This window comes from Benincasa hispida, chromosome 6, assembly GCF_027475165.1.
Source record: "Benincasa hispida cultivar pf3 chromosome 6, pf3_genome.v1.1, whole genome shotgun sequence".
NCBI lineage: Eukaryota > Viridiplantae > Streptophyta > Magnoliopsida > Cucurbitales > Cucurbitaceae > Benincasa > Benincasa hispida.
The window spans coordinates 2,359,370-2,427,691 of record NC_143483.1 but is presented as its reverse complement, the minus strand read 5'-3'; the positions used below and the strand labels follow the sequence as shown (position 1 = coordinate 2,427,691).

At 37.5% G+C, this 68,322-nt stretch overlaps 3 protein-coding genes and 1 pseudogene across 4 annotated transcripts; 1 reads left to right on the top strand and 3 right to left on the bottom strand.

The window, feature by feature from the left end:
* Window positions 1-31,352: 31,352 nt before the first annotated feature.
* LOC150035346 (uncharacterized) lies at window positions 31,353-31,712 on the bottom strand. Its single transcript, XM_090314759.1, has one exon. The coding sequence runs from the start codon at window positions 31,710-31,712 to the stop codon at window positions 31,353-31,355; it is 360 nt and encodes a 119-aa protein (XP_090170885.1).
* Window positions 31,713-45,896: 14,184 nt separating this feature from the next.
* On the top strand, window positions 45,897-53,474 carry LOC120080099 (U3 snoRNP-associated protein-like EMB2271). Its single transcript, XM_039034658.2, has 8 exons — window positions 45,897-46,246; window positions 47,169-47,571; window positions 48,195-48,537; window positions 49,028-49,252; window positions 49,421-49,649; window positions 50,001-50,179; window positions 50,989-51,054; window positions 53,110-53,474. Exons 2-8 carry the CDS (start codon window positions 47,174-47,176, stop codon window positions 53,185-53,187), a joined length of 1,518 nt encoding a protein of 505 aa, XP_038890586.1. The 5' UTR covers window positions 45,897-46,246; window positions 47,169-47,173; the 3' UTR covers window positions 53,188-53,474.
* Window positions 53,475-55,458: 1,984 nt separating this feature from the next.
* On the bottom strand, window positions 55,459-57,085 carry LOC120079956 (putative carboxylesterase 18 pseudogene; annotated as a pseudogene). The gene has a single exon (XR_016530154.1). The product of XR_016530154.1 is annotated as a putative carboxylesterase 18 pseudogene (transcript).
* Window positions 57,086-58,600: 1,515 nt separating this feature from the next.
* LOC120079671 (30-kDa cleavage and polyadenylation specificity factor 30-like) lies at window positions 58,601-68,075 on the bottom strand. The gene is made up of 7 exons (XM_039033974.2): window positions 67,413-68,075; window positions 65,987-66,373; window positions 64,966-65,128; window positions 64,743-64,853; window positions 64,510-64,578; window positions 60,001-60,087; window positions 58,601-59,793 (listed from the first exon to the last, which is right to left on the bottom strand). The coding sequence occupies exons 1-7, from the start codon at window positions 67,817-67,819 to the stop codon at window positions 58,888-58,890; spliced, it is 2,130 nt and encodes a 709-aa protein (XP_038889902.2). The 5' UTR covers window positions 67,820-68,075; the 3' UTR covers window positions 58,601-58,887.
* Window positions 68,076-68,322: the final 247 nt, after the last annotated feature.

Below are 68,322 nucleotides of genomic sequence, written 5' to 3'. Positions count from 1 at the left end.
AAGCTTCAATGATATGAGGATAAACTCATTAACCACATTAATCAATATTCATTAACTGTGGATACACTCTACTAAAAACACACAGCTACACTCTTCTCACTATAAATATATTTCTGTGTCAACGGATATAGACCAATAACAACAAGTTAATCCTTCACGAGTGTTCTTAACACCGCTTGGGTCAAAATTACTGTTTTACCCCTAAGTTACTTCTTTATCCTGAAGTACTAGTGCTCCTCTAATGAATAACCTGTTTATAGTCTAATCATAAACAGAAACCCTCTCGGGCCAGTGAGAGGGTAGGACCCTTTGTTCGGAATGTTGAAGACACCATTTAAGGGAACACTCATTTACTTACCCTATAGTTGGGAAAGAGCGAAATCCATCTTGTATTATCATGTTCCCATCTTCTCACTTGGTCTCTTCCCCAAAATAATAGGCATATTGAGTTGGTGAATTGGCCACTCTCACTCATACAAATCAAAGAACAATCTCTCGTGAACATGAGTTCATAATATACTCAGGATCAAGACTAAGTTTCCTAGGCCACCCTATTGAAATAAAAACCTAACTAGTCAATGGAGTTACATCTATTTGTTACTATTTCACGGTCTGATCTCATGCAAACTCATTACATAGGATACCCTCACTCACATGTCACCTACTCAAACGTGTTGGATCATTGTGTTTGTACCAAATACAAAATGAATCGTATCCATAGTGTCACCAGGATAAGGTACCAACCTTATCCCTATAATATAGACCCTTTAGGTTGTTGTATCATAAACTTTGATCCCTGCATGTCTCTATATACATTTTAAGACTCATAAGACAACCTAGGATGTTAGTTTATTGGATTTAGGGTTATTAAGACAAAAGGAACACGGTACAATCAATAACATTTATTGAAATAACATCGATAACTCTTTATTGACAACAGTTGATTATTTACATTTTCTATCTACGAGTTTTAGGGCATAAAACCCAACGATTATATGATAACATATACCATTAAGTATATCCATACATCAAACTATAGTATAAATGTCATATTATATGGTTGAATGATGGATATGTTTTATTTTCATCAATTATTAATATAAGTATTATATTATATGATGAAAATGAATTGCATTGAGCATATTACTTAGTAACTATGAATATTATATTTAATTAATGTCATTAGATGCATGATTATAGGTTTTAGTATTTCATTAATTTATAAATGTTATAGGTTTAGCGAATTAGAAATAAAATCTATAATCAAGAGTTGTATACAAACATAGGTCTTAATGAATTTTAAATGGTCTAAAATCAATTCACCTAGATCTATGTTAAAGTATTTCTAATATGATTAGAAATAAGTTAATCTTTTATTTTAATTTTAATTTAAATTGGAAATAATAAAATATTAAATTTATAACATAATTGTCTATAAGGGGCCTATGTCTAAGAAAGATCCTGTCTAAGACTGGAGTATTTAAGTTGACGGAAATGGAAACCCCTACCTATAACTGACCTGGAAGATGAATTAGATAAATATTTTACAAGCATGTAATACATTGTTTATTTTATTAAATTTTTAATAGACAAAATCATATATGCTTAAACTAACAAATATAGGAGTTATATTGGGTCAATTTAACAATGGACTTAGATAAATTATTAGCCAGATTTACCTAAGTAAAGAGCCCTAGGTTTAAAACACTTAGTGGGAGGAAATGATATATATGATATGTCAATTTCTTTCATGTTCTTCCTAGAAGTTCACATCGTGAGATCTATACTCGGCATTGTGGCACCGCTTGCTTATGTCCCCCAGCGAGGCAAAACAAAAGTCATCGGTGGGGTGATCAAGTGCCCCTTCATTGGGATGAGGCATTCACAACCATTAGACAGAAATAACTCTTGTAATTGACTCTAACAGTCACTTTTTTTCGGTCCAGAATTGTTAACCTTTAACAATTCCGTGTAACTGTAACCCCTCACCCTAGAGTTCCGCCCTAATGCGCCCACCATAGGGAAAAAGCATATTAGGACAAGAGAATAAAATGACCTTATCCTATACAGGAGGTCAGATAAAGAGTCGTGCAAACTGTCATCCTTTAGGCTGACACTTCCAGGGTGCCTCGAGGCGATGCACAAAACGTTATCTAACCTTGGTATTGGCCTACCCAAACACCATCTTTTAGGGGGACACTCCTAGGATGCCTTGAGGCCAAGGATAGATCTCACAGTGTGAACATTAGGGAGAAACGTGAAGAGGTTTAAGTGAAGTATCATATACCCCAAATACCTCCCACTGAATGTTCTACCTAGGGATTCATGAACTTAGACAATCTAGCTATTGATTTTATCTAAGTATGAGTTTAATTTGTTAAAAAACAACTATTATCTTTAATAAATAAACAAGTTCGAATCAAGTCCCATTAAACACTTTAACAGACTATCATCAAATTTGCATGCATGCAACAAATCTATCTAATTCACCTTTCCAGGTAGGTTCCCAAGTAGGGGTATTCCGTTTCCGTCAGCTTAAGTATCCCAGCCTAGACAGAACCCGCCTTAAACAAAAGGTCCCTTATAGATAGATTTGGTACATATTTAATCTTTTATTAGTCAATTTAATCCTGTTAAACTGATTAAAAGATTAAACCTTAGGTTTCTAATCTCTTTAGAACCGTGATCTTAGGTCTATCTCCATCAAATTTTAAAACTCTTTTAAAACATGATTCAAGCCTAAGTTTTCATGCATATCTTTCTTATTGATTTTAGTTCTAATTTCCATTATAACGTTTATAAAAGGAAACAACCAAAATCATTCACATTGCTCAGCTAGACTAGGTATTTATAACTCTTATAAATTTAACCTATGTGTCATGCATCATGCAATGTCCATTCATTATTATATATAACTTTTATATAAAGAAGTAATGAACTAAGCATACGTGCTTCATACACCCTTATACTATAACGTTTATAATATAAAGATGATGCATGAATATGCTTAATGCATGCATAAATATAACTCTTATATTATATTATGCATGAGCATACTCTTATGTAATTTAATCATGCAAACTATTATATCATAACTCTTACAATATAGAGATGATGCGTGACAAATACATAATCTATAGTGAGATTTAAAACTATATGGTATACTATATGACATATAATAAAAACATACATCTCATGTACATTCACCAAAATTAATGGATCGGGATGATTAGCCTAAAAAACCGAAAATAAATCTATCTATTACATTAAACCATTGAGTAAACCAGTTCAACAAGCAACCGGATCTTGAACCACCCGGGCGAAGCCTTCTTTGTGATCATCTAGTAAAGTTGGTCGAGTAACCACGATCGTGTAGCAATGATCGAGTGCCTTTAACTATGCGATGAAGCATGATGGCCACTCGATCGTGTCGCACACCAAGTTTAAACGCAAGCCTAAACGATCATATAGACAACTACTATGTTATGAAGCATGAACGTCTAGATGATCGAGGAGCAAATGCTAAGTAACACTTACCGAGTGATTGTGTAGCCAGTGACTATGCGATGAAGCATGCTGGCCTACACGATTGTAGTATCCCATACTTAACGATCGTTTACCCCATCGTTTACATGATCTAACCAGTTCTTGGTCTTCTTCTTCCTCGAAGTAATGTGCATCTTCATGCCTTGAAGCTTTATCATGAGCAACTCGAACAGACTCGAACTCTTTGAATTACAGACACGATAGCAAATTACTATGTCCAAAAACACGGGGGCCCTTACAATTAACTTTGAAATGTAAAATAATTCATTAACTAGAGGCAATCATCCCAGAAACTCCATTAATCCACATCAACATATACATTTAACATTTAAACATAATGTAGACATGCTTAACACCCACTAAGAATGTAAATGCAATTCAATAAAGCAATGAATTTAGAATATCAGAACCTGACTCTGATACCAATTGAAGGAACTCTAATAGAAGAGAACTAGTGAGCAGAAGCAAGATTTTTTCAAGTTCATTGTGAAAGAATAAATACATTCATAAATATACATAACAGTCATGCATCTTCAAGAAAATTACAGCATGCTTTCTTAAACAAATACAAAAGGAATCGAGAGACTTACCTTTGGAGAACTCTTCTTTTGAAAATCTCTCACTCTCATGATTAATCAACCAATAATATCTCGCTCTTGTGAACAATCGAATAACAACCTTTCGCTGTCGCCACAATTGTCTAAACAATCTCTCGTTGTCATTCAGATCACGAACAGTCTGCTCCTCAAACAAGAACTCTTTGACACTACCACTCAGCAACCTTGGTATTCTCGAAGTGTGAATCCAACATGTGTGGGCTCTGTGTAAATTTGGTAGAGGGAAGGAGGAAGAAAACGATTGAACTACACGATCAAGTAAGTGGGAGAAAGGTTCTGTCTATTGCATAGACTGAGAGTACTTGATCGTTTAGTAAATCTCACTCTCGTGAAAATCGCCCAGCCAGTCGTCTAACAAATCTCGCTCGATCGTTTAGTCTTTTGCAGACGTTTACACGATTATTTAGTCTCTCGGTTTACATGATTGTTTAGTCTCTCGCTTTACACAATCGTTTAGTCTCTCGCTTTACACGATCATTTAGTCTCTCGCTATAGGGCTATCATGTAGTCTCTCATGAGCAAAACGATTAGTAATTCACTAAATGAAGCGATCGTTTTGTAAAATGAAAAAACTTTTGATTTTATCCTTCAATTATTAAAAAATGAAAAATAACCTCCCACTTTCACGGTTAATGGAGAAAATAACCAACTAAAAACAATTATCTCACAATTATTTTTATTATAAATAAATATAATAACTAATTTATCTTTTTATATTTAGAACCTATAGTTTTAACATCAGATCATATGTAATATTTAAACCATAGTTCTTTTCTCCTTTATTTAATATAAATCATATTTATATCAATTCCTCTAATCAATGTATCTAATACATTAAATCAATTATATCACAGATAATCGAACTAATTTAATTATATCATATATAATCAAATTCCCTCTTGTTAATTTAAACACTTCAAACTAACCCAAAAATTGATTCTCAACTTGAATCCATTGAGCTACCAAGGGTACCTTATGGACCTGCAGCTTGAAACTCTAACGGTACGTGAATAACTGACTAAACTCTTTAATCATGACATCCACCATCAGTTAACTGTCGGACACTCCACTAAAGACCGATAGTTGCATTCTTCTCACTGCAGATATAATTCTGTGTCCATTGGATATAACCAATCAACAGTATGATAACTCTTCACAGATCGCTTGTAAGTATTGTTGGGCCAATTTACTGTTTTGCCCTTGTAGTTACATCTAACTCTTTAAGTACCACTGATTCCTCTAATGAATAATACATCATAGTCCTACTATGAGTGAACACCTCTCGGCCATGAGAAAGTGTGTGATGCCACATCGTTTAAGCCCCGGAATCAGCCCTTAAGGGAGTAATCTATCTACTTACACCTGCTTTGGGGAATGAGTGAATTTCATCTTGTATAGCTGAGTTCCCAACTCTCCAATTAGACGAATGCCCAATGTGGTAAGTTTGAGTCGACAATCTAGCCACTCGTACCCATGCAAATCAAAGAATCGCCCTCATAGACAGGAGTTTCCAACTCACTCAGGATTAAGGTAATGTTACCTATGGCCATCCTAGTGAAATAAAAGTCTCTGTCATGAACGACGTTATATAACAAGACTAAACATTTCATGGTTCGGTCTTATACAAACTCCTTTGTATAGGACACCCTCACTCGTATGTCTCCACATGAATGATAAGGATCTGACCATCTGTAGCACTTTACGACACTTGTAATATCAACAAAGTTGGTCGTATCTGTAGTGTCACCAGTATAAGGTTTCCCTTCTTTATCCATATACTACAGACCATTTGGGTTATCACTTAATTCATAATCCACTTGTATGTCTCCACATACATGCTTAAGTTACAACGATAACCTGAGATCTTAGTTTATTGGTTTGTGGTTAATGCAATTAAAATTGTAAGAGTGTATCAACATGCAACAGAAGCAACAAGGATCAATAAGCATTCAAATGCATTAATTTTGGCAGAAACTAAAGCATGCTCATCTAATATCAGAGGATTTGTAGTCATACCTTTGTAAAACTCTTCAAGATCTTGATCAACAGCTGTTGACTTTTTCAAAAACTCACCATGAGCCACTTCAAAATCTTTCCCACTATCCTCTTAGAACTTTAGAACGAGTTATGGGACTCAAGAACTATTGGGGTTTGTGCTCTAAAGTCTCGTGTCCAGTAGTTTGTAAACAACTTTGTACGAACACTTGTGATGTATAATATAAATGATATTTACTTCACTACTTGACTTTACACATTTAGATGTTTTTCATTTTACCACAAACCAATGAACTTAATATCCCTGGTTATATGTATGTAACTTAAGCATGTATGTGGTGACATACAAGTGGATCATGTCTTGAGTGATAACTAAAATGGTCTGTAGTATATGGATATAGGAGGGAAACCTTATTCTGGTAACGCTATGGATGCGTCCTTCTTTGTGAATTGGTCACAAGTGTTGTGACTTGTCACAGATGGTCTAATCCTGATCATTCATGTAGGGGACATGCGAGCGGGGGCGTCCTATACAAAGAGTTTGTATAAGACCTGACTACGAAGTGTTAACGTCTCGTTATATAACACCGTTCATGATTGAGTCTTCACTTTATTAGGATGACCATAGGTAATATGACCTCAATCCTGAGTGAGTTGGCAACTCCTGCCATTGAGGGCGGTTCTTTGATTTCCATGGGTACGAGTGGCCAGAACGCCGACTCAAACCTACCATTTTGGGGATTCGTCTAATTTGGGAGCTGGGAACTCAGCTACACAAGACGAAATTCACTTCTTGCCCGAGGCAGGGGTAAATAAATAGATAGCTCTCTTAAGGGTTGATTCCAGGGCTTGAACGATGTGGCGCCACACACCTTCTCATGGCCCGAGAGGTGTTCACACATAGTAGGACTATGTTGTATTCTTCATTAGAGGGGTTAGTGGTACTTAAGGAGGAAGATGTAATTACAGGGGCAAAACGTTAAATTGGCCTACTGTAATTACGAGCATCTGTGAAGGGTCATTGTACTGATGATTGGTTATATCCAATGGACATAGAAGAATATATATATATATATGTATGTATGTATGTATGTATGTATGTATGTATATTTCACCTAAACGATCAAGCATCTTGTCTATGCGATAGACAACCGCATCTCCCATTTGCTTGATAGTTGTGTATGGTCTCTCTTCCTCCTTCCATTTACCAAATCCGAACAAAGCCCACACTTTGGATTCTTACTCCAAGAATACTGAGGGCTGAGTGGTGTTGTCTTCTCCGTTTTCTTCTGTCCGAATGGTGATTGTTCGAGGTAGACGGTTGGGCTTCAGACTCGTTGTGAAGAAGAAATCTTCATCTGGTATGATTTCTTGATCTCTTTAGCATTATAAAAGTATATTTGAATGTATATGCGATAATTCTATTACAATGAATTGGAAAGATTCGCCTCCGCTCGTAGATACTCTTGAATAAGAGATCATTCAATTAGTATCAGAGCACTCGGTTTTCTGATATTCCAATTCATTGCTACAAAAGAATTGCAAATACGTTCCAAGTGGGTGCATTTTTACACTGTTTAGTCATTAAATTGTTGTGGATGTGCGGATTTATGGATGTTTTCGTGGATGTTAGCCTCAGTTTGATTTAATGCTTTTACTTTTGCGGTTGTTTGTAAAGGCCCCTGCATTTTTTGGGCTTTAATAATCGTTATCGAGTCTGTTTTAGTTTTGAAGCATTCGTGAAGAAGATCGGAGCAAGCGTTGTTGTTCTTAGAGGAAGGAGACGACCAAGGGTTGATCGCATCGTACAGACGATGGAGTACGTGATCGTTGTTGATCGCTTCGGTTAGATGATGGGGTATGTGATCAAGTGTTGATCGTATCATGCAGTCGATGGGGTACGTAATCGCTGATGATCGCATTGTGTAGATGATAGGATAAGCGATCAAGGGTTGATCGCATTGTATCGAAGATCGGTTATGCGATCACTGAGTATCGAGTCGTGTAGACAATGTGATGCTCGCATATCGTTTTACGCGTGCGCACACTAGATGATCGTTTTGGTCAGCAAGCTTCATTGCTTAGTAACTGACTAAACGATCGCTTAATAACGCAAGGTAAATCTTTTACATGTCGCCGCGTTAAGTGATCGCACTAGACGATCGTTTTGGTCAGCAGGCTTCATTGCCTAGTAACTAACTAAACGATCTCTTAGTAACACAAGGTAAATCATTTACCTATGCCACGTTAAGTGATCGCATTAGACGATCATTTTGGTCAGCAAGCTTCATCGCTTAAAAATTGACTAAACGATCGCTTAGTAACGCAAGGTAAATCGTTTACCTATCGCGCGTTAAATGATCGCACTAGACGATCGTTTTGGTCAGCAGGCTTCATCGCTTAGTGATTGACTAAACGATCGCTTAGTAACGCAAGGTAAATCGTTTACCTGTCACCACGTTGAGCAATCACATAGACAATCAGGCTTCGTTGCCTTGTTGTCGTCTACGCGATCGTTTAATTTTGCTTCTATCGTCTAGTTCGTGTTAAACGACCGTCTACCTACGACATTTACTACACGATGGAGTCCTCCTAGTAGTTCAAGACCTGGTTCGCCTGTGAGCCGGTTTGCTCAATGAAAAATGTAATATATAGGATTATTTCATTCCGGTTTTGTAAAGGCTCATCCCGGTCCATTAATCCTTTATTTATTACATGTGATGTATGTTTTTTAATATGTCATATGGTATACACATATAGTAAATCCCACCTTAGGTTATGCAATTGTCATGCATCATCTCTTTATTGTAATAGTTATAATTTAGAGAAGCATGTTTTAATTTACATAAATGTATGCTCATGCATCATATAATATAAGGGTTATATTTATGTATGATTTATTTATTTATTCTTTTTAACATTATATTTATAACCGTTATAAATATTTCGTTATGTAGGATGAGTGTTTTAAGTGTTTATTTTATAAATAGTTATAAAATGAAATTAGAACTAAAATAATCAGTAAAAGATTAATATGTAGCAAGTCTATCTATAGTAGACCTTTTTTCGAAGGCAGGTTCTATCTAGGCTAAGAGGGTGGGCCCCTTGTTCAAGACCTGGATTCAGTACTTGAGAGAACAACATTTCTCCTATCCTTAAATTGGGTAGGCGTGAACTCCGTCTTGCACCCTATGTCCCCAGCTATCTATCCGGTCTTACCCCTGAAATGGGAGTTTTATTGAGCCGATGTTGTTGAGCCAACCCTTACATATGCAAATCTAAGGCTAATCCCGAATAAACAAGAGTTTATAGTTAGCTCGGGATTAAGATCGAGTTACCTAAGTCATCTAGGTGAAATAGTCAGTCTTATACAGTAAACAACGTTATAAAGTAAGAGTAACTTATTTCTTAGTCCTGATCTTATGCAAACTCATTGCATAGGATGCCCCCACTCCTCATGCCATAACATGTACAAATTAGAATCACATCGTATGTAACATTTTACAACTCTTTATAACAACTACAGAGTAGGCCGCATCCAATGGTGTTACCAGAATAAGGAACTCAATCTTATTAATGTACCATAGATCATTTTGACTATTTACTCGAACTTGATCCACTCTTATGTCTCCATATAAAGTTCAAATACTCATATAATAGTCATGGGTCTTAGTTTATTGGATTTAGACTTTCATACAATTTATGAAATCAATAACAAGTATATTGATTATAGAAAATATTTATCATTTTACAAACTACGAGTTTTAGGACATAAAACCCAACAAATTTAATATCATATATTAAATTAATTTTTACATAAATCCATCTTCATATATTTAAATCATATTTAAATATAAATTCTCATATTCCGTTTAATTCTAATTTGAACGTTTCAAATTAACTTATCAAACTACTCTAAAGCTTATCCATTTATGAGCTAGTATTCCGAGATTAATTGGCTACACTCATTAGACCGAATTAACCCCTATTCGTTAACTAATGGGTCACTCCACTATCGCTCATAGTTCAACTCCCCTCACTATAGATATATTATGTCCACTTGATATAACCATAATCAGTAAGTCGATCCTTCACAGGTTGTTCGTAATCACATCTAGGTCAAGATAACCGTTTTACTTCTATGAATACATCTTGTTCCTTAAGTTTCCACTAACTCTCTAATGAACAATTTTGATTCATAATCCCTTTGAATCAAGTCCTTTCTCTATCATGAGAAGGTTGGGTCCCGATTGTTCAAGACCTGAAATCAGTACTTAAAAGAACAACCTATCTGTTAACCCTAAATCGGGTAGAAGTGAATTCCATCTTATAGAGCTATGTCCCTAGCTATTCATCCGGTCTTATTCCCAAAATGGGAGGCTTATTGAGCAGTGCTGTTGGATTACTCTCACCGTTTGCAGATAAAAGGATAATCCCTAACAAATTGGAATTCATAGCTAGCTTGGGATTAAGATCGGGTTAACCTAGGTTACTTAATAAATGAAATAGTCAATTTTAACAGTAAACGGTTGTTATAAAGAAAAGAGACTATTTACGTGGTCCAGTCTATATGTAAACTCATTGCATAGGATGCTCCCACTCACATGTCTCAACATAAACGTTCTGTGGATCACATCGTTTGTAGTACTTTACATCTCTTTGTAACAACTACAAAGTGGGTTGTAGTGTTACCAGGATGAGATACTCAATTTCATCCATATACTTATTAGACCATTTAAGTTATATACTATTAACTTGATCCTGTTTATGTCACCACATAAAGTTAAAGTATTCAGACTATAGCCATGGATATGTTTATTAAATTTTCATAATAGAATGCAAAATCAACAACTTATTATTATTGATAAATAGAATGTTTAACACGAACTGCGAGTTCTAGGACATTCCCAATAAAGATATCCCATATTTCATAGACAACAGTGAAAAAATATCTCATATTGTTACATCACAAGTGTTTGTTCGTACAGGTGTTTACAAACTACAGGACCCTACGAGATTTAAAGCATCAACCCCAACAGTTCCATAGAGGTTTGACCTCTATAACTAAGTTTGTACCTTCTTCATTTGACACTAAAAAGTGAAAAAAGAAGAAGGGAGGTAAGGGGAATAAAGCTAACTTTGTTGCGGCCCAAAGGACAAGAAGGCCAAGGTTGCCAAAGGAAACTGTTTCCACTGTAACCAGAAGGGCCACTAGAAATGGAACTATCCCAAGTATTTGGCGAAGAAAAAGAAGGTCAAGCAAGGTACATATGATTTATTAGTTTCGGAAACCTTTTTAATGGAGAATGACGATTTGACCTGAATAATAATTTAAGGGCCACTAATCATGTTTGCTCTTCTTTTCAGGGAAGTAGTTCCTAGCAGCAACTCGAGACTGGCAAGATGATGATGCGGGTTGGAATAAGGCATGTCTCTTAGCAGTTGCAGTCGGAGGCGTGAAATTACTGTTCCAGAAATCTTTGCTTCTTTTAAAATATGTTTATGTGGTTCTGCGTTTGAAATGAAACCTGATTTCTATACAAAGTTTTCTAGAACAACAATACACTATTTATTTTAATGTAAATAAAGTGTTTATTTATAAGAATTGTGTTAATATTTGTTCTGTAAACTTATATAATAGTTTGTATGTGCTAAGGTTGTTAGCATCTAAAGCACTGTTAAATGCTGAAATGTTCATAACTACAACGACTTAAAATAAAAGAAAAATTTCGTTGATGTCGGTTCATTTAGTCAAGCATAAGCCGCACAGTAAGATTGTGTTGAATGATTTTTCCAATGAAATTATTGAAACTTCAACAAGTGTTATTAAAGGGACTAGTACATGAACAAAAATTGTTGATGTCGGTTCATTTAGTCAAGCATATTCACATCAATGGTTGAGGGAGCCTCAATATAGTGGGAGGGTTAAGAGCACACCTGCTCGTTATATGAGTTTAACAAAAATCCTAACCGTCATATCTGACGGTGAAGTTGAGGATCCATTATCCTGTAAATAAGTTATGGATGATATGGATAAAGATGAATGAGTTAAGGCTATGGATCTCTGAATGGAGTCTATGTACTTTAATTCAGTATGGGATCTTATAGATCAACTTGATAGGGTAAAAACCATAGGTTGCAAATGAATTTACAAGAGGAAAAGAGGTGTAGATGGTAAGGTGCAAACCTTTAAGGCTAGGTTGGTGGCAAAGGGTTATACCCAGGTTGAGGGAGTAAACTATAAGGAAACTTTCTCACTTGTTGCCATGCTTAAGTCTATCTGGATTCTTCTGTCAATTTCCACATATTATGACTATGAGATATGACAAAATGGACATCAAGACTGCCTTTCTAAATGGTTCTTGAGAAGACCATCTATATGCAGCAACCAAAGGGTTCATTAAGCAAGGTCAATAGAAAATGGTTTACAAGGTTAATCTGACCATTTATAGATTGAAACAGGCATCTCCATCTTGGAATATAAGATCTGATACTACAATCAAATCTTATGGCTTTGACCAAAATGTTGATGAGTGTGTTCATAAGAAAATCATCAACAGTTTAATAGCTTTCTTAATGTTGTATGTGGATGATATCTTACTCATTGAGAATGATGTTGGTTTAAGACGGATGTTAGATAATGGTTAGTCATCTAATTCCAAATGAAAGATATGGGAGAGGCACAATTTGTTCAAGGGATCTAGATCATCAGAGATCATAAGAATAAAACACTAGTTTTGTCTTAGACATCACATATTGACAATACGCTTTCCAAATATTCGTTGCACAATTCCAAAAGAGGTCTATTACCTTTCAAGCATGAACTTGTTTATCTAAGAAATAGTGTCCTAAGAATTCTCGAGAAATTAGGGAAATAAAACGGATTCCCTATGCATCGGCTATTGGCAGCCTTATGTATGCAATGTTACGTACTAGACCTGACATTTGCTATGCAATGGGGATTGTCAAAATGACTAAACTTATGAAATTTGTGGTGAGTTCAAGCACGAAAATGTAATTCTAGGCCAAAAGCATGATAGCTCTAAAAAAGAGCAATAATTCCTAACTTAACTTAAGCTCGTTAGTAGATTTTTAATGTCAATTGTCCTATTTTGTCGATATCGAGCAACCAAGAGGTAGAGCCAAGCGTTTTGCCGCAGGGAGTAGGAACATGACAAACCATTAGAATGCATTCTCGCATGAAGTAGCATACTCATCGAGCTTTCGTTCCTTTCGTCTCGAAGGCCAGTTCAGAAAGAGTGCCAAACGGGGATAATTTGAAGCAACTTGGAGTCGATTTGAGCGTCTGGGCTTCAAAGAACTGAAGATGACCAAACTGCCTCTAACATGAGTGTCGCAACTCTCATCAATCCTTCAGCCTAACGCTGAAAGGTAGAGTGTGTGGAAGTAGGGTAACGACGCAACGTTGTCTCTAGCATTGCAACTACAAGTTTTGACGAAATTTCCAGCATCCACGCACGTGCCTTTTGCACAACCCAATGTCGCATCCCTTGCCTAATACTCGAGGCCATCTGCGGAACAACGTTGCAACACTGTCCCTAGCGTTGTAATGCTACAACGAATTTTATATATATATATATATAAGTGGATATAAAATCTTATGGAGGCTGAGGAGTGGTTGCTAGTTCTTCTCCTTCCTTTATCTTTTTTGTTTCTTTAGGTTAGATTTTTATTTTCTTTTGAATTGTAAATGATGGGTTGGATCTTCCTCTTCGATTTGTCTATGGATTGTTCAAGGTAACAATTTTCTATCTAGTTTTTGTAGCTTTAATTCTTTGCTAATTTCTTGAGTTTTTTGTGTTCTTGAATAAATTAAATGTTGAATTTGTGTCTTCTTCGAATCCCTTATAATTTCTAAGAGCATGATTGTGAGGTTGACTATTCATGTATAATCGTGTAGGGCTAATCGATTTTAATTACGTCACGTTCTTACCTGAATGTCTAGCTAAAATCAATCAAGTAGCATTAGTTCATTGTGCATTTGATAGCTATTCCTAGGATGCATGAATTGCTAGGTTCGAAGATAATTTGGTTAATTGAATATGAATTTCTTGACAATTAATCCACACAATAGAATCCTTGAACATAATGCATGTGTTTTTAATTCTATATGGACGTTATTGAACCTAAGAGGATTTAGAAACATGTAGATTAGTCGAGGTATGACCTTTCTGACCTTAATTGATGCTTTGGACGTCCCTAGGTTCAATATTTACAAGTCATCTGCCTTTGTAGAGGCTAACTAGATAGTGAGTTATTGTGGACGCATGAATCAGTTGCATGTTTAAGTTACAGAAGTCAAGGATAGAAATTGCATTGAATGGCTCTAGAAACTATATAGACTAATCCTAGTTTACATTTATCCTTTGCAATTTAATTTCTTGAATATTTTCCATTCTATCAAACAAACCAAAATCCATGTTTTTAATGCTTTCCACAGTCAAATTTAGCTTAGAATAGATTTAATTCTTGGCCGCTCTATGGTTCGACCCTGTGCTTGACACTTATGCTACCTTGTTAGTATAAGAAGTAGGTTTCAATGATTTACAAAAAATATTTTTGTTTCGTTTTGGAGTCGAATTAATGACAACTATTTTGGATCCAAACAAAATGGCGTCATTGTCTGGGAGGCAAGTCATTAATCTCTTAGTTGGATTTGACTTTAAACTTTAAAAACCCCAAAAATATTTTTCTTTTTATTGTGTCTACTTGTTTTCTCATGGCAGACGATTTGAACATTTACTATGTGCTTCGTGTGAAACAAGTGGCTTAACGTAGAGAACAAGAGGTAAGAGAATTAAATGAGCTTAAAAATCAAGTTTCACAACTAACCTCTCTTGTTCAAGAGTTGGCTATTAGGAAATTACAAGTTTCACGTGGTCCTAAACGTGATTATTATCCTCCTTGGGAGATGCCTTGCCAAACTCCGTATCAATTCATGCCTCTTCCTCCATTTTAGGTTTTTCTTTAGAAGAATTCGTTAAGGAGCCTTCTAAAAAAATCTTATGAGATTGTGCAGGAATCCTCCTTTTGTCATCAAGAATCCTTAAGTTTTTAGTAGGATAGTTTCCATTCCGGATTCAAAGCTAGAATTGAATTTCAGAGTTTGAGAATAGTTTCCATTTCGGATTCGAAGCTAGAATTGAATTTTAGAGTTTGAGTCACTTTATTGCTCAAATTCTGAATCAATTGAGAGACTTGAAGAGTGTTGGATGGAACTTGTTGGGGTTGATGCCCTAAATCTCAGAAGACCTGAAGTTTGTAATTGTAATGTACAAACAGTTTATTTATTTAATAAAATATGAGGTATTTTATCCGACATTTAGTAGCATTATCCCACAAAATCAATAAACTAACATCCAAGGTTATCTTGTATAGCTTAAACATGTGTGTAAAAACATACAGGTGGATCATGTTTAAGTGATAACCTAAGTGGTATGTAGTAGATGGATAAGGCTGAGTACCTTACCTTGGTGACAATACGAATATGACCCACTTTGTAGACGTTACAATTGTTGTAAAGTTCTACAAATCATTTAATCCTGATCATTCATGTAGAGACATGTGAGCAGAGGTGTTCTATATAAAAGGGTTTATATAAGATCGGACCACGAAATGAATAGTCACATTATATAACATCGTTAATAATAGAGACTTACATTTCACCAAGATGACCATAGGTGACATGTTTTGAATCCTGAATGAGTTGTGAACTCCTACTTATGAAGGCGGTCGTTTAGTTTACATGGGTGAGAGTGGTCAGATCGCCAACTCAATATGCCTACCATTTTAGAGATTTGTCTGATTGAGGAGTTGAGAACATAGCTATAGAAGATAGAATTCACTCATTCTGTAATGTCGAGGAAGTAGAAAAATTGCTCCTTTAGGGGCTGATTCCAGGGCTTGAACAATGTGGTGCCACACCCTCTCTTGACCCGAGCGGGATTTGGTCATAATTGGATTATGACTTATTGTTTATTAGATGGATCAATGGTATTTAAGGAGTTAGATGTAACTACAGTAGCAAAACGGTAATTTTGACCTAGTTGTACTTATAAGCAATTTGTGAAGGGTCATCGCACTGTTGACTGGTTATATCCGACGGACACAGAAATATATCTGTAGTGCAAAGATTGCGGCTGCCAGTCTTTAGTGGAGTGACCGACAGTTAATGGATGTTGAGTAATTTAATTAAAGGAGTTTAATTGATTGTTCAAGTATCATTGGAGCTTTAATTTAATTACAGGTCCATAAGGTCCCCTCTGTAACTCACTTAAGATTATTGAGAATTAATTTGGATTAATTTAAATTGTACAAATTAACTGAGAGAATTAATTATATATGATATAATTAATTTAAATTAATTATATGTAATATAATTAATATAATGTATTTGATACATTATCATATCAAGTTTATTTTGAGAGGAATTAAATATCTGGATAGGATTCGAATATTAATTGTATGGATTAGATACATATAATTAAATTTAGTATAAATGTGATTTATATTACATACCATAAATGATTGCGAGAATTCAAACTATAGATTATATTGTATTTGATCAAATATAAAAACTATAGGTTATGTGTTATATTCGATATAACATATAGTTTAATATATTAAATGATAGGTTGGTTATATATATATATAAATTAATTACATTTTTTTAATTTAATTTAGGAGGGAGTATAACTCCCTCCCGCTATTTTTCTCTCCCAAGATCACAGAAGCTCTCTGTGTGTGAAAAGCTTCCTAAAAAATAATTGCTCCTATAAAAAAATTCCTCACCACTAAAAAATCATAGAAGCCCACAACTCTCTTTGTTATTCTCAAACCTTAAGGAGAATACAAAAGGTTTACTTGTGGTGATGCCCAAATTGAGTTGTTGCATTTTTGGAGATCGAGTTTCATACGAAGTGTTCGTGACCGGATTGATGAGGAGTTTCATGAAGACTTACTTGATTTACTTGGCTTCAAGACTTACAGGCATGTGAAATATGTGGGTTTCTGGTCTCCAACACTCTACTAAAGCAGGAATGAGGTGCCCATCCAGTTGGATACATTCAATTTGTGTAACTCTAAAAAACTAGCTTATTGTACTTGAGGCATAATATATGGATCAAACGGGATAGTACGTTGTGCAGATGCCTCCCTTTTCCCATAGCCCAAAACTACAGTAGAACGGCGATCTCATATCGATTGTGAACGATGGGTATTTTATTGATATAGTTGCATAGGATTAGAATGACTAGGATCCATGATGCACAAACACGGAAAGAGTATAAACACATATTAATATAGTCAATTCCATAACAAAATCCATTACATAACAAAATCCATTACATGACAAATTCATTTACATAACAAAATACATTACATGACAAATTCAATTACATAAAAGAGTCCATTATATAGCAACTTCAATTACATAACAGAATCCATTATACGAAAAATTCATTTACATAAAAAAAAGTCTTTTGAGCATAAGGTCATGAACAACTTTCTTTACATAGCTCGTGTTTAGATTTGCATACTAAATTCACTTAAAATATCCATTGAGAAGATTGATCATCAGGGTTGTTTGATCTATTTGTCTAGGTTTCCTTGTCATAACACTACTACAAAACTAGGCTTTAATGTCGGTTTAGAACTGACATTATAGGGGTACAATGTCGGTTAAAAATCACCATCGAAGATCATGTTATAAAAGGTCTTTAATGTTTATTGTCTTTAATGTTAGTTTTAAATCGATATTATAGCTGACTGAAATTTCAATGCCAATATTTTTTAATATCGGTTGAAAATCGACATTGTACACTATCTTCAATGTCAGTTGAAACCGACATTGCACACCATCTTCTATATTGGTTATTTACCAATTTTTAATAATTATCCGATATATTTTTTAATGCCTCATTTTTTTAAATGTCCAATCCATTTTTAATGTCGATCGAAGAGATAAAAACGGAAATTAACAAGAAATACATATACATTTTCTGCTTAAGCACGTGCAAATCAATAACATATATTTGTTTAAACAATAATATTTCTCTTACATGTACATATACAAAATAAAATCTTAATTTCTTTTATATATTATGATTTCTACAAACATAAAAATTAACTAACTTATTGGAAGAAGGAAATAATACTAGATAGCAAAGGAAATAAAATCGTCCACAGATTGTCGTATCAATTTGACCAAACAATCTAACAGCCACTAATAAAGTTGAATTCAATACATTTGTCATAAAGGAAGGAACGTAATAAAGAATTGAAAAATGCATCATAGTTGATTCATTTATCATGCACTTTCAAACCCAAAGATCCTAAAAATACCCGCAACAAGAAAATGAAGATAACACTTTGTGAAGTATCTTAAAAGTAAAACTTTCTATACATGAAATTAAAAAGCTTAAGAACTAGGGAACATTACCATTTTTTAACCTGTAACTAACTTTACTAACTCTTATGCTTTAGAAAAATTTCGGCAGCATGACATCACTATACAACATAACCAAAATTTTTTTACTTTGACACCTATTCAAATAACAAATTCTCTCCGGCAGATGGCTAAAAATGATCCAAATGACAATGACATACCAAAATAAAGTGGTTTCATTTAACCTAATAAATGAGCTGAACCAAGAAAGCTAAAGGAATATAGTAAAGGTTATGTTGTGCAAATAATCCAGACCATTGAGCATTACCATATTTAGAATTTTCAATATGAAATTTATCTATACAAAGTTATTAAGTAACTTGTTGCTTTAAGCATCCTCAATGATCTCGTCAAGAAGATTGACACTGCATGTAGTTGATAAATTCTAAATCTAAAAACAGATAAAAAAAAGTATTTGAAGAAGCATTTTATTAATTTTCATTCAGATGTGTTCATAAAATAAGTGCTTCCTTAAAAACTCTCTTTTTTTTTTTCCTCTAATGACACACCAAACACTCATTTAGGAGTCGTTTGGATTGAGGTTTTCTCAATGCCCAAGAATTAAGGATGTCTGGAAAGTATATATCTGAGAATAAAATTACTAGGAATCAAGGATGACTATGTTTGGTTGTATATGGAAAAACAATGTCTGAGAATAGTATGTGTGGGAATTAAAGATAACTAATGTAACATCCCCGGAGTTTTTTTTTTCAAGAATGAACTTTCGAGGACGAAAGTTTTTTGAGGAGGGAAGAATGTAACACCCCGCACATTTTTTAGTAATAATGTAATTTCAGTAACTTTATTATTTGGAATTTCAGTAATTGTTATTAGTTAGAGGACATTTTTTAAATTTTGAACTTCAAGTGTAAGTGCGGGAATTTAATTGTTGGCGTGAAATTATTCAAATTGGAAATTAGTGGTAGGAATTAATTTTCTTTTGAAACGGAAAGGAATTTAATATTATAAAACGGAAAGGAATTAAATGTAATTATATTTATTTTCTTTTTTCTTTTATTATTATTTTTATTGTTTTTTTTATAAAAAGTCAAACCTCACCCCCTTTTCTTCCTCACGTTCGTGAGCCCGTCCGACGCCGCCCAAAGCTGTTGCGTCAGTTTCTTCTTCATGACCTTTGTCCACCACTGCTCAAGCGTTGTTCGCTTTTGTCGTCACTGGATCTATCGATTTGGGTAAGATTACTACTGTTTGGGTTTGTTTTCGGTTGATTCTTGAATACTCATTTACTTTTGGCATCAATTGGTTGATACCCATTGTGTTTCAACTTTGGATTCAAGTTTGTGAAGGTATTGAGGTGTTGTTCAGTGAAGTTGGAGTTTGTTTCTTTCTGATGTTGTTGTTTCAAGTAAAGGTAGAGATGCACTGGCAATGGACAAGCGGAATTCGTGATCGAGCCATTAGGGACTAGTTTTTACGCTTCCGCATCATGAAATTTAAAGTTCTTTTCATGTTTCTCTTAACTTTTAGTTTTGATGTTTAAAATTTACGTTTAAGAATCGTTTTTCAGACTTATTTACTATCCTTTATGATTTCTGAGTACCCTACTATTGTTTTAATATTTGAATTTAATGAAAGTCTTTTGAACTTACCTTATTTAATCAATATTTATTTCGTCATAACAGAGTGTCGTTTTGAGTTCCATGCATGCATGTATTTAGTAACGGCCTAACTTAAGTCCTAGGGGGTTAGGTCGTTACAACTAAGCTCCTGGAAGGAAGGAAAATAGTGGTAGGAAGAGGAAAAGGAAGAAGAAGTGAAAACCCACGCTTCTCAATGAATATGTAATTCGCTAAAAGATGCCTAATGTCTTTTCCAAGATAAATAAACAAAACCCACCAACCAAACATTATAACAAAACAAGACAATGTTATCAACTTCACTGAGAAATTGAAAAACGTTATAACAAAAAATACAATTAGGAAGGGATACCTTCTATTTTAGATGCTTTCTCGATATGGTTCTAAACAAAATAACATCAAATCAGTAGAGTTTAAATTACAACTTTAAAAAAGATATAATTATACTGCATGTAAATGAATCCAACAGACTAAATAGGAGGAAGAGCAAAAATGAAAAAAGCATAGCATTATGGCCAATCACCAGAGATAGAAGACTAGTAAATGCAACAAAACTATATATAACACAAATTCTGCATCACCCAACACAATAGAAGTACCAAATGATGAATAAAAATAAAACTTTGACAGAGAAAGAAGGAAGAACTTCCAAACCCCCAAAAAAGTAACCAATTTCAAATCAACTACATACAAGAGAACATGTCAACAACTCATGCTTGAACAAATATGCCCATGCTGGGGTTTAAGAAAATCATAGTAATTGCAAATGTCTTATACAACAAGTTTTCATCATATTTCAAGTAAAGCACTAAAATGAGGAGCTTAGCAAAGAGAAGGAAAAAGAGTGATGGAGAAGTACCTTGGTTTGTGGATGCTTGATCACCTTCACCACTGCTATTTTCCATTCAACCTTCTTTTGGCTTACATTCTATTACATTCAACCTTTTTGCAGAAATAACTTAGAATATGCAGCCCAATCTGTATAAGGATAAAATGTTCAAAGAAAAGGGAATAAATGAAGTATATAATATATGCATGTTCTCTTAGCTTCAGTATTTTGTAGCAGCAGTTGCTTATACTTTTTCCCCTCTCAACCAAAATCTCTCTTATAGAAAAAAAAATAAAGCAAATACATGATCTCAACATATTACTAGAACATAAAACATTACCTCAAATGTGATATAGATTGATATTCAAATACTAAACTTGGTGTATTTAAAATTTTTAGAATACAACTCGAACCTACATATAATATGATTATATCAATAGAGTCACATCAAAGCATTTTAGCATGTTATACACAATTAAATCAATGGAATGAGAGTATCTAGGCATACCCAATTGTTCACACGAGGTTTCCTGAGAAACACGTTTTGTGGAGTTGAACTTGAGTCGGTGTTGATGTTGAAGTTGATTTGATGCGATGTGGTTCGATCTCTAATACTTATCCTCTGATTCCCTCTCAGTTGGGTGAATGTGCTTGACTTGAAGAAGAAAAGCACCGAACGGTAGGAGTCTTGGGAGTCTTTTGCTTCTTGATGAATTTTTTGGGCTCTCTGAATGTAGAAAATCCTCCTCTGAGAAGAGTGCCCTCTATTTATAAGGCTCTCTGATGGGCTTCATGGGCTTAGGCCTGGTTAGCCTATGGGTTTGGGCTTGGTTGGTTCATGGGCATGGCCTTTGGGCTCAATTAATTGGATTTAGGCCTGATTTGACATTTGGGTCAAATTCATCCTATTTTTGGGCTTAGTTGGACTTTGACCCAAATAATAATATCAATAGGACCCCAAACCCCTCCATTATCTTCATCCTCTCCTCTTCTTCTAATCTTTCCTTTCTCTATTTTTCCCCTTTTCTTCCAGCATTTTCTTCCCAAGCAATCAAAGGTAGGAAAGAAAACTTCCCTCTTTTCTCTCTTTTTTTTTCCTTCTTTTACTTTTTCTCTTTCTCTTTCTTTTTTTTTTTTAAGAAAATTTCTTTCTTTTTCTTTTTCTTTTTAACTTGGCCCCTTAATTTTTTTTTTTTTTTTTTTGGCGTAGGTTTACTAACTTGCCCCCTTACTCTTTTGTAGGAGTTAAAGCGCAACTCAAGGGAGTACAACTGCTGTTTTTTTTTTTGCTAGCCCACCCGTCAATAATCTTGAAGGGTGGGTTTTTCCTCTCATAAGCTTGGTTTTGTAATAAAAAATCTTTTTTTTTCTCTATTTTTTTTGTTGCAGAAATATCCAGCCGCGTGATCGAATTTTTGGTGCACATAAGGATGACCTTGGTATGGTCTATCTACTGCATGTCTGTTCGTGCTTCCTGATCGTCATGGAGGACCCGTAAAGGCTTATGACCCTCTCATTCAATCACCGACTATCTTGCAGTGTCGTTTGTGCATCCTAATCGTCATGAGAGAGGCCCTGCAAAGCTTACAACTCTTCTATACTTTCACCCTAGGGAGGATCCCGATAAGGTCTACCTTGTAGCACTGTCCGCATATCCTGATCGTTATGGGAGGGGCCCTGCAAGGCTTACAACCCTCCCATGCTTTCACCCTAGGGAAGATCGCGATAAGGTTTACCTTGTAGCACCGTTTGCATATCCTGATCGTCATGGGAAGGGCCCTGTAAGGCTTACAACTCTCCCATGCTTTCACCCTAGGGAGGATCCCGATAAGATCTACCTTGTAGCACCATTCACATATTCTGATCTTCATGAGAGAGGGCCTGCAAGGCTTACAACTCTCACATGCTTTCACCCTAGGGAGGATCCCGATAAGGTCTACCTTGTAGCACCGTTCGCATATCTGATCATCATGGGAGGGGCCCTACAAGGCTTACAACTCTCCCATGATTTCACCCTAGGGAGGATCCTGATAAGGTCTGTAACATCCCAGTTGGTTGAAGCAGGTGTCCTTTCTAGGGCATATGGTATCCAAGGAAGGTGTCTCTGTGGATCCTGCAAAGGTGGAGGCAGTTACGGGTTGGGCTCGCCCAACCACGGTTAGTGAGGTGCGCAGTTTCCTGGGGTTAGCAGGCTACTACAGACGATTTGTAAAGAGCTTCTCTCGCATAGCCGCCTTATTAACTAAGTTGACCCGGAAGGGAGCAGCATTTGTTTGGTATAAGGCTTGTGAAAACATTTTCCAGGACCTCAAGCAGAGACTGGTTTCAGCCCCAGTTCTTTGGATCAGGTGGTTTCGTCATTTACAGTGATGCATCCAAGAAGGGGTTGGGGTGCGTATTGATGCAGCAGGGGAGAGTAGTTGCTTACGCTTCACGTCAGCTGAAGAAGCATGAACAGAACTATCCCACGCATGATTTGGAGTTAGCAGCGGTGATTTTTGCTCTCAAGATCTGGAGACATTACTTGTATGGAGAGAAGATACAAATCTTCACCGACCACAAGAGTTTAAAGTACTTTTTCACTCAGAAGGAGTTAAACATGAGGCAAAGAAGGTGGTTGGAACTAGTAAAGGATTATGACTGTGAAATTTTGTACCACCCGGGAAAAGCAAACGTAGTGGCAGATGCTTTAAGTAGAAAGGTGGCCCATTCAGTAGCTCTCGTTACCAGACAGGCTCACTTATACAGGGAATTGGAGAGGGCAGAGATTGCAATAGTTGTGGGAAAGGTCACAGCACAATTAGCACAGTTGTCGGTGCAACTAAGCCTAAGGCAGAAGATTATTGATGTGCAGCGAGACGACCCGTATCTGTAAGAGAGAGTTCGTAGAGTGGAGTCAGGCCAGGATAGCGAATTCTCAGTTTTAGTAGAAGGTGGCCTCCTTTATCAAGGGCGTATGTGTGTGCCAGCGATTAGTGACATTAAGGATGAGTTATTGTCAGAGGCTCATAGTTCCCTATTTTCGATTCACCCCGACAACACCAAGATGTATCAGGATCTGAAGCGTTACTATTGGTGGAATGATATGAAAAGAGAGGTTGCAGAGTTCGTCAATAAGTGTTTGGTGTGCTAGCAGGTAAAGGCCTCGAGGTAGAAGCCAGCAAGCTTGTTACAGCCATTGAATGTACCAGAATGGAAGTGGGAGCATGTGTCTATGGACTTCATCGTGAGGTTGCCTCGAACAGTCAAAGGTTTCACTGTGATATGGTTCGTTGTAGACAAACTTACAAAGTTAGCACATTTCATACCTAGAAAGCCCACCTTTTCAGTGAATAGTGGGTTTAGATATACATGAATGAGGTGGTAAGATTGCATGGAGCGCCCGTGTCCATTATGTCTGATAGAGACCCTCGTTTCATGTCTAACTTCTGGAAAAGTCTCCAGCAGCTTTGAGAACCCAGTTAGACTTCAGTACAACATTCCACCCTCAGACTGATGGGCAGAGAGAGAGATTGAATCAGATACTGGAAGATATGTTGCGTGCCTGTGCCATAGAGTTTTCAGGAAGCAGGGATGCTCACTTGCACTTAATGAAGTTTGCTTATAATAACAGCTACCAGTCCACTATTGGGATGTCACCCTTTGAGACCCTATATGGGAAGAGTTGGAGGTCCCCTGTGTGTTGGGATGAGGTAGGAGAGAGGAGATTGTTAGGACCTGAATTGGTGCAGAACACGAATGAGGCAATACAGAAGATCAGGGCTCGTATGCAGACAGTCCAGAGTGGACAGAAGAGCTACGCCGATGTAAGACGTAAGGACCTGGAATTTGAGACTGGGGTGAAAGTGTTCTTAAAGGTGGCACCCATGAAAGGTATTCTGAGGTTTGGCAGAAAGGGAAAGTTGAGTCCGAGATTCATTGGACCTTACAAGGTCCTGGAACGAGTTGGCCCTGTAGCTTACCGTTTGGTTTTGCCCTCAGCATTGTCTTCAGTTCATAATGTCTTCCATGTTTCGATGCTAAGGAAGTATGTGACAGACCCATCCCACGTAGTTGGCTACAAGCCCTTGCAGTTGAATGATAACTTGATCTACTAGGAGAAGCCCATAGAGATCCTTGCCAGAGAAGTAAAGATATTGCGCCGCCGGGAAATTGCTTTTGTGAAAGTCCTGTGGCAGAACCACCAGTTCAGAGAAGCCACCTGGGAGCGAGAGGATGAGATGAAGGCCCAGTACCCGGAGCTTTTTCAAGGATGAACGTTCAAGGACGAAAGTTCTTTGAGGGGAGAAGAATGTAACATCCCATACCTTTTTTTATTTATTTTTTATTAATAATGTAATCTTTCAGTAATTTTATTAGTTGGAAATTCAATAATTGTCCTTAGTCGGAGAGCATGTTTGGAATTTTGAATTTGAAGTATAAATGTAAAGATTTAAGTGTTGGCATGGAAATTACTCAAATTATTCAATTTTCAAATTCAATTTGAAAAATTTATGTCAGGAATTAATTTTTCTTTGGAAAAGGAAAGGAATTAAATAGTATAAAGTGGAATAAGGAAATGATTTAATTATAATTATACTATTTTCCTTTTTTTTATTATTATTATTATTATTACTATTATTATTATTATTTTAAAATAAAAAGAAGCACACCTACCCTTCTCCCTTACGCAAACCTCTCTCGCTCGAGCACCCCCCTCACTGCACGAGTCGACCGCTGCATCTGTACCCTTCCTTCGCCGCACGAGACGACCGTTGCACCTGCACTGTCCCTTCGCTGCACGAGTCGACCATCGCGCCTCCCTTCGCCGCACGAATCGGACCGCCGCCGCTCCCGTTTTGGACCACCGCCCCGTGTCGTTTCTGCCCAGGTCCGAGCCCAGCCACCGGATCTGCACGTCCGTCGCCCCGCTGTCGTCTGCCACCGCCGTCATCTTTGGGTTTCACTGGATCTGGCAGTTTTAGGTAAGCCCTTTGTGAAGTTTTGGGTGGAAGTTTGGGCCCCCATTAAGTTTGAAATGAAGGTTAACTTATTCGAATTATTTTTGGCCTTTGATTTGAATCTAGGAAACTGTTAGAGTGGCTGTCCAGCGGGTTCGAGATCGTTCGACAAGAGTTTTGGTAAGAGATATAGTCCTTATTGTTGGTTTGTGGGCACGCTTTGATTACTAAATTAAGTTTGACTTAACCCTTATATCTTTAAGGTTCTAAGTCGTCGTCCATTGGGAGTTAAAATTTGTTGGAAGGAGATTTTTGAGTGGTTGTTAATCGAGTTCCTTGGGTAAACTTTTGGGTATTGTGGTTGTGAATCTGAGATGTCGCAATTATTTTTGGACTGAAACTTAATGGTTGTATTCATATGTTAGGGTCATTTTTTCAAACCGCGGCCATCGTTTGGTTGTCTGAGTTTATCTTTGGAATTTCGATTAAGGTAAGTAATCTTACCACTGGGACTGTCCACAGGCTAGGCTTTAGTTGTATGCTAGCATGATGAGTGTATGTTATTGTAAATGTTAGCATGTTGATTGATAGTATGACCTGAATCAAAGTATGTTCTGGCACGAATTCTGATTTGTTTAAATATACACCTAGGCACTTGATTGTTAATATGAGGTGGTATGTATTTCCATATGTTGGTATCTGATCTGCTGGTGTTAAGGCCTACTTGTATGTTGTGAAACTATGATGTTAAGGTATACATGAATGTTGTAGAATATGTTGTTGAGGATTATGTGTATGGGGTAGAGCCATGGTATCGAGGATTACATGTATGTCATAGATTCGTACGGTGTTGATTTTTGAATATTGAGACTGTGTGAATGTTCTTACTGATTAGTTAGATGCTCACCAGTTTTGTGTTTCCTTCGGGATTCACTAGTTTTGTGTTTCCTTCGGAATTCACTAGTTTGTGTTTCCTTCGGGATTCACCAGTTTTGTGTTTCCTTTGGGATTCACCAGTTTGTGTTTCCTATGGGATTCACTAGAGGTAGTGGGCATACTTAACTACAGTAGGATATGACTCAGTCTCTTACCTGTTTCATGTGTATATGTGTCATAGGTGGGTATCTAAAGGACATAGATGCCTAGCCTGACCCTAGTGGTGGGGTTACTTACTGAGTATTTCATATTCATTCTTTCTTATGTTTATATTTCAGGTAAGAGTAAAGATGTACCGGCAATGGCGCAGCGGAATCCATGATCGTGCCACTGGTACTAGTTTTTACGCTTCCACATCATGAAATTTAGAGTCCTTATTTTTTTTCCTTAATGTTTAGTTTTACTGTTTGAAACTTATTATTAAGGATTGTTTCTTTTATATACTTTTAATAGTTTTTACGAATTATGGGTACCCTATTATTATTTTTAAAATTGCATTTAGTAAATGGCTTTTGAACTTCCCTTATCTATTTAGCATTTATTTCAACATAACGGAGCGTCGTTTTTAATCCTATGCATGCATTTATTTTAGTAACGGCCTAACGTAAGTCCTAGGGGTTCGAGTCATTATAAGGTCTACCTTGTAGCACCGTTCGCATATCTTGATCGTCATTGGAGGGGCCCTGTAAGGCTTACAACTCGCTCATGCTTTCACCCTAGGGAGGATTCCCATAAGGTCTACCTTGTAGTACTGTTAGCATAACTTGATCGTTATGAGAGGGGCCTTGCAAGGGTTACAACTCTCCCATGCATTCACTCTAGGGAGGATCCCGATAAGGTCTACCTTGTAGCACCGTTCGCATATCTTGATTGTCATGGGAGGGGCCCTGCAAGGCTTAATACTCTCCTATGCATTCACCCTAGGGAGGATCCCGGTAAGGTCTAACTTGTAGCAGTTCGCATATCTTGATTTTCATGGGAGCATCTCGATTGCCCTAGGAATAATCTGATTGTTTTTCTCTTCTTTTTCTTTTTTTTTTTTTTTTTGAACCCTATGGTTGAAGCTCATTCCCTTGTGACTTTTTTTTTTTTTTTTACAGAACAATGGCTTACTTCGCCGAGCACGTCTCATCTAATGAGAGGCACCTCGTGATTCTTAAAAATCGGAGTCGGCCCATGAAGAAAGGACTCAACCTTCCTGTGGCAAAATCGTTAGCCGGTCTTTTCGCTGATCGCTGGCCGAGTTTAAATGACAAACATGATCCTTTCCAAATTATCGATGGAAGTACCCATGATCTGAGGAGAGCGTGCATGGATCATGTGATCTTCTATTCATGAGGAAACCCCTAACCCAGATCGAGTGCTAACTCTCGGACGTCGCATAATTGAGGGTCAGGTCCACTAGAGCATTGGGACAAAAGTCCCTGAAGAATTCGGCTTCGTTGACTGTTACTGGAAGTGGCTTAAGGTTGTAGTAGGTCGAAACAAGCGATTCCTTCGTGACATTAATTGTCTTGACGTAGTGATGGCCTCCCTATACACATATGATATAGTTCGAGCTTTCTGTGAAGCCTGGTGCCCTTCAACCAACACTCTTCATACTACGGCGGGCGAAGCGTCAATTTCCTTATGGGACCTTTGGTTGTTCAGGGGCCTTCCGATCAAAGGAAGCTTTTACGAAGAAGTGATTCCCTCCCTCAAAGAGCTAACTGGTCATCGTGACAAAGAGAAGTATTTGCCGAAAATGTGTGAACACCTTTTTTGGGAGTATTTTTTTATAGTGTGCTCGCAGAGAGAAAAACGCATGACTCCTACGAAACATGATTCCTCAGTGTCTATCAACTCATGGATCTCTTTTTGGTTCTTGGGGGCTCGCAAATATGACAAGCTCATTACACGGAAGCAAAAGAAAGCCTCTCGGTCTCGGTCCATGCAAAATCCTGACGGTACGTAGATCACGTTTCGAGATTGGTCGAGCAGAGAGAACATGCTATTCGCGGAGCTAGAGGTAGGAGACGAGTTAAAGGACAAGATCTATCTGGCCGCCTTTTTATCCTGTTGGTTATGTCTTTTTGTATTTCCCCAGAAGGGAGGTTATCTTCGCCCCAGGGTCTTTAAAATGGCTTGCTTGATGGCTCACGGAACGTTTATAGTCTAGCTGTTCCAGTCCTGGCCAACATCTATTATGGCCTAGGGTTGTTCCTGCAGATGTTCGAGGTTCTAAGATGGCCCACTTTTCTGTCGAAGGTAGCTCGATTTACTTTAACGAGTACGAGGCACAGAAATTGATCCATAACGGCGCAAGTATTCAGTGGCATGTAAGCATTCACAACAAGAGCAGGCATGAACGCCTAACTGATTGTAGAGACCTGCCTCTCCCGAAGTCCAGTTATTTTTCCACCATGTAAACAAGTTACTTATCCTCCCAGTGTGGGGATGTCCGAATAATAGAGTCATATAATCCCTTTCGCTTCGGTCAATAATTTGGCTTCCATCAGGACATTTCGAATGATATAGGGGGAATAACTCCCGCCGTTACGCCAAAAAATGCTTTATATTACTAGAGAGCGTGTATGAGACAATGGCCCTCGTCTCAGGTATTCCTGCCGGCCTGTACATTGGATCCGCACACCCATGTTACCCCACGATTTAAGGATTGGTGGTTAATGAAGCACGGGAACTACTTTGAAGAGAATCGTCATCTGTTAGTGATCAATGCTATCCTTTCTCCAGCATCACCAAGACTACACAAAGGTAAAGGAACCAACCATGGAGGGAAGCAGCTTCGCCTGGCTGAAGAGGCGGCAATGATCGCATAAAAAAACGCGTCCAAACTGATTGAGAAGGACAGTAAAAGTAGTACTGGTGACCACTATTGGAAGCGATGCTCCAAAAAACACAGGGCATCAGATGCCAATTTTTTTTAGCAGGCTCAGAATGATCCGATGGCTCCTAACGCTCTCAACTCATTAGTACGTCATTTTTTTTGCACAGTTTACATTCAGTCTCCTTCTTTTTTTGTAGTCGCCTCTGAACCTTTCTTTCCAAGGACTTGAAGCATCATGAAGTAAAGAATCTTTAATGGGCCCTTTTGTCGTTGACTCAGTCGTTGAGGGAGTTGGTACCTCTGAAGCGCTTCTAGAGGATCCCGTGCCCAAGTCCTGTCAAGCGCGTGCTATCCCCAGATACGTCCCTCGTGTCAATGAGGCGGTGGTTGTTGGGAACATTGAAACATCAGATTTAGTAGCCAAGGAAACTAGTTACCCCTTGGCGCCTGTGGTAGGAAGGGTTCTCCAACCCGGAGAAGCGTCAAGGGTCTTGGCAAGTCTAAGCGACAGTAAGCTCCCGAGCGAGCAAATAGGGCACCACCTCCGACCGTTCCCGAGATTTCTGAATTTTGTGCTGCCACTATGGTTTCCGACATCCGACGTCATGCAGCCTCAGCCATGTGGGAGACTATGCACAAGAAGATCATGCGTACTTCTTTCGAGAAGGTTCTTAGTCTGGAGAAAGAAACGCATGAGATATTCTAAGCCATTTCCGACATTTATGGTGCAAACCTCCTTCATAAAACTTGTAGATGAGTACTTCCGAAACGTGGAGAAATATAATCAGTTTCAGTTATCATATTCCTCTTAGTTGACTCAGACAAGTTGGAAGGAGGCCAAATCTGATATGGAGAAGATACTGTACGATGAGAGTAGTGCTTTTGCTAAACGAAAAGCGTTCCTTGAACCGACTATCAGGCCTTACAAAAAGAAGAGAAATTGTTAGCCAAGTTGGAGATCATCAGGGTTGAACGGGCCGAAATATCGCAGTTGATTTTCGAGAGCGAAGGCCTTTTGACTCGGCATAAGCTTGAGGCCTCGAAGATGCGAGGGGTGATAAACGAGCTCGAGACCACCTCAATCCTTTCTGACAAGGACGTCAAAGCTTTGGGTGCCATAAGTCATGTGTTAAAAGCCATGCAACAGGAGCTGGGGAGCTACAACTTGGTACCCTGACTTGACGTGTTTTTTCCTATTGGACTGGGCGTTCCTCAGTAGGAAGTGGCGTTGGAGTTTTTTTTTTAAAAAAAAACTAATGGAGTCGACTATTGTAGCACTGAAGTCTCTTATATGAAAGTTTTTTTTTGTTATTTCCTCATTTAAAATTTTGCTTCTCCTATTTTCTTATCTCTCATTGGACTCATGTACATGCACATATATATATTTTTTTATCACGTGACTGAACTTAAATTCTTTTAAACTTCTTACGTACCCTTTATAATGATAGGGATTAAGTCATAACGTAGTTCGTACAAAGGTTTTTTTTTTATTTTTTATGTGTGATTGAACTTAAGTTTCTTTAAGTTGCCTACGTACCTTTTATAATGACAGGGATTAAGTCGTAATGTAGTTCGTACAATTTTTTTTTTAACATTTATTAAGTGTAAAACTTCTTGAGAAACTTGTCATTGATTGGGTCAATTCTTAGCCCATCTTGATCAACTATCTTGTACGCTCCGGTTGTGTAGACTTCTTTGACGACGTAGGGCCCATCCCATTTAGGAGTAAACTTATTCCATGTATGTCTTGTCGTGATAATTGGTCTCCTTACGGCGAGCACTAGATCACCGACTTGAAAGGACCGAGGCTTTACATGCTTATCGAAGGCTTTAGACATTCGCGTCTGGTGACATTCCAACGCTTGTTGAGCTTTTAATCGTTCTTCATCCAGTGCTTCCAACTCTTGGATCCGCAGTTTGGCGTTGTCCTCTATAGTCAGCCCTTCTTGTACCGCCATTCTTAGCGATGGAATTTCTCCTTCCAAAGGAAGGACAGCTTCTACCCCATAAACGAGAGAGTACGAGGTGACTCCTGTAGGGGTACAGTGAGTGGTGCGATAAGCTCACAACGCTTCACCGATCTTATCTTGCCAATCTCTCTTTGACTTGGAAACAATTTTCTTTAGCAAGTTGCACAATGTCTTGTTAAATGCCTCAGCCAACCTATTTGCGGCGGCGTTATACATGGATGACTTGTACTGTTTGAATTTGAATTTTTCACACAACCTGTCCATCAAATTGTTGGAGAATTGTCTCCCGTTATCCGTCACGATTCGATGGAGAATACCGTACCGATAAATGATATGAGTGCGGATAAAATCCACCACGTTTTTTTTCTTAACTTCCCTTAACGCGACAACCTCAGCCCATCTTGAGAAATAGTCAGTGGCTGCAAGGATGTAGGAGTGCCCTGTTGACGACTTAGGTGTTATAGGGCCGACCAGATCAAGCCCTCATGTTTCGAAAGGCCATGGAGCTATGGTCGGATGTTTAGGCTCGGGCGGTTGATGAATGAAATTCGCGTGATATTGAAAGGCTTCACATTTCTTTGCATAATCCATTGAGTCCTGTATCATTCCCAGCCAATAGTAACCCATTCTTTTCAACTGGAATTGTAGCTTTGGTCCAGCTTGATGCGTGTCGTATATGCCTGAGTGTTCTTCCTCCAAAGCCTTCGCTGAATCTTCTTTACTGAGGCATTGAAAGAAAGGTTCTTTAAGGGATCGACGGTATAGGACCCCTTTGTAGTAAATGAAATGCGTGGCCCTCCTGCGAACCTCGGTTTTACGACGGGGGTCATTCGGGAGCCTTCCATGCTCAAGATAATCTATGATGGGTTGCCGCCAGTCTTCCTCGTCAGTTAGGTAAACTGATATCGCATTCTTTTCCTCATATGTAGTCCCAACCGGAGGTACAACCCATCTCCGCCAAAGCGATATATTAAAGGGCACATTATCCAGGTCCGTTAAGGTAGTGGCTAGGTTTGCCAAGGCATCCGCTTTCTTGTTCTCCGACCTCGGGACATGTTCCAACGCTATGCTTTCGAACTTCTCCATCAACTAGCAAGCATAAGTGAAGTAGGGTTTCAAATCGTCATGTTTCACCTCGTACTGGCATAAGAGTTGATTGATTATCAACTTTGAGTCACCAAAGATTTCTATACAAGCTACTCCAATATCTAAGGCTATTTAGAGACCAATTATCAAGGCTTGGTATTCAGCGATGTTGTTTGAGCATAACTCGACAAGTGCGAAGCTATAAGGCAGCATGTGCTTTTCTGGCGAAATGAGGACGATACCTTCCCCCGCACCACTTTTTTGTGCTGCACCGTCAAAGAACATGACCCACAACCCTGAGGTTTTTGTGAAGAGAACTTCGTCATCGGGCAAATCTTCACTTTACTTCCAATCCGATGGAACTGGGTGATCTGCCAGGAAGTCAACCAATGTATGCCCTTTGACTGCCCTTTGCGGTACATAAACAATGTCGTACTGTTGAAGCATGATTGCCCAATTGGCTAAACGTCCTAAGATGATCGATCTGGACAGAACGTACTTGATGGGATCGATTTTCGCAATTAAAGGGACTGTGTGAAGGCCTGATGTAGTGCCTCAACTTATCTATGGGGAAAAAGAGCGCAAGACACGTCTTTTCTATAGGGGAATAATTGCTTTCGTCTCCATTCAGGTTCCTACTCAAGTAATAGAGAACGGGTTCTTTTCTCTTTTCTCTTTCTTGTGCCAATAGTGCCCCTAATGATCTCTCTTGCACTGCAATGTACAGTATCAACGGCTTGCCCGTTACTGGGGCTCCTAAGACAGGAGGGTTAATCAGGTACCTCTTTATGTTATCGAAAGCATTCTGGCAGGCCTCATCCCATTCGAATTTCTCTCCCTTTCTCATCAGTCTTTGAAAGGGTTGACACTGCCCTGCCAGGTTAGAAATAAACCTTCGGATGTAGGCCAGACGTCCTTGCAAACTTCTCAACTCATGTAGATTCCTTAGCCTTGGCATCTTCTGGATGGCATCGATCTTGGATTGGTATATCTCTACCCTTGATGTCTCACAACGAAGCCCAGAAACTTTCCTGAAGTTATGCCGAACGCGCATTTGAGGGGGTTTATCTTTAACTGGCACTTTTGCAGGAGTTCGAACACGGTTCTTAGATCTTTCAAATGGTCTTGTCGTCGCTTGGTCTTGACCCCAAGGTAATCCACATAGCACTCCACGTGTTTGTGCAACATATCGCCAAACACCTTCTACATGGCACATTGATAAGTCTCGTTGGTGTTCTTCAACCCGAAGGGCATTACCTTGTAACAATATATCCTTTTTGGGGTTCAAAATGCCGTCATTTCCTCCTCTGTGAGGGCCATTCTTATCTGGTTATACCCAGAAGATCCGCCCATGAAGGATAAGGCCTCATGTCCCATTGTCACATCGACCATGATCTCTGTGATGGGCAATGGAATATCGTCTTTTGGGCATGCGCTATTTAGGTCACGAAAATCTACACAAACACGAAGTTGTCCATTCTTTTTTCTAATCGGGACAATGTTGGCTATCCATGTTCGATATTTAACTTCGCGAATGAACCCAGCCTCAATCAGCTTATTGACCTCAACCTCAATCTGGGGAATAAGTTCTGGCCAAAAGCGTCGTTGAGCCTGCTTAACGGGTCGACACCCCTGTTTGATCGCAAGATGATGGATTACTACTTTTGGATATAGTCCTGGCATCTCTTTGTATGACCAAGCGAAAACATCCCTGTATTCGGTGAGCAAGCTCATGTATTCGTCCTCTTTCCCTTCCGAGAGGGATGCACTGATGAAAGTCGGACGCGGTTCTTCTACAGTGCCCAAATTCACATCTTTTAGCTCATCTACCGTGGATTGACCAATATCCTCTAGACCTTGCGGAGTGTCCTCCACTTTCTCTTCGGTCATACCCTCTTTGGATTCTTTGGTGATGGGGATGTGGTGGCACAAAGACTTGCCTTCCTCCTACTCTAAATTTCCATTATGAGAATTGGTGAAAACGACGTCGCGCCTCTTTACTTTGAGCAAGCCCTCACTTGTGTTTAGAGTAACAAAGGTCTTTCTCTTTATGCGTGAGGGGACGGTACTATGGATTTCTCCATCACTTCTTGCCTCTCCTGATGGCTTCTGACCCGTTCACCCTTCAGCATTTTTAAGGTCGATTCGTCGCCAGATGGACGCTCGGGGTATCGGCCCCCTCTTTCTTATAGTCATTTCGGGGGCATCAGCGTAGGCTTTTCCCTTCCTCTTTGTCTCACTAGGGACATATTGGTCGAGGGGATCTTCATCCCTCTCGTGCTTTAGGCGATAAAAAATGGGAGTGTGGGGTTTTCTTTCACTCTTCTTTGGAACTGCGCCTAGTCTTTCAAAGGTTGCGGTCACACCACCACCGACAATTAACAGATGATTTCCTCATTTCCTTCATTCGGCAGAGTTAACCTTCAAAAGACTGAGCGTCGAGTAGCTCTGAGAATAGTATGTGGGCTTCCTCTTTCTGCTTCTGCCATGCTTAATCTTTCAAAGACCAAGGCGCGTGCGGCAGATAGTCTAATACGGTCGAAAGTTGAGGCTCTTTTATCTTGTATCATCGACTTCTTCTACAGTGATATGATTGTTGTTGTCCACTTTTCCCTTCGCCTTTCTGATTATGCGGATTGGCTCTGACGACTCATATCCGAGTCCTACCCTCGACGTGGGTATAACGTGTTCTTCTTGCAAAAGTTTCTTTTGGGTCGGAGAGAATCGGGGTTGCTCATAAATCTTCAAACTCTTGAATTCAGTGTGAGTTGTGAAGTCGTAGCCCACCTTCGCCAACAGCTTGTAAGCCTTGGGATCGAATCCGCCCTCAGTTTGCCTCTCGGCAGCTTTAACCCGGTCACTTCTGCCTCTGGCTTGTGAACTTCATGCTTCGTTATCGGCGTGAGGGGTGTGATGAAACTCACCTTTAGAATTTCTATGTCACCGACCTGTATACCTTTTGAGTATTCCATAAAAGGTGACTCACCTTTTTTTCGTCTCGACAAAGAAACATAGTGCAGAATCGGAGGTCTTGAGGCTTTTTCGCCCCTCACCACGGGTGTTTCTTCAACCCCGAGGGATATTCTACTCTCATTTGGGTTGGAGGCTTGTACCTTGCTACCTGCCCTTTTCTCTATGTCTATTGGCGACCTCGAATGGGATCCACCTACTCTCTTTGCCAGCAAGATTTCTGCCGACATAGTCTCACCAGAATTCTCACTCTTTTTATGCAAAACTTTGCATCTACGAAGTGAGACTCAACCTCAGAAAATGGATTAGAATCTGTTTCAACCTTCTTAATCCCATCTTGGTAAAACTTGAAACACTGATGTAATGTCGATGTAATCACACCATTCCCATGAATCCAAGGGCGTCCCAATAATTGTAGGTGGTCTTTGAGTCTATCACATGAAACAACGCGTCAGCCTTCAGATTGTCAATGAGGAGCTCCAAACGTATCATGCCTATCGTCTTTTGGCTACCTTGATTGAAACCCTGAATTACTAATTTTCTGTTTGATAACTCTTCCATGAGTATGGCCAATTGTTTCATAGTCGTCTTAGGCATTATATTGATGGCGGATCCATTGTCGATGAGGATTCGACCCACTCTCTGTTCTCGAATGTATCTAGAGACGTACAAAGGCCTATTATGAAATTTGGATCCCAGTAGCAGATCTTCGTCTGAGAAGCCTATGGATGTGCAACACGCGGCATAAGCACGTGTTGCGGAGGTCGATGCACCAAAGGCGGTGGATTCTAATAGTGCCTCGATGAGGGGTTGTCTTAGCTTCTCGCGAGAGTGAAAGCAGGTCGTATATGTTGAATGGTGACGAACCCTTTGGTTCTCCTGTCGACTTTAATGGGCCTAGAATGGTGTCTTCTTCCTCCCTGACACTGACAACATGACATGCAACAGCCTCTGGTATCTCCTCTGAACCCCAATTGCAGAAGTTCTTCGGGAGGAAATCTGCTAACGTCATCTGTCGTCTAAGACGAGGAACATCTTCATCTTTCTCGTCAACAGCCTTGGGCCTCCAAGCCTTTTTTCTACCATTCCTTTTTTGTGTCTTGCTCCCACTCTTGTACCTTTTATGAGAGCGTAGCTCTTTTTGGGTAGAGTTTAGTCTTTCCGTCTTACGGTGCGCCATAAAGATCCAGTCTTCGTTATCGTCATCGTTGGCGCTCTCTCTTCTGTTTTAAGGATCTGTAGTTTGGACCTCCTGCTGAAACTGCACTACCACAAGTTCGAAGGTCCCAAACTGGACCGAACTCTCCCTTTCTTCATAATATATGATTGGTGTCGCCACGCTTGGAGTTACCATCACCGCAACATGATTTATTTGGACCACCTCGTCTAGATCTAGCTCTATTTTCCTCTCACGGGCCAATTTGAGGATTAATTCCTTTAGTACAAAACATTTTTCGATTAGGTGGCTAACGACTCTGTAATACTTGCAGTAGTTGGGATCATCTACTTTGCTGGCCTGTTCTGGTTGTTTACATTCTGGTAGCTGGATAAGGTGGTTCTCTAGTAGTTGCTCAAGCATATCCGCAACGTCAGAGTCGGGGAACGGGTAGACTTTTTCCTGTCGCTCCTTCAAGGTTAGGTGACGTCTTTCGCCTCCTTCATCTTTCTTTTCTGCCTCTTTCATCTTTCTTTTCTATCTTCTTTTCTTTTCCTTTCGAGGAGAACTTCAACGGGGTCGTATTAATGACCATTGATTTCTTTGTGGCACCTTTCACAATTTTCTCGGTGCCTTCACCTCTTTCTTGTCTTTCTTTGGTTCGTGGCTCAAGAAGTCCCTCGTTCCCTTGTTGACGATACTTAGCTCCATGTCATGAGGGTGGGTCGCCAATTCTTCAAAGGTACGGGGCTTTATTCCCTGCAGGATATAGAGAAGTTCCCAATGCATACCCTGCGTGCACATTTCTACAGCAGATAATTCGGTGAGTCGATCTTTGTAATTCAGACTCAAAGCTCTCCATCAGTTGATATAGTTGACGACCGGCTCCCCTTTCTGTTGTTTGGTCTGTGTCAGCTCCATCATGTTGACGATGCGCCTAGTGCTGTAGAAGCGATTCAAGAATTCTTTTTCAAGTTACTCCCAGCTGTCAATCACCTCAGACTCTAAGTCTGTGTACCAGTCATAGACGTTTCCTTTGAGGGTTCTGACGAACTGCTTGACTAGTAGATCTCTCCTTGTTCCCTCATTTTCACATGTTTCTACGAACTTGGCGATATGTTGCTTTGGGTTGCCCTTTCCATCGAATTGCCGAAACTTTGAGGGTTGATACCCTACAGGCATTCTCAGATTGTCGATCCTCTGGGTGTATGGCTTGGAATACATGAAGGAAGTTTGAGCCGGCCCTCCATATTGAGCTCTTATGGTGGTCATGATCATGTCTTGCAGTTGTTGGACCGACAGAGAGGCCACCGAGTCTGACTGTTGCTATTGGTTTTCTTGCAACATGGTCTTCCCCTTGTCAGTTGCTTTGACCGTAGGTGCTTGGCTTGATTCAGCAGCCTCTCGAGACTACATTTGTTCTCTTAGGGCAGCGATCTCATGGTCTCGCTCCTCGACAGCTTTCATCAGAAAATTAATCTACCTTTCCATTTCTGCCATGGCCGCTTCTACCGTCACATCTGCCATCATGACAGAAATCACCTCTAGTGGTGAATCTCTTTTTGGCTTGCTGGAGGCGAAAATAGAGTTGTCAAATAGGGGGTTTTCCTTGATGACAATCCCCCTTTGTGGGGATTCCATCATTTGCCTCAAGATGTTGTGGGCGATGAGAGAGCTCTGGTCTTGCTCTTGCATGACTTCTCTTGAGCGGCTGCGATTGACATGTCCCATGTATGAATCGTTTGTGGAGGAAGCCTTGGATGTCATCTTCTTAGGTGTCATTCGCATTGTTTGGATGCTGAGAGAAAGATAAAAGGTAGAGAGGTCCCACTGGGCGTGCCAATTTGTTCACACGATGTTTCCTGAGAAATGCGTTTCGTGGAGTTGAACTTGAGTTGGTGTTGATATTGAAGTTGATTTGATGCGATGTGGTTCGATCTCTAATACTTGATCCCCTGATTCTCTCTCAGTTGGGTGAATGTGCTTGACTTGAAGAAGAAAAGCACCAAACGTTCTTGAAGTAGAAGTCTTGGAGGAGTGTTTGTGTCTTCAAGGGGCTTCTGTCTTCTAGGAGTGCAGCTTCAGGTGTCTTAGGAGTCTTCTGCTTATTGAAGAATTCTCTGGGCTCTCTGAATGTAGAAAATCCTCCTCTGAAATAAGAAGAGTGCCTCTATTTATAGGGCTCTCTGATGGGCTTCATGGACTTGTACTTGGTTGGTCCATGAGCATGACCTTTGGGCCCAATTAATTGGATTTAGGCCTGTTTTGACATTTGGGTCAAATTCAACCTATTTTTGGGCTTAGTTGAACTTTGACTCAAATAATAATATCAAATTGGGCCAAATTAATCTTATTTGATTCAACGGTCATGATAAAACCACGTGGTGTCACTGAAATTTGTCTTCATCTTCAATTTGGGACATATGTCAATTTCTAATTGGACCCAAATTTAATGATTTAAAATTTCGTCATTAATTTAGTAAATGACATGGCAACTTGTGATTAGTCCAAAATTTCTCATTCAACACCAACCATATCAAAACACATCATCAGTTCATAATAACATGATGCATAATTATGCATAATAGTAATAAATCAAGGATCATGCTAGCACACAAGAAAACATATCTCAATAAGTAGAATTCTACTAACTTAGGCTACGAAGCACAAACACATATACGGCTACACGATACGGATACGATCGGTTACGATGATTCGTCAATTTCTAAAAAACTAAGATACAGATATGTCTAAGGATGCGTCATTTTTTAATATATATATATTTCTAAAAAAACGAGGATACTGATACGTTGAAGATGCATTTTTTTCTTTTAAAAAATATAAGATATAGATAAATTTAGCATACAAGTTAATAACAATAGCACAAAATAAAATACAAATACTGAAATATAATACAAAAAAAGCAACATCTAAGATGTTGAAGTACAATAGTTAATAAAATGCAATAGAAAAGTGACTCGTATTGCAAAGAAGAAAAATAAGAAGATTAGAGGGAGAAGTATGAAGATAAACGAATAACTTATTGTTGAAGATATCCAAATGATTTATATTTTGGTGAACTTTGTGGGGGAATCAAATGTGGAGATGAAAATTGGATGTAACTAGGGTTTGGTTCGTTATTTTTCTTTTTCTTTTAGTTTTGGACTTGAGTAGTGAGCTTTTTAAATAGGTTGCCTAATTTTAGATTGGGAAAGATTAGATGAGTTACTTGTCTTTTTTCTTAAAAAAAATAAGTACACATAGAAATAGATACGTCAAATTGCGTGTCAGATACGTATCTAGGAAGTATCTGGAAGTATAGATACGTCAAATCGTGTGTCTAATACTGATTCTATGCCTCACATGAATTATTTGTGCTTCATAGAACCTAGGAGTTTTAAAAGTGCTTCTCAAACGATCAAGAGACTCCTGAAATATTAACATTCAAGTTCTAAGGTTAGAACCTAGTTCGAAACCTTATTTGAAACTGAAGTGAATAAAAAGAACCTTTGATGTCTAGGGTAACATTTGAGAAGAACCTTAATCCCCAAAATTTATCCAACATTCATAACATTTCGACCTAAGTTCAAGAGACTAATAAATGATTAAGAGACTAGTATCTCACCTTAGGCATGAAACCAAAACAGAAAAATGTTTGATGCAACTGTAAAGGAAATATAGAAGCAAGAATAAAAAGAACCTTGATCCCCAAAATCATGAATGTCAGATGATATTTTCATAAGAATACCAAATTGTCTAACTTTGATTCCACATGAATGAAAAAATATAATCCAAAATAGACCAAAGAGATTGTAAGATACCTAATCATATTTTCACAAAATTACCAACTTGTTTAACTTTGATTCTACATGAGTGGCAAAATATAATCCAAAATAGACCAAAGAGATTATAAGAGTACCAACTTGTTTAACTCTGATTCAGTCCTGTCATAACACAAACATATTTCCACAACACTAACAATTGCCATATAATAATCACAAATAAGCAAAAGTTATGATTCACAGTTGATATATTAAGATGGAAGTTGCAAGAACCAAGGAAAACATATATAATAGAAGTTGCAAAAACTAACAAAAGATATATACACACAATATCGTGAGCTTCAAATATCAAATATCACACAATACTAGACATTTTCTATCCTTGAAAAACTGTAGCAACCAAAATCAAATAAATAAAATGTCATCAACATAATAAGAAAAATAAATTAAAATATTCAGAATTCACAGAGAAATAATATAGGACACAATTAACTAATTTGAGCCAAAAAATTCCAAAAACTTACAACTAAACAATCTTTCATTCTAAATTTTATTCACTAATTTAAAGTAAATTTTTTTTTCAAAAACTTACTGGTTTCACTCAAAATTCCAGTAGGATGTGACAAGATCTGACAAGATGTTGGTGAATATGTTCAGATCGGGTGAGTCGAGCTGCACGACAGTCAAATCCGGCAAGATGGAGCTTCACTTCCATCAGATCCATGGTCGAGAGAAACAAACAGAGGATATTCAAGAATCTCTAAGAAAAACCATAAAAACTTCCAAAATCTTACCCAACAAACTCCGCACGAGAGGCGCTAGATTCCAATGGCTATATCTAGCATGTGGGCTACAGATTGATGAGAGTGAGAGAGAGAAGAAGAGAGATCGGGAGATCAATAGTGCGAATCTACTGATGTGTAGGTTAGAGAGAGCTCGATGGGGGAGAGAGAAGGCTCACCAACGATGCTAGGCTATGGACGTTAGGAAGTGGACTATAAGGAAACAAAACCAAAACCATTTAAGTCTAAGATAATAGTGTTGCTAACCTCTCCAGCATAATGGCGAACACGAATAGAGTGATGAACCACAACGAACAAGAAAATTGCAACAAACAACAATGAACGAGAAACCCACAACGAACAAAGTGACATCGGATCGACCTACACATGAACAAGAGAACAACGCTGGCGACTCGATCTTCCTACACGCGAAAGGACAACGACAAGGGCTTGGAAGGTGAGGTCAAAGGCCAACAAGAGGGTTTGGAGAAGAGAGGTGAGAAAGAAGAGAAAAGAAAATTGTGAAAGAGAGAGGATATTTTACAAAAAAAAAAAAAAAAGTATCTATAATGTCGGTTTAAAACCGACATTAAAGATTTCACTTTTTTTTAAAAAAAATCGACATTATACATCTGTTTTTTATTTTTCCAATCGACATAAAAAGTCAAATTTCTTATAGTGTAAAGATTTTATATCTATTTTTGCGACAGAAAAGAAATATTAATTTAACAACAGAGGAAGAGAATAAAAAATGAAAAATCTTAAAATGTTAAATATATAATGAACATGCAACAATAAAAACAACCATTATTATAAAATGAAATACCTATGCTGAAAATCCAATAAAAAGGAAGATACTGAGTTTTATTTATTCGTTATAAATAAAGAAATAAATAATCAATATGCAACAACAATAACAACAATTATTATTCAGTTTTATTGTTTACCATACTTTTCAGTATGGTAAATGGATTTTGGCTCAAATTTCCTCTTCTATTTATTTATGCATTCTCTTTATTTAGAGTGGTGATAAAGAAAAGAGTAATATTTGGATCCATGCATCTCTTTCAATAATAAAATAAAATAAAAATTTTTTAAAAAGAAAACTTTTCACGTGGTAATTTCTAATTAAACATTTAGATGAACTACACTAAGATGCAGCTGAATCCAATTATTTTTCTTAAAAAATGGTTAATTTAAAGGGAAATTATTTCAAATAGTAAAACCGTTGAAAATATTTATAAGATATAACAAAATTTCAAAACTATCAATGATAGACGCTAATAAATATTGATAGACTCCTATCAATGTCAATCAATGTACACTGACTATCAGTATCTCTCATTGATAGTTATGAAATTTTGCTATATTTTGTAAATATTTTAGTTCATTTTTTTTATATTTGAATACAACTCTAATTTAAAATTAGTTTTTACAATTAAGAAAAAAAAATTAATTTGCATAATTCAATTTCAAATACTCTCATAGTTTGATAAAAGACTAGACATATTTTCTTGAAGAAAAAACGCACTCTAGACGGAAGAAAATAAATTAATAATATAACCATTACACATTGTTATCCTTGGCAAATTTCCGGCAAAGAAATACTAGGGTTTTAGTTCACTAATTTTATTTTTTCAAAGAGAGTTTTAGATATAGTAGTAAATTTTTATCGACATGTTGATATGTCCATCGATACTTTACGTTTCTATAGATTCGATATCGACATGAAAGGTGAATCGATATTTCCATTATATCGTAAACAATCCCCGAAAACATAGTAATTAAACCACAAATGGGTTGTTTGGGTGCTGAGTTGAGATAAGATGTCTAAAGTTCATATGTTGTGTAGTTCATATATTTGTGGAGTTTATATGTCTGTGTTTAGAGTGCAGAGTAGGGTTGGCAACAGGGCGGGGCAGGGTTGAGAATGCACTCTCCATCCCTGTCCCCATGGGGATTTATAATCCCGGTTCCCACTCCATTCCCCGTTTTGAGGAGTCGGGGTCGGGGTCGGGGCCTGGAATCCCCGTTCGAGGATTAGGTCCCCACGTAAAAAAAAATTCCGTTTATATTTTATATTTTTAATTATTTAAAAAAATAAATTTTGGTATTTATATTCAAATTTTAAATATTTAATATAACAAAGTAGTATTATTATTATTTTATTATTTAACTTAATAATTAAAAACATTTTAGATTTAATAAAAAGTTTAAGATAATTATATTATGAAATAAATTTTAAAAAAAAGTTAAAAAAAAAAGATTTAAAAGCTACTGTTGTTGTTATCATTATTATTATTATAGATTATTATTAAAATTATTAAAAAAATATTCAGGGCGGGGTCGAGGACGGGGCGAGGATACCGTCTCCTTCCCTGCCCCGTCCCCAGTTGGGGACCTATTTTTTATCCTCGATTTGACCCCCATCCCCGGTCAAACCGGGGATTTCCAGGGCGGGGACCTGACCCCCGGGGATTTTTGCCAACCCTAGTGTAGAGTTGTTTAGTATAAGTTCATATGTCTGTGTTTTGGGTGCAGAGTTGAGTTCATATATCTGGGCATCTAATGCAGTTTTTTGAACTCTAAATAATATGCTTTTATGATTACTATTTTTGTTTTGAAACTTTTTTATTCAATAATTCTACCCATCTTTGTTTGAACAAAATATGGACCTTAATTTTTTTCTTTTAATTTTTTAGAACTTTTCTTTATTTCTTTCTTTTTTGGGCAATGAACATCAATTAACCCATTACACTTCTTATAGAAGTATGGTTGAATAAAATGAGAAACTAAAGTAAAACCAAAATTTTCAAGCTAATTTTCTCTACGAATTTCATTATCATCATCATCATCTTCTTCTTCCTATCGTTGCTCTATATTTTTACTATGTCATGTATCTTTTTAATTAAATCTCCTCTATCATCGTAACAGCCAATGAAATGTCACCACATTTTTTTGACAGTTTCACTTTCATTTCCTTTAAATTTGGAGGATCGTCATAGAACAAATCTCTATTTTTCATTAATTCTTACTAGACAATGTTTCGGGATTTTTTTTCATTTTATGATTTTTTTTGTTATATGTTGCATACGTTTCAACTACATACATATTTTTTGTCTAAATATTCTTAATACTCATTTGATATGTAAATTCATCACGTATAGATATTACACTTAATGTAGACAAAATAATATATTTTTTTTATATATAATCAACAACCCTACTACATACTTTAAAAGTCATCGGTCTTATAATAGTCAAAAGTGGTTGTCGAAGTTGATTATCGAAGATGATTTTTGTTGGAGTTTGTAGCTGGAGGTGATTTTCGGAGCTTGAAGTTGGTCACATGAAGGTGTATTGGAGTTGGTTGTCGAAGTTTGTCATTAAGGGTGGTTTTCGAATCCCGGAGTTGGTCGGACGAAAGTAGTCATCGAAGTTGATCATTGAATATGATTTTAGCTGGAGATTGTAGTCGGAGGTGGCTGTCGGAGCCCAAAGTTAGTCGCATGAAGGTGGTATTAAAGTTAGTTGTCGGAGTTTTGTTGTCGAAGGTGGTTGTCGAAGTTGCTCGCTCAAAGGTGATCATCGAAGGTGATTTTCATCGGAGTTTGTAGTTGTAGGTGGTTGTCGGAGCCTATGAAGGTAGTTATCGGAGTTGGTCATCAGAGTTTGTTGTTCGAGCCAATTGGTAGTCGAAGTTGGTAGTACGAAGGTGGTCATCGGAGTTGGGCCACTGGAGGTGGTTGAGGCCATAATTGGTTTGTCGGAGTTGGTCGCGCAAAGTTTTTCGAAACTTGGAGTTGGTCACCGGAGCTGTCATTGGAGGTGGTTATCGGAGTCCGGATTTCATCGCCAAAAATTTTCATCGGAGGTGGTTGTCGGAGCCGGATTTGGTCGCCATAGTTGCCATCGAAGGTGGTTATCAGAGTCTAGGGTTAGTTGCCGAAGTTGTCCTTGGAGGTGGTACTCAAAGCCCAGAGTTAGTTGTCAGAGTGTGACAGTGGGCAATGGGTGGAGTCAGAACATGAGAAGAATGGAGAGTTGGGGTGAGTTGGTAAAATATACCAATTCAACTCCACAATAATGAGTTGATATATTATACGAACTCAACTCAACTCATGTTGGTGAGCCGAACACCCAAAAATATCACTAATGTAAATATAATATAAATAATAGACATCTTAACTTATTTGAAAATCATAAACTATTTAGTTATTAATTAATTTTTTTTATTTTTATAACTTTTAGAAATATCCATCAAAATCAATTTTTTACAGATATTTTTATTAAAAATTTCATAAAATTAAGACTTTAATATTTTGTTGACATCCATATGTTAAAGAGGTTGGTTTTTTTCTTATATGAAATGTTTAAGGCTGGTTTTTAATTTTCTAATTCTTTTAAGGTTGGTTTTTAATTTGATAGAAAATGACTATTTTACCCTTCAGAGAAAAACCCTACGTTCTCCCTCCCAAACACGCACGTTGCCTTCTCCACTCTCCACACACACGCTTCTGTTGCTCTAGCTCCGGCTACCAGGCGACGATCAATCTCTGAGTGAACTTCTCGTGTCACTCGCATAGACAACAGCAACTTCGATTACCAGCGCCGGCGACTGGACTGGGACTACTCGACGGCGACTTCTACTCTATCGACTACGACAACGGCGAAGCATACGGAAATCACGACGACTTCTTTCTCAAACTTCAACCATTTGTTAGTGATTTCGTTTGGGTAAACTTGGTGAGAAAATTTCTGCTTCCTTTAGAACAAAGTATGACCTGTTTGCTGATTTTTTTTTTTGTTTTGTTTTGTTGTTGTTGTTGTTGTTGTTGTTTTGAGACATTCGATTATAAGTTCTGATTTTTTTTATTGTTAGCTAATATTTAAGGTTATTAGCTTGTTTTTCAGATTTTTTATTGGTTGCAAAAACTGTTAGTTGAGTTTATGTTGCTCGGCTTCTTGCAAAAACTATTGTTGGTTGGGTTTATTTCGTAAAAATGAGAAGTGTTCCACATTTATATATGTGTTTTAGGTGATTTAGAGAAGTTATACAAATGTTAAGGAAGTTTTTCATGTCATTTTAGATAGTGTCTTCTATCTTCCAATTATTTTGCACTTATCTTCCAACATAAAAATTCTAAGCTCCGAACTCCGGCGAGGACCCAAGTCCTTTCCGGTAAGTTTTGGGTTTGTTTTACAGTTACTGCTAAGTTTGTCGTGCTAAATTTTTTCTTCATAAACTTTTTCCATAAACCCAAGTATCCATCTTTCTCTGCCATTGCAAATAATAATTAAAAAAACGTCTTCCCGTTTTTCATAGTAGAAAAAAGAAAAGAAAGGGAGTAAAATAGTAAGTAAAAGCATAGAACTCTTCGGTTTCGAATCTTCTTCCTTCAACATCTCTTAATACTCTCTCTCTAAGTTCTCCTGGCGGCTCTCCACCCCCAACTTTGATTATCCTTATGCAGAATTTGCCCACCGCCACCCTTTCTCAAATCACACTTCACTTTAGCCAACAGACGAGGCTTTTCTCTCAAGTTGCCGCTAACTCTTACTTTTGTGTTATGGTTGTTTGCTCTGTCAGTGCCAATAATAAAATCATAATTAGTAGAAGGAATTTGTTTAAGGATTAATGTCTCTTTGTGTCTTCTTTGTTTTGCAGTAAAAATGACGAAGAAGAAAAGCTTGGCCCCTCCTAAAGGGGCAAAGAAGGGGAAGAATTTTCCACTCAGTAAGGATCCTTTCTTCAGTTCTGAATCAAGGAAACGAAGGAAGATTGTTGATGACGAGATTGAGAGTGGTGAGTCAGACGAGGATAATGGGTTAGTGGGCGTCGAGGACGAGGAGTTTGAGGAAGAAACTGTTGATGAGAAAAGAAAGAGAGTAGCAATCGAGTACTTGGAGAAAATTCGGGAAATTGCGAAAAAAGAAAAGGAGAGGGAGGATGAAGAGAAGGATGAGGATGAGACTGGTGATGAAGGCGAAAAAGATTCACTTGTTGCACAAATTCTTCAGCAAGAGCAACTTGAAGATAGCGGAAGGCTTCGGAGAGAAATTGCATCGAAGTATTGTTTTCTATTGGTTTAGTTTTCATTGGAATTTTTTATTTGTATTTTTGCTGATTTACTTATTGTTTATCGTCCCTGTTTTTCCAAATTCATAGCACTCACCTCTCTCCCTCACACACACACTTTGACACAATTTGTTTTCTCTCATGTAGTTTAATTATTTATTCCACCGATACATGGATGCTAAGCTAAAAACAACCCACTTATATAACATTACTATTCTCTTGAATAATTTTTTTCTTATTTGAACTCCATGTTGTTCCCTTGATTACAACAACTCGTCTTTGTTGTTCATATAATTTTTCAAGTAACTTTCTTTAAGAACTGGGACATATGTCCAAATAACAGTGGGATGTCAGACACATTCTTGTGCTATTTCTTCAAGATGAAAGGTAGAGGTTTACTTGTTATCCTCATTATATGTGGCTAAGGTTCACTTCACTCATTGTAATTTTATAAAGAAGCTTGGGGAGCATGTTCTTATGATCTGCTTGTGTCTTAAACCCCTTGTATGTGAGAAAAAAGAAAAAGGAGAGGCAAAGGAAAAATGTGAAAACAAACTTTAGAAAATTAATGACGGGTGCATGGTGTTAGATTGTTAATGATTATACAACTTTCAGGGTCCAGAAGCCAGTAGCTAAAGATGGATTTCAATTCTTGATTAAGCACAGACAATCTGTTACAGCTGTGGCTCTATCCGAGGATGATTTGAAGGGGTTTTCATCGTCCAAGGATGGTACCATCTTACATTGGGATGTAGACAGTGGTAAAGGGGAAAAATATCACTGGCCTAGTGATGAAATATTGAGATCGCATGGTGCTAAGGATCCCCAAGGCCGGGCTACAAAGCATAGTAAAGTCACTTTGTCATTAGCTGTCAGTTCTGATGGTCGATATTTGGCAAGTGGAGGCTTAGACCGCCATGTGCATATATGGGATACTCGTTCAAGAGAGCATATTCAGGTAATTGCTATTTATTTCTGTAGCTTATTGCTTATTGTTACATGACATGGCATGATTGAGAACTCCTGAGATTAAATCTAAACCTAATACTTTGGGTTGGGTTTGTGTGGAATAAATATATGAAGCCTTTTGAAATTATCCCTCTTTTGTTGTCCTATACAATGGGGATTTTACTATATTTTTTTTTGTAACTTTAAATATAGCAACCATTTCCACTAATATAAAGGAAAGAGACGGTATAAAAAGCTTACATAAACCAAAGATCCTCCAAATGGTCCAAATATAGGATATGTTTAAATTAAGAAGAATAGTGAGAAAGTATACAATGTTATCCCAAATTCTGTATACCATTTCTATCACTTTGATTGGAAGCTTCCCTCTTCCACCTCTCTGAAACTTACCATAAAAAAGGAGCAGAAAACTTGACAGAAAATAAAGTATTATAGCTGTCAAAATCTTTTCTCAGTGATTTTACTGTCTCTTCTTACAGGCATTTCCTGGTCATAGAGGACCTGTTTCGTGTTTGACTTTCAGGCAAGGGACTTCAGAACTTTTTTCTGGTTCATATGATCGAACTGTGAAGATATGGAATGTGGATGACAGGGCTTATATAAATACATTGTTTGGTCATCAAAGTGACGTATTGACTATCGATTGTCTACGGAAAGAAAGGTTACTTACCGTTGGACGTGATCGGAGTATGCAATTATGGAAGGTAGACCCTGTTTTTTACTGCTTGCAGTTTTTAGCAGGTTCTCTCATTGGACTGGCCACAGTTCACTAATTTTAATTTGTGCAGCATGCTTGTGTTTTCATATACCTGCAATAGTCTTATTTTCCGTTTATTATTTTGACTAATTAGTCTTTTTGATGCTTGAAACAGGTTCCAGAGGAGTCCCGTTTAGTATTTCGTGCTCCTGCATCATCCTTAGAATGTTGCTGTTTTATAAGCAATGATGAATTCTTATCTGGATCAGATGACGGCAGTATTGAGCTCTGGACTGTATTAAAAAAGAAGCCTATTTTTATTGTACGAAATGCTCATTCTTCTTCATCATCTTCCACGAACTTGGAACTAAAGGAAAATGGAACCATCCCCAATGGTTGTATGGGTACGAGTTTCTTCAAGAATTTTATATATTTTTCTCTTCAATCATTCTGCAAATTATCGCTGTACCCGAGAGGCTCATTGGTGGTTATTTCTAGCTTTAAGGTTGCCACTAATGCACAAATCAGTCCATAATTGTCACTTGGTCAGTTGGTCTTTCTGTGTTTCCTTACGAGCTTACTTGCAGGAATGGCCCGTTGTTGGTTGTCTGTTTTCATCTTCCTCTAATGGTTCACTTTTCCATTAAAGTTAATATAAAAATGAAAAAGGTTGATTTAAATAAAAAAAGCAACTATGTGCCAATTATTATTCAAATTATTATTATATCGTGAATTTTGTTTTGTTTTTTTTGCAGGAAATGGGGATGTCAATCATAATACCTCTCACAGTTTGTCAGCATACTCTTGGGTAAGCTCAGTCTCAGTATGTAGAAACAGTGACCTTGCTGCATCGGGTGCTGGAAACGGTTCTGTTCGTTTATGGGCTCTCACAAGTGATAAGAAAGATGTTCGACCATTATATGACCTCCCTCTGGTATGCAAGATCCCCATTTATTTTACGTTACTAGTTGTTTAATTTTACCTCTTCTAATGAAAGTAACTTGAATGTGGCTTATATTGTACAAACACATTCTTTTGTATATCAATATCATTGCTTGAATTTGTGCCCTCACATGTCTCCACCTCAACAAGAGCTTTTGGGCACCTGCTGAGTTTGACTTCCTCTTGATATAACCTTGTTTCTACTTTCCATATCTTTTGCTTTTGGAAGTACTCAAACTGAAAATTTAAGGCCGTAAGGGCTTCTTCTATACTTTTTTTTTAGTACAATCAACTGTAGGGACAAGTGATTGAACCTTTGACCTTTAGAAATTAGAAAAGAATGTCATGCCAATTACCGCTGAGCTAAGCTCACTTGGTAGGGCGTCTTCCATACTTGCTCTCTCTCTCTCAAGTTGCTTTTGGTGGATTGTACCTCTTGCTTCATTTTTTCCCCTTATATTTTTGAAATTTTTTACAGTACTAATTTCCTTCTCTCTTTTCTAAGGAAAACTTTACTTGTATAATGTGTGTGTGTGTGTATATATATATGTATGTTTATATTGGAATGAGTTCCATTTCTTGCTTTTCTTATCTTAAAGTATTTTTGGGCGTCCATTGTACTGAAGCTATGTGCTCCTCACCTATCGTACTGTTTGACAGAGATATTGTCTGGGTTCTTCTTTTCAAGAAAAAAATATTATTGTTGCTATTATTTCTTTTGGAGTTTCTTAGACATGAATTGTGCTTAAGAAGTTGTAGTCTAGTGTATTGCTTACGTATGGCTAATTTTTTCAATTTCAGGTTGGATTTTTGAACTCCTTGACTTTTGCCAAATCTGGAAGGTTTGTGGTGGCTGGAGTTGGGCAGGTAATCATGGCACAAGTTGAACTTTTAAGCATGTCTGATTATTTTTTGTGGTAGAAGAATACGATTACTGGTTTCTATATGTTTAACATATATATATAAAACAATCTAGATGCTTCTCTTTTTTTAAGGAACAATTTTTCACGAATCTAACTAGTCTCCCAACTATAATGACTCTCTCTCTCCCCTCCTCCTCCTCTTCTTCTTCTTCTTAAAGGGGAGATTTATACCAAGTCACAACCATATTAACATGAGTATCAAGAAATCTGTTGTAGGTAAATTCCTTATACTTGATTTCTTTCTTGCCAAATGTTCGCTCTAACGAGTTCTGCCAAAGGAGCTTTTTTCCTTTTTTGAAGGGGTGACCACCCAAAGTGTGTGAAAGAAACATCTTTGGGGCTCTGGGTAGGGCATTTTGCCAACTTATAGGATATTAGTAGGTGGAACCAAAATTTCCTTGCACAATCACAAATAATGAGAGATGATTCTGTGGTTCTAGGTCCTGTTTGCAGATGATGCACCATTAAGGAGATAAGTTCCAGTGGGGTAGCTTTCTTTGAGCTTGCCATCTGTATTGATGGTCTAGTGTGATAGTTCCAAGTGAACTTGATTTTCTTTAGGGTAGCGTTCTTTCCCAATCCATTCAAAAAACTGTGGAGGCGGCTCTTTTTTGTGCTGGTGGAAAAAAGATGTTCCAATTTCAATATGCCTTTGTCCTGTCTTTGAGATAAAATGGTAGCTCCGAGGCTGTTCAATATAGTGCACACTCTTCAATCTTCTCATCTCTGATATTTCTTCTAAGCCTAAGGTTCCATGAATTTAAATCCACAAGCCACACGTCCTTTACTACCCCATCTTTTGAGAGCGAGAGAGAGAAACCTCAAAAGAGGAAAACTTCTTAAAGTGGTTCTTACTTCTTCCCCAAACCAAGTTTCTCTCCAGAAGGATATGCATGTTCCATCTCTGATTCGGTTGGCCACTGTCATGATTCATGAATAAGAGGGGGCAGTATTTCAGGATGTTCTTACTTCTTCCCCACACCAAGTGTCTTTCCAGAAGGATATATTTCCTATGAGAAATTGCAAGACCATTTTTGGATCATGGTACTTCCATGCCTAAAAAATATGTTAAACCTACCATTCTTTGATTTCAAACTCGAGTCAGGTGGAGAATCTCTTCTAAGATCTTTCTTTGCTATGATGATCATTATCAGCCACATACAATCAAAATTGCTGCCTTTCTATTTTAGGGTTTTATGATCAAGGTATGATCAATTTTGGCATTCTTTTATATAATGCTGTAGTGAATCTATTCATCCATGCACGTGGAGATTGTCTTAATCCATACAAGAATTTCAACAGCTTCCAAAGTTGCTATTGGACCTATCTCCTCTTTTCGAATGTTAATAAACGCTTTCTCCTCCACCTAATGAGACCTCTTTCCATCCCTAGCACGTCTGTCCTATGGAAAATTCCATAGATCTCTTTCCAAGATTTTCTACGATCCTTGTAGGAATCTTGAAAATTGATAATAAGTAGGCAAGTCTTACATGATAGAATTGGTTAAGTAGAAGACAATTGATTTAGGCAAGCCTACTTCCTTTGGTGATGAAAGAAGCACGTTTGCGATAATTTCAAAGAAAAACTGAGTTTTTGTTAATCTCTCTTATTCGGTTATTTGTAAATGCTTTTTGTTAAGTTCTTAAAGTGTGCTCTGGTATATTTGTGCCTAGCGATAGCAAAATCTTCTAACCAATTGGAAAAGTCCGATTATTCTTGATTCTTTTTGTAGTTTTCATGCATCAATTAAATTGTTTCTTATATGAAAAAAAAAAAGCTCGTATTGTTACTATGATGATTTGGAGTCATATCTAGATTGCCGACTTCCTTGTTTGGCTGCTCTGATTGAATATATTTCTCTCTTCTACTTCTTTGGTTTGTGTTTATTTGGCAAGATAGTTGTCCGTCATCTTCTCCCTTCATAACTTTTGTACACTTGCTATGCCGAGAGCATAACGTCTTGCTCAGTGCTTGATACCATTAGTTAACTTCATGACAGGAACCTCGTTTAGGAAGGTGGGGGCGAATCCCAGCTGCTCAGAATGGAGTTGCAGTTCACCCCCTTAAGCTCTCATGAGACTGAGCTGAAGAGTTCTATACCTTATCCAATTTTGACGACCTCGAGTTCTATAGTAAAATTGAAAGAGTTCCCCCTTATTTCTCTATGTATTTTTTTTCACTAGCCTGCCTAACTGAGTTTTTACCACATTTTGGCCATTGTAACAATAGTCAAATTAGAGCATTCCCGTTCATTTTTCTTACTGAGAAGGGTGAGTTTGCAAGCCATTGTGACCGTAAAACTACCCATAGCTATGAATTTCAAAGATAGATTATGTTTATAATCAAATGTCCCAATTAACTTTACCTTTTTGGCAATTCATTATTCAACTGTTTCCTAGTAAATCGTAGCAAGGCTCACAGTGTTCACATTCTTAACTTTGTACATCGCAAACACTTTTTATGTTGATTTGAAATTTTCCAGGTTAAATAATTGGATCCATTCTTGATATAATGGTGTAATGATGATGATAAAGGCCTTGGAATGAATACATTATAGATTTTTATAGTCATTATAATTATAATCGAAATTTATTTATTGAATTGCAATTGTTTACAAAGTAATAATTTTATAGATTAATGTTAAATATCAAGGTCACTGGTGTTCTCGGTCTGACATGACGTCGTAGATTTACAAAATTAATTGATTTTGTTATTCTTCCAGATGAGCTATCGATATTTAGTCATTTATCTTGTCACTATTAAATTATGTTTTTAGTAGGTCTATAACTTCAATTCCGTCAGTTTTGACTATTGCGTCATTGATTCACTACGACCCCCCCCGCCCCCCCCAAAAAAAAGAAAAAGAAAAAGAAAAAATTGTCATTGAAGCCCTAAAATGGCGGATGTACATGATGGATAATTTATGAGACAAAAATGTTAATATTATTTTGATTGATGTACTTTAGGTATTATTGTTGATGTTTCCAACAAAAAAAAGAAATGCTTATGTTTGCATTTTCGTACATGGTGTTTTTCTGTAAATTATTACCGTATCGAATCGATTTGATAAAATAAATTAAGTATTGTCCCTCTCGTTTAATAAATTCTAAATTTAGTCATTGTTATTTAATTTTTATCAAATTGGTTTGATAAAAAATGAATATAGTATGTGAATATATTTTCAAAATTTATAGTGATAATGTTAATTAATGACAATTCCTTTTTAAGTTGTTATCATAAGTTAACTTATTTATAAATATAATAAAATGTTATGAAGTACAGACACAGATATGACTACACGATACGGATATGATCAAATACGGCAATTCATCAATTTCTAAAAAACTAAGATACGGATACGTTTAAGTATGTGTCATTTTTTTTAATATATATATTTTTAAAAAACGAGGATACTTGAAGGTATATTTTCTTTTTCTTTTTAAAAAATCTAGAATATAGATAAATTAAGCATACAATTTAATAACAATAGCACAAAATAGACTACAAACACTCAAATATAATAAAAAAAAAAGCAACATTTAAGATGTTGAAGTACAATAGTTAATAAAATGCAATAGAAAAGTGACTCATATTGCAAAGAAAAAGAATAAGAAGAAGATTAAGAGAGAAGTATGAAGATAAACGAAGAACTTCTTCATTGAATTGTTGAAGATATTCAAATGGTTTATATTTTAGTGGATTTTGTGGGGACTCAAATGTGAAGATGGAGATTAGATGATTGGATTTGATCCGTTATTTTTTTTTGTTTTCCTTTAGTTTTGGACTCGAGTAGTGAGTTTTTTAAATAGGTGCATAGTTTTAGATTAAAAATAGATACGTCAAATCGCGTGTCAGATACGTATCTGTGAAGTATCTGAAAGTATCGGTATTTGATACGTGTCGGATTCTTTGCTTCACATGAAATATCTGTGCTTCATAGACAAAATGTCACGATAGATATTTATAAATCAACAATAAACAAGTAATATGGACTAAATTTAGGAAAATTCTTATAAATAGAAAATTTCCAAAAATGTTTTGTACTTTTTAAATTTTTTGCTATAAAGTATAAATATTTATAAATATCTTTTATATTTAAAAAGGACCCTAAATTTAACTGTTCTAAAAAATACAATAACTAAAATTGAACAATATAAGAACTAAAATTATTTAATTTTTAAAATATAGAAATCATAATGATAATTTATAGAAAAAAATAAGTTTAAATTTGAAAAATCTTCAAAATAAAGATGTGAACCTATTTATAGGAATAAAAAAACAATATCGATAGATTTATATCATCCTCTATAAAAAAAAAAATTAAAATTTTACTATTTTATATAAATAGTTTTTCTTCACAAGATTAAGATTTATTAATAGAGAACTAAAATGGTATTCTAATAAAAAAGAAAACCTTCATGAACATAAATTCGAGATCAACCCTACATATTATCTTTAAAAAAAAAAAAAAACTCTAGTTTGGAGTAACTAAAGATCCATTTAGATTGACTTTCTAATGGTTTATAAATATTTTTTCTATACATATATAAAGACTTATTTAGATACTTAAAAAGTCAATCCAAACACTCTAAAAGACTTATTAGATACTTAAAAAGTCAACCCAAACACAACTAACTATGTCCTCGAAAGTAGTTTATAATTCAACCATGAACCTATGACTTTGTTAGGAAGAACCATGAACAATTAATGGAGGAGAGTTATGGAATTCGGTGGCAATGAAATCCTTCATCTCTTTAATCATGGAAGAATATTGTGGCAGATCCCAAAACGCAAAGAATCCATGAATGGCGTTTGGAAATTCCACCATTTTCACATTCTTCCCCATTCTCTTCAACCCTTCATAGTACTTCCTCTGCCCATCCTGCAACAGATCCAACTCTCCGACGAAAACCACCGTCGCCGGAAACTTCACCACCTCCGAAACATCTCTTCCATTCGGCCCAAACACATTCGCCGCCGCGTGGTCTCGATTTTCCCCCTCCGGCAAAAACGCCTTCCAGAACCAATCACAAAGTCTCAGACTCAACGGCGGCTGATTCCGCAGCCGCATCTCCGACTCTGTTCTCTCCTCCCCGCCGAAAAATGGCTGCGACGCTATAAAACCAATCAACTTCAGTTTCTTGAACGTGTACTCGCTCGCTCTCACTGCCACGTGGTGCCCTAGATTTCCTCCGGCGCTTTCCCCCAAAATGAAGCAACGGCTCAGATCCGCCTTTTCCGGAAGGATTCCCTCATCCGTTTCGTCGATGAATTTCACGGCGTCGAATCCATCGTCGTATTGGCATGGACACCGGAACTCCGGAGCGAGGCGGTAGTTGACGGAGATTACAACGGCGTGTAACTGTTTGGCCAATCGGTGAGCAGCCATGTGGAAGAGGGCTGAATCGGCGTAAGAGAAGACAAAGCCACCGCCGTGGAAATAGAAAATCACCGGCACAGATTGAAGATTTGGATGTTCACCGTCGATAATGGGATTGAAGATTCGAACCCAGAGGTTGCGGGAAGTGTCGATGGTGAGATCGAAAGAGGAGACGCCGTCGATTGGTTTGGTAGAAGGAGGGATTTTCCAGTCGAGGATTCCGGTGAGCCAACGGTTGACGGTGAAATTGGATCGGCAACAAGCGTCGGTGATTATAGTACCTAGTCGGAGTAATAAACGGTACTTCCATGGAAGTTTGGAGCTTGAAATTTCACAAGCAGAAATGGAAGAAGACATTTTTTTCTTTTTCTTTTTCTTTTTGAGTAATATAATTTTTCTCTTGTGTCCTAGAATTTCAAAATAATAGTAAACCAAAAAAGTTTGGTAGCTTTATCTTTAAAAAAAAGTAATAGGTGGCAATGGCAATTGCCAAGTGGCAGCTTCTTTTTTACTGTCCACTAAAGTTTTGGTGAATTATCAAGATAGTTCGAGTGACATATTATTTGTATTATGAATCTCCAGGTTAGAGTTCGGTTCCCTCATCCATCATTTTAATTATAATACTTTTTTAAAAAGAAAAATTCAGTGAATTTATTTAAACCACTTTACAGATTAATGATCACTGACAAAAATGGCAGAATAGGGAAGAATGTTGTTGTTGCTAATTCAGATGTACATTTTGTTCTATTTGTAGATAGATATATTTTGAAAAAATCTTCTTACCCAGCAGCCTGATAGAACCACAGAATCAGTTTAAGCTTCATATGATTAATTTAGGTTTAAATACAAGGTTGGTTCTAGTACTTCTAAATTAGATCGGTGATAAAACATGATATTTGAATATGAATTTTTTTGTTCAAACTTTCTTTAATATTTACCTTCACCTGTTTTGCTTTCTATAAATTTTCAAGTCCGCAAGTGAATTAGAGTATGCCAACATGAAAAATAGTTTAGTGGTAATTGACGTGTACTTCTTTCCTTAAGGTTGGAGATTTAAATTCTCATATCTTACATTTGTTGTATTAAAAAAGTAAGATGAAGGGAGTGTTATAGTATCAATGAAAAAAAAAAATTAAATTTATAGTAATCTATCAGTTTAAACTTTTGAGTTCTATGGTAATTTAATATAGTTTTTTTCTTTTTTTCGAGAGTTTTTAGTATTAAGCTCACTCAAATTCAAACTTGAAGCCTCTAAAATTGATATGACCAAGAGACCCTAAACCCTTGTCAATAGGGCCTTCCCTTGGAGACTGTAATTTAATATGGTATGAAAAGAGGTTATATGTTCAAACTCCTATAATGTCATTTCCTTTCTAAGTGAGGAAGAGTATTAAAATATTGATATAAATTTACTATAAAAGCATAAATTATGGTTCCGAAGTTTTTTGTGTCGAATACACCTACTAAAGAAATGCACACCAAAGGGAGAAAATTTCTTTACATTGCATAGTATATAGAATAAAACATATAAATGTGAAATAAGATTTAAGATCATTATTAATTTTATCTTATGATGATAAACGAAATGCAGGATGTTCAAGAGGCAAATAGGCTTTTAGAAAGCTTTTACATACGCTCTGATATTACCATTATATTAAGGAACTCAGTTATTAAAGATGACTTTGTCATATAGAAATTCTTCTTTTCCTTTTTCCAGTTATTAAACCAAATTAGTAAAAGAAAAAACTCATGACTACCAACATGCTCGAATGTCAGTCGAACTATGCTCACTTTGGCAACAAAAGTAAACACAATTGACACCGCAATGAAAAAGAATAATTTGGTTTTCATCCTTATAAGAGATAGGTATAGGAAAAGTAAATCTGAATAATTTGGTTTTCACAAATTTGAAAGGATTTGGCATAAGAAACATTACACATTTCAATGATGCATTAGGAAGTTTGTAATAGTCATGCTTTGTACAAATTAGCAATCTTTCATTTCTGTCATCAAGTGCAATCCCCCTTTTCCTTCCTTTCTTTTACAGGGAGATGGTGAGAGTAGGGATCAACAATGAAGGGGCAAGGGAGGAAGACATAAGAGCTTCACATCATCATCAAATATCGACATTATGAGATTCTTCCCTTCATATGAAAGTTCATTTACAAATTTGTAAAATAATGTGTAAATTATGACTCTACTTAGAAATGTATAACATTCGTAGCAAGAAGTCGCCTACAAAGGAAGGTATAAAATGAAAAGAGGAAAAAAAAAAAGAGTACTCCAATTTTAGAACTTAAAACACTAAGTTCAACTATGTCTTGCCTAAGTAGGAAGACATCCCTGATCAGTGGCAAAACAGAGGCTATTTGGTCAGATATAACTAACTACAAGTAATCACTGATTAGAGATTGCAGTCGCATCTCCTTCTGAACCTCGCCGCTTCTTCTTACCCTCTCCATGCCTAGATCGTCGAGGTGCCTCGTCTTCACTTTCACTTTCTTCATTCCTAAAGGTGGTTCCCACTCCATATTGCTCATCAGAATAGGCTTTTGATCCCTGCTTATATTGCATTTCGTCATCGCGTCCACTACTTGGCATTTCTAGGCCTTTGTTTTGGTCCAGACCCACAATATATCTATCATTCCGCTCACTGGCCGGTCCCCTTTGATCCCTCTTAATAGCTCGATTCATGTTCTGAGATGAGGGTACTGCAGGAGGTGGATACAATGGAGACACACCCACAGGACGACCAGGTCGAGATGGGTTAGTACCGGCAATCCCCATCCCACCCATGAAGGGACCACGTCCTTGACCCATCATCATGCCAAATCCACCAGGGGGAAACATGGCCCCAGGTTGAGAAGGTCGTCCCCGAAACATCATAGCAGTTGGAGGACCCATAAAATCACCGGAAAACCTAGGACCGTACGGACCAAAACCACGAGGGGCCATACCAAAAATGTCAGGCATGGGAAATCCATCAGGTGTAACAGGACCATAAGAAAGCCCATCCGGACCCATCATCCCAGGTGGAAAACCCTGCATTCCAGGGAAGGGTCTGGCACCACGTCCCATTGGCATATGTGGGGGCCACACGATTCCCCTACCCCTTCCTCTGCCCTGAGGTGGTAGACCAACGGACTGGCCAAAGCTCTCCTCCTCCTCCTCTTCACTTTCTTCCTCTTCCTCTTCTTCATTGTCCTCAAACGGGACAATATCTGGGTTCTCACTTCCAATATCAGGATTAACTCCCTTTGCTTTCTCCTCCTCTCGTTTTGATTCTGCTGCTAGTGAGACGGCCTGATCAACAAATAAGATAACACACTTGAGAAATCCAGCTAAAGCTATCCCACACAATTACACAATAATGAATCCTGGAACTGCCAAAATCCATCTCCTCAAATTTTATTTTCTCCCTCGCCTGCTTGCATATGTAATCCTTATCATTGTAATGGGAGTGTATTTCAAAGTTTCCTGATTGGACCAAGATGAACAAAGCAAGCATACCATGAGTTCACCATCTGGCTCAAGATAAAGCAAAGACGCCAGCTGCTCACCAATAGAGGGCTCTAGCTCTTGGCAATCTCTACTGATCTGCAGTTGTAAGAATACTAAAAAAATGATGGCTCAATTTATATTCAATGCTAACACTGATTGCAGAACAAGATATGAGGGAAAGAATATCATATCTTCAAACAATCATCCTCTACTTACATGTGGATGGTCGACAGGAAAGAAACCAAGACAATGAGCAGTTTCAAACCAAATGAGTAGAAAAGGGTGCCAATTGAACAATTTTAAAAGATAAACGGAATGACTTTCAAATCCTTCAAAGTTGAAGCATAGTGAAGGTATCAAAGCCATCCCATGTGAAACACAATCAGCATCATCAATTTTCCAGAAAATCATCTCGTTTCCTCTCAATCAAACTTACTATCAAATACCACTATCTAAGAAAAGATCATGGTTTTTTGCTGTATTTCTCAATCCTCCTAAATATCAAGGTGAATTCACAAATTTCTCGGTCATGGAATGATTAACCTGAACTGGGTCGCCCAATTGATTGCCTATAGTGACAGCAAGCCACGGTGCAGTTAGCTTATGAAGCAGCTCCACTCAGGTGATTGCCTTGATCAACTTTTTGACACATTTTTATTGCAGTTTTATTTATTTATTATTATTCTTTTTAAGTATGAAATCAACAACTTTCATTGAGAAGGGAGACATAGTCTCAATAAATAGCTAAAAGGTTAAGGGTTCAATCCATGGTTGCCACCTACTTAGGAATTAATTTCCTATGAGTTTCCTTGACACCCAAATGTTGTAGGGTCAGGCAGGTTGTCCCATGAGATTAGTCGGCTCGAAGTGCGCGTAAGCTGACCTAGACACTCACGGATATTAAAAAAAGAAAAAACTTTCATTGAGAAAAAAAAATGAAAGAATACAAGGACGTACAAAATAGTTAAGCCCACAAAACAACCCTTCTAGAGAAAGGGTTCCAACTAAGTAAGATGTGTCCTAGAGAGTAATTAAAAAAAAAAAAAAAAAAAACTCTGAAACCAAAGCCCACAACGAAACATGAAATCTCCCAAGGGATAAACCTCACTAGGATCCCTATCCCTACCTCTGAGCACTCTATTGTTCCTTTCTCCCCAAATATCCCACAAGATAGCACATACTCCAACAAACCACAAAAAGCGACCTCTCTCTGAAAGGCGGATGGAGGAACTCCTCGATCGACGTATAAACATCACTTTGCCCAGCCATTTGCACATCAAACTCCTGCAAGAAATAACTTCACACAGACCTCCCACACGAACAGCCCCACAGAAGGTGATCCACATCCTCCTCTGCCTTCCGACACAAAATACAACAAAAAGGACCCATTAATGAAGTCCTCTTCCTAACAAGCCTATCCAAAGTATTCACCTGGCCTGAAAACACTTAGCCAAGTAAAGAACTTAACTTTCTTGGGAATCTTAATCCGACTCTCTAATAGGGGTGGGGATCCAATAACTAACTAAAGAAAGATTTGAAAGAAAACCCTTCCAAAGGGTCAAGGATCTAGTTGCAATCCCTTTTCCTTTCCCTAAAACTGCATTCTTCCAACAAAGACAGAAGAGAGATCACCTACATTGTTTCCCTATTGCATAAATGAGAACGAAACCCAAAAGAAAAGGACACAGAGCTTCCCGACTAGACCAACAAATTAGAGATTATACATTTTTTAAAGGAAGACATATGATAAAGATAAGGAAATGTGGAGTAGAGGGATCTATCCCCCACCCACTGATCTTCCCAGAAATACGAACCCTACGATCCCTCACAACACAATGGACCAGAGGGGAAAAAGAGGAGAGCTCAAGCGCAATATCTTTCCAAGGATTCCAGTGTGTGCCTTCAACCCCTTTAGCCGCCCAATAAAAAAGATAGGTGCCATACTCCCAATGATCCTATGCCATAAAGATTCGGGTTCGAGGGCAAAACGAAGCCACTTAGCTAGGAGGGCTTTGTTGCAAAGCCTTAGATTACTAATCTCCAGCCTTCCCTCGTTCACAGGGTGCCTAACAACCTCCCAGCTAACAAGATGAGATCTTTTGCTTTCCCTCATCCACCCCCTCCTAGAGAAAGTCTCTCATGTACTTCTCCATATTCTTACGAACCGAACTCGAAGCATGAAATAAAGAGAAGTAAATGGGGATGCCGTTCAACACTGATTTGATCAAAGTATACCAGTTTTGAAGAAGAAGCATTTCTTCCACGAGACAAGCCTCTTACAAATCTATTCGAAGATGGGGTCCCAAAAAGAGATCCCCCCCCCCCCCCTCCGAGGAAGGCCAAGGTATGGTATGAAGAGGGAAAGGAGCCAACCTCACAACCAATCATCTCCGCCTACTTGGCACTTGCTCCTATTGGTTTTTAGTCTGGAGATAGCTTCGAAAAACCCCACCATATGATTAAGGATAAAAAAGAATCCTCATTGCAAGAACAGAACAACATTGTATCATCAGCAATCTTCAGACAAGGCTTCCTCTTCCAATCTAACCTTAAAGGGCTCAAGAATATGTCCCTCCACTCCCTTTGAGATGAGGCGGCGACTTAAAACATCCACGACAACTAAAAACAAAAAGGGAGATAGGAGATCCCCTTGTCTCAAGCCTCTAGAAGCCTTAATCGATCCCTTAGAAATTCCTTTGATGAGGATAGAGTAGTCACCTTTCTACCACAACCCCACATCCATATCCTCCATTTATACCCAAAGTCTTTCTTCCGCATAACCTTATCCAGAAAGTCCCACCACATCCACATCCCCCATTGCAGCCTTTTTGCCACATCTTGGAAAGGGGAAACAAGAACTTCTGGTCTTCTTCATACTTTTGACTAAATATGATCCTATTTTCAGTCATTATATGAAAGTATTTTTTCTACAAACTTATAATGCCCAATTATATATTTCATTTCTCACTACGTATAATGAAGGCCAAGGTCTTAAGAAGATAAAAAAATAAAAAATTTCCAAAGTCTAAGCAGGGTGGAAAATTTACCTCGTCCCCATAAAAAATAATTGATAAAAATTATTTCCCTGGTCTTTTACTCAACCTCCTTAGAACTAATCTTGGCAGGGCTTTTTGCCATCCCTACCTAAGAAATTAGAATAGAGTGCGGGTTGCACTTAAAAAAAAAGTTTAGCATCTAAGCAATTGCTTTCCTTTTGAACCTGCGTAGAACAATCAACAGGCCATGCACCAAACTAGGAAAAGCCATCTGGGATTCAAGACAAGTGGTTGAGATCTTTGAAAAAATTCCTATACAGCACAAGCAATTTTTTTTCCATAGTGCCACTCATACTCGAGCAATTTTTTTTTCCATAGTGCCACTCATACTAAGGAAAACTGACCATGAAAATAAATTAGCTTACGTGAGGTAAAATTTCATAAAGCCTGGCTCTACGCAATTCCATGGTAAAAGAGAATCTCCTTTACATAATCTCTTTTCCTATACATTTGAAAAGGGAAACTAAACCATCCAAAATGAACATAATAATCTCGTTCCATTCTTCCAATTCATCATCATTAAGATTTTTTCCCCAAAATTCAATCATCCAACTACTTGAAGAAAGGATCCAGCATTGTGCAAAAACAACTAGCCCTTGTTCCGTACTAAAGAAAGGGAGATATGGGAGTCAGTTATTATTATTTTATGTGAAACAAATTTCATTGATGCGTGAAATTTACAAAAGTGAAGGTCATTGCCCATACCAGAGAATATGAGAGTCAGTCAGCGACTAAAAATTCATCCCAAGACTTTACCAACATTAGCAATCTGGATAGTGTAACACTATTATAGGAGAAATCTTGAAGTATTCTTTACTAAAATGTCCTTTCATAACAACATAGGAGAAACTATTTAAAGGCTACAAAACAGCCTTAGAACAACAAACTTACCAGACCAAAGAAGTAATAGTAATAGAAATAACGCAGTAAAACTAATAGAGGGTCACAATGAAACAAGCAACAACACAGTAACTTAAAAACAAAAGAAAGCCTTGCAAACAAGGATGATGGGCGTCGGTATGCTGCATGTTAAAGTGTGAGGTCAACCATATTAGCACTCTCTGCCAGATGATTCCTGGAATATAAATAAAATAAAGATCGCACAGTCCACATGGGGCAGAATGTAATTTCTAGAAACTAAATCCTACAGAAAGCTCCCAGGTAACCCCCACACCCACACCCACACCCACACCCACCCAAAAAGGAGGAAAAGGATAAACTTTCATCCACAAGATGCAAGTTCTTAAGTATGCTTTCAGATAATTTTACTTCAACCTAACCGGTAATATATATTATCACCAGAAAGTGCAAAATAATATAAGGATCATATACATAAAAGATAAAAGAAGTGGGAAATATTTTCAAGAGTTCACAACACAAGTAAAAGAAGAAGCATGACAAAGACATCTGCAGATGTAAATATAAATAGAAATCTTTCTTCATCAAGCTCGAGTTACTATACCTTTACTGGTAAGTTTTCATTATATGGATTCCTCAAATGGCGTGTTTTCTGGAAGGATAGTTCACATAACTGCAAATAACAAAGTCAAATTATTCATCACATCATGCAGGGCTCAAATTGACGGCATCAAAATCATCCTAAACCCTATACCCTAAAATGCAACAGCATGATGAGATACATAATTGTGATAAGTTTCTGAACAAAACTATAGAACTAAGAAACGAAATATCAACCTTCAGCCATTTGAGTGAAAAGTTTTGCCCATAATGTGCAGTTCCATGTGCATATTTCCAATTGCCCCCACTGACAGATCCACCAATCCTGGACATCATCTTTGCACAACCCTAAGCAGCAAATAGTAAATCAGTATGATTCTCTCAAACAGACATACTTTGGTCCTCAATGACCAAGTAGTGTCATAACTCATACACATACACAATAATGAATGATTAGCACCTGAAAATGCCGAGTCCGATTGACTGAGAAAATCAAAATAACATTATCAGCAGAATCAAAAGCTTCATTAAGTTTAGCTTCATTGCTTCTTTGAGTTGCCCATACCCCTTGTTGTACAGATAATTCCAAATTCTCACGGTTGCAACTTTTAACAATAAAGTACCTAATCTTTCAAAAATAAATTACAACATTTAGAGTATTTAAAAGGTTCGTGTGAAAGTCAGATTTTTTATTCTGTTTGCAAAATTATATTAAAAATGGGCAACCACTTGTCTTTATCAGGAGATGAATAGAAAAGGTTACGGTACCAAAGAAGGGTACACCCTTGCTGATTGAGTTTTACAGAAAACAACTCCACTTGGCATAAATCACAAAGCGAGTATAATTACAGAAGCTGGAGAGACCACATCAATTTCAAGTATTGAAGCAAACTACATCAAAAAGGTCTGTTAGAAGTCTCAGTCCACAAATTTAATGAGACCCTAACATAACAGAGTATGAGCTTTGAGCCAACAGATTCTAGCCAATCTGTAACAGAGCCATAAACGTGAGGGGATAAATAGTTTCTAGAACTTGGAAATTGACATGAGATACTAAATGAAAGGAGGATGAACATATGGTAATGAAGCTTCGACATAGAATTTAATAGCTTGATACAGAACATGTCAAATCACTAATACCTTAAGATGATACCATTTGTGCCCTTCTGTATTCTTTCATTTTTTCTCAATGAAAGCAATTTATCTGATATAATATTTACATATACTCATCTTAAAATCTCAAAAGGTACTGAGTTAGAATCTCCTTCTACCTAAAGATTCTTGTGGTCCATGGACTACAAATTGATATGAAGAACAACATTATTGACTAATGATTACTGGGGCTTAAAGTAACCAAATAAAAGCACAAATATGATTTGAACAATGAAAGTTAAATAATATCTCTGCAACATTGTGTCCATATGATACAAAAATTTGGTTAAAGTAACATGCAAAAAGACTTCAGGTCTCTTCAGACACACCTAGATATTCCTTGAGGCAAAGACGTGGCAGTTCTGTTTAATTGATTGGGCTGGCCATTAGAAAGACTTTGTATCGGAGTCTGGCTGGTTTGTTGTGCAGACTGTTGCCCTTGCTGTTGCGGGACATTAGCAGATTCAGCTGCAGAGGGTTTTCCTGTCACTACTCCTTGAGTGACGAGGGGCTGACCCTGAGGAAACTGAGATTTTTCATTCTGTTGGGATAATCCAACTCCACGTTGTGTAAAGAATTTGTTTGAGGAGCCATAATTGTATGAACCTAAATGCTGTATTTTCTGAAGGATTTCTTCCACTGGAGGTGGAGGTCCAGGCAGCTTTGCGTGCCTATAACGACAATCAGGACCATTTGGACAGAAACCAAACTTGTACCTGCAGTTACAGTGTTTAGCCTTCAGATGTATAACATCCATTGTTTCTGAAAGAACAAAAATGGGTCTAAGAAAATGTACTATAGAAATTAATTTAAAAGATTATGTTATTGCAATAAATTTCGTCAAAGTAAAACCAGGGATTCATTTTGTAAAAACTTGAATGAAGATTCCTCAAGATCTGGCGCCATAAATATGTCTAATGATAATATCAACTTTACATGTAATAGGCATGTTCATATTACAGCCATACACATGGCTTAAACTTAAAACTTCAATATCTTTTTGAGAAGAGGGAAAACTCAAGGAAAGAAGTATGCATTCAAACAATGCCCAACATTACCTACAATTACTTTGCTTGTATAGGAGAGATGTAGGGATACTCTATTTCATTATTTTTACCTCCCTTAGATCCTTTGTTCTTTTTCTTTTTTTGGATAAGAAACAATTTCCTACGTCCTTTGACACTTCCACTAGAAAAATAATGATACAGTTGTTGGGTGGCAAAAACTTTAAAGAAAAGGCTTAAAACTCTTTGGACTAATGCAGCTAAGGCAATTTTGGGCTTTATGGTTAACAAGGAATTCAAGAATGATAAAGAAAGGAAAGAGATTGGAAGGAGGCTTACGATTTGGATAAGTTCCTCTTCATGGTGCTTATTGTCTAACGACTTATGTAACTGTTAATTTTGACGCTCTTTAGTATACTCCTGATGGAAGAGTAGATTATGTTTGCACAATTTCATATATTAACGAAAACTGCATCCTCTTATTTAAAAAAAGAAATAAAATATGAAAAAGAGTTAAAGAAGAAAAAAGAATTAAAATTTCCAGTCTGCAATCTATGAACTGCATAAGATACTAATAAATTCAACAACTAGGGACAAAGAAGAAGGGCTTAAACGATTAGAGCAGACATTTAATCACCTCCTATTGAAAGAAGAGTACAAAGAAATTAAACAACCAAAACCGTAAATCTGACGAACAGCCAACAATTTAAAGACTAAAACTGAATTCCAAGTTTCAATTCCCAAAACATACATATTACACTCTTTGATATCTTCGTTGGTATGTTTATAGACGCAATCCTGTTCGCGGCACTCGCCATAGAGACGGAAGAACCGGCAAATGGGCATCCGAGACTTATCATACTGGTGAAGGAAACCACAGGCATCGCCCTTCATGCAGAGGCTACGGAGCCAATGCCGGCAAACCGTTTGCCGGAAGCTCCTCCGGTTGCCGACGTTGTCGGTTGAAGCGCCAGGAGGTTCAGCTGAAACAGCAGGACCGAGGGCGCCGGAAAGGGAGTTGGAGACGGCTGAGGCGGCAGGCGGGGCAGAAGAGTCGGAGTGGTTAAGGGGCAAGGAGGAGGTGGCGGCGGGGTTGGTGGGGCCGGCATCGAGGCCGCCTTCGAAATCGAAGCTCAGAACGCCCTCCGAATCCTCCATTAGGAAAGGGAAATGGTTACGGAATTAGGGTTGTAAAGCAGATCATAGCTCAAAACGAAGAAGCAGAGAGATTGGAGAGTTGGCAATGTTGTTGAACGGAGTTGAATCAGAGAGTGAAGGAGAAGAAGAATTTCGGTCTTATTTACCTTTAGCTGAGGGATTCTTTCGACCGTAACAATATGGATTATGGGAATAAATCTATCTTAGACGTCGGTGGATAGGGGTTTTTGTACCTATGACCTCTTTCCAATAGAGTATGTTTTATAATCTTTCACTTACTTCATATGGCCTTTTTCTACGTTGAGGATGACCTTACGTTCGAGTTGATCTTCATATTCCACGTTGAAGATGACCTTGCGTTCGAGTTGATATGCCTAGTCCGACAATGAATCGTTCCTAACCCGATGACACTTCTAATCACAAACTTCATATTTTAATAGATGTTGCCATTAACTGTCACTCGTGACAGGGATGATTAAGCGAGTCCAATACATTTAATAAAA

What these genes read in the sequence shown, in the direction of transcription:
- LOC120080099 (XM_039034658.2), top strand. Translation starts at nt 47,174, where the DNA reads ATGACGAAGAAGAAAAGCTTGGCCCCTCCTAAAGGGGCAAAGAAGGGG. An exon ending in CGGAGAGAAATTGCATCGAA is followed by an intron (nt 47,572 to 48,194) that starts GTATTGTTTTCT and finishes TACAACTTTCAG; the next exon opens with GGTCCAGAAGCCAGTAGCTA. An exon ending in GTTCAAGAGAGCATATTCAG is followed by an intron (nt 48,538 to 49,027) that starts GTAATTGCTATT and finishes CTCTTCTTACAG; the next exon opens with GCATTTCCTGGTCATAGAGG.
- LOC120079671 (XM_039033974.2), bottom strand. Translation starts at nt 67,819, where the DNA reads ATGGAGGATTCGGAGGGCGTTCTGAGCTTCGATTTCGAAGGCGGCCTC. An exon ending in TTGCCTCAAGGAATATCTAG is followed by an intron (nt 65,129 to 65,986) that starts GTGTGTCTGAAG and finishes TTGAAAGATTAG; the next exon opens with GTACTTTATTGTTAAAAGTT. An exon ending in ATCGGACTCGGCATTTTCAG is followed by an intron (nt 64,854 to 64,965) that starts GTGCTAATCATT and finishes TTTGCTGCTTAG; the next exon opens with GGTTGTGCAAAGATGATGTC.
- LOC150035346 (XM_090314759.1), bottom strand. Translation starts at nt 31,712, where the DNA reads ATGGCGGTACAAGAAGGGCTGACTATAGAGGACAACGCCAAACTGCGG.